Here is a 56,344-nt window from a genome sequence, read left to right as displayed (position 1 = left end):
ATTGCTTGAATTTTACTTAACAGACTGTATGTGGTTTGTCTTGTGTGTCATGTTTTGCATTTTGTCTTTTTGTTTATGTATGTCTGTAAGTTGTTGCTATTGTCGGGACCCTCTTGAAAACGAGATGGTGCATCTCAAGGGGTTTATCCCAATCAATAAACATTTCTATATATATTATATAGAAATTATGGATTTACACTCACTTCACAACCCCTCTCAGCTGTTATGGAAATTAAATCAATGTGTGGATTATTTGATATTATTGTTGCTATCCTGTTAAAGTAATAGTTTGACATTTTGGGAAATACACAGTTAGATAAACCTACTGTGAATATGAATCCACAGCTAGCAGATGTTAGCTTAGCATAATAATGAGAGGATACAGCTCTGGCTCTGAGTGGAAAAAACATTTAAGATTTACTAACATTGTGGTTTTAAAGACTATTATTGTTTTTTGCCTGTAGTGAGATCATAGGCTTTTCCCATAATTGCCAAATTACAAAACGAGTTTTAACTTTTAGGTTCGGTCAAGCCAATCCACCTAATCCGAGATCTTTTACAGCATGTGACCCACGGCTGGTTGGCTTGATTCAAAATCTCTGCAGATTGCTGCTGCTGAGACTTTTCCCCACACAGATAGTAGGTTATTAACTGTGGCCAACCGTATTCCTGGAATTTAACGCACCGCACTGTCCACAGTACAGCTAATCCTCATAAAAGGAAGATAGAGGAGGAAAAGTGCAGGGAGAGAAGGGGACTGGGGAAGGAGAGGAGTGTGCTGCAGAGTTGCAGAGGTAAAGAGGGGGAAGAGAAGCAGAGAAACAAGCACTCATGAAATATTGAAACGCAAGAAAAACGAAGTGAGTGCTGAAGTAAAGGTGGGTTGTGTTGAGTGTATTGGTTTAGATCAAAAGGTAGAATTTCCCAAAGCTTTCAGCCTATTGAGGGACAGAGAACCCAGGTTGGGAACCAGCTTTGCAGATGAATATAGTCTTTGAATTTCAATAAATATTAAACACATCCAAACCCTCCCATCTGTCATTGAAACAGGACAAAAAAGACAAAAGGCTATGACACATTAAACCGATAATCGGACGTCGATCAATGTCACGCCGTCACTGAGCGTCTGTTGTCTATCTTTTGTGGTGTGTCGTCAATGGTGCTCGATTTGGCGCGGAGCCTACCGGCATTTAAAATAGCTCTGATTGGCTAATAAATCAAGCATATCACTGCATGAGAAGATAAACATGTAAGGACAACAAAGTCAAGAGGGTATACACAGTATCCTTTCGTGTTTTTACCTTTTAAGTCATTATCACACCACCACTATCTCACCACTACATGTTTCACCATTTCATGTTGTTTTGAAAATATTAAATGTGTGTACCCTAACAACCGTTGGAAAACAGTACAGTAAGAATGTTCCGATTTGCCTTTTTGAACGATGACGGCAGACTTGTGCCTCCTGTTGTTTGTTTTGGAAAGCTACTTCCTCTGGAGCTAGTCTTCACGCTAACAATCGGCTCTGTTGCCTCAGGTTCTTTAAAGTCAATTTGGTGTTTTTTTTAATAGTTATTTCAAATAACTGCACAGCACACCATGCAAACTAGAGATTTAGAAAGGCAGAGAGAATTAAATTGCGAGTCAGGAGGTCATATGCCTGTTAATAAAGCATGGAGCGTGGATAGTGAGGTGACGGGAGGATACAGCAGGTTATCATCCAAAGGTCTGAGCCCATGGTGTTGTGTAATTAGATTAACAACAGAACCGTGTGGTCGAATGTGACCTCTATCCGTGATGCTGCCTTGCTGTCTTTCTGCCTTGTACACACACAAACACACACACACAAGCACACACAGTAAACACACATACATGACTTTGTAACCTTTGTGGCATAACATACGTTCTCATCTATCTTAATGAAGACTCCAGTTGCTGGTGGCCAGAACATGAGATCCAGATGAGCAGTTTGACGGCACGTCCTCTAAAAGTCTTGACTTGAGGTTCATGACCTCGCTGACCTTTCATTTATGAACAGGAATAAAAAGGTGTTAGATGCTATCATCCCTTTTCAGTCTGAAAAGCAAGTAACTACAGTCAATCAGTCAAACATTTTTTTTTGAATACATTTGTGAATATTATTGACTTTTTGTTTGGGTCCACCAGATTAATTTGGGAACTCAGGCTATTTCATTTCATTTCAAACCTTTAGTTATCCAGGTGTATCCCATTGAGATCATTGATCTCTTTTTCAAGGGAGAGCTGCTCAAGTAGGTTCCACATGAAACATAAAAACATAAACAGAACAACAAAAAGGACATAATACAGCATCATTACAGGGATTACAATTTACATAACTATCCACATGAGCAGGTACCAACAGCTTCCGATTGAGTAGCATCCAACCGAGCTTTAAAAACATTTAGTGGCACCAGATTGCTCAGTTTCCATTTAAATTGCAGACTATTCCAAGACAGTGGAGCTGCGCATCTAAAAGCTATCTTCCCTAAGACAGTCCTAGCAGTTGGCACATTTAATAAAACCACAGCATTCGATCTCAGGCAGTAGCCACTTACAATTCACCGTGAGATCAGGGAGCAGATGTAGGATGGAAGTTTCCCTAACATGGCTTTGTATATAAAAATGAACCAGTGACTGAGCCTCCGTACAGTTAGTGAAGGCAAACCAGCCCTTGCATACAGGGTACAGTGATGGGTTAATGCTTTACAGTTTGTCACAAATATCAGTGCGCTGTGAAACGCAGCATCTAACTTGACCAGGCAATGGGTAGGTGCATTCATATACATCAAATCACCATAATCCAGCACAGGTAAAAAGGTCACAGTGACTAGCCTTTTCCTGGCCTCCAGCGAGAAACAGGACTTGTTCCTGTAGAAGAAACCTAGCCTAACCCTCAGCTTTTTAAGCAGGTTATTGACATGACGTTTAAAAGTGAGACAATCATCAAGCCAGATACCAAGATATTTGTAACAGGTAAACACTTCAAGTTTTATTCCTTGCGTAGTTACAATATCTAAAACAGGCTCTGGTGTCTTTTTAGCTTTTGAAAAGAGCATTACCTTGGTTTTATCAACATTTAAAAGAAGCTTTAGTCCAGAGAGCTGAGTCTGAATAATGTTAAAAACAGCTTGCAATTCAACAACAGCCTCCTTAATGGAGGGACCTGCAAAATACATAACGGTATCGTCCGCATAAAAATGTAAGGTTGCTCCATCGACATTTTCACCTAAACTATTGATGTAGATGGAGAATAAAAGTGGACCTAAAACAGAACCTTGAGGAATACCATTAGTAATGTTTAACCACTCAGAAGAAAGCCCATCAAAATGAACACATTGGGACCTTTCAGAGAGGTAGTTTTCAAACCACCCCACTGCATGGCTGGATATGCCGATACTGACCAGCCTCTGCTTCAAAATGGGATGATCGACGGTATCAAACGCTTTGGACAGGTCAATAAATAGAGCTGCACAACTCTGCTTATTATCTAAAATACTCGCCACATCATTCACCACTTTCATTGTGGCAGTGATGGTGCTATGTTGCTTTCTGAAGCCTGACTGATGTTTAGACAGGATGTCATTTGTACATAAAAACACTCACTAGGCGTTCAAGAACCTTAGCCAGAACTGATCATTTAAACCGGCCGGTTTCTTAGGATCTAACTTGGTTAACGAACAACATCAACAGTAAAAGGAGTAAAACTAAAAGGGTTTTCCAAAACACGTTTTTCAGTCACAGACTGTGGTGTTCACAGAAGTGACAGAATCAAACAGAGAGCCATAGGACACAAAATGCTCATTAAAACAATTTAGCATAGTGGCCCTGTCCGATATAGTGCCAGATGCTGTGGTAAGGCACGGTAGCTCATTACGGATATCACCGGTGGATATCGATTTTATGGCTTTCCAAAATGTTCCAGGATTATTCAGGTTCTTTGTGGTAACTGACAGATAATACTTAGACTAAGCACTTTTGATTTGCGATGTCAAGCTATTTCTTAGCTGCCTAAAGCGTAGCCATTCTACCTCTGAGCCTGATTTCCTAGCCTTTGCCCAGGCCTTGTTTCTCTCATGTAGGAGACTAGATAATTCAGCAGAAAACCAAGGATTGTCTCGTCCCTTCACTCTAAATGTACGCAGGGGTGCATGTCTATCTATAATTTCCATAAAACCAAGATAAAAATAAAACCATGCAGTTTCAATATCAGCACACAGATCGATTTTACCCCAATCAAAATCAAACAGATTATGTACAAAACCCTGCTCCACAAAATGTTTTTTGTCTCTCTTACTGATAATGCAAGGTTTACCCTTTTGGACTTTAGTGTCCCTAATTGTGGCTACAACACAGTGATCACTCAGATCATTTGCAAATACTCCCACAGATGAGTATTTATGGGGACCATTAGTTAAAATTAGATCAATTAAGGAGGATTTATTTGGGGACTTAATGTTAGGGCGAGTAGGACTGTCAACAATCTGAGTAACATTGAGAGAGATACAAAGGTTTTTAAAATCCTCTGACACAGAAGTTAACCAGTCCCAATTAAAATCACCAAGCAGCACTATTTCCTTGTAGTCAAGTTGAGATAAAAGTGTTGCCAATGAAGATAAAGAGTCCTTGACAGCTGAGGGGGTCTGTAGCAGCCCACCACCATGACCTGTTGACCCTTTGCTACTTTGATATTTAAAGCTAAACATTCTAGTTGTAACCATCTTGGTTACACAAAAACCATGCTATGAATCTGAAAAGAGACAGGTTGCTCATTTCCCGACCTCTTGTTTTGATCATCTGGGAACATGACATCCTGGTGTTACATGTCAGCAGTAGATACTATTTAGACAGGAACAGGATACTCTATTTGAATGCCTAATATTATCCATCATGATGCCAGAAATATGGTTCAAACACTAGTCTCGACTGTGACATGTTATGTTAGACCTGGTGTGACAAACATTTTTTCAGTGTTTGAATATATTTATAGTAGTTATTAGCTTGCTTAGAATCAATCCTGTTTTCTTTTTGAGTGAAACAGCTTCAAAACGTGGGCAGATGAAAAACAACATATTTTATTTCACATTTTTATTGTTCATCATAATGAAACAGCATCACTGATATAAAAACATTCCCCTCTGCTCGGGAACAATTACAAACGTGAATGTTAGGCCTGATCCACAGGAAGCAGCTGTGAACAGAAGAAACATGGAGCCAGTGCTTCTCCTTGGCTAGAGATCTATAGAAAAACAAGGCAGTTGGTTCTGTACAACTCCTCTTTAAACACTTGTCTGCTAAAACAGATTCTCAAGACAACTCCTCATCTAGGTCAGCACAAGATACAACAGCATTGTACAGCATGGTTCAATCATGCAAGAGTTGAAGTGATTTGTCCAAAAGTGAGAAGAAAGATCCATACAGACTAGATACCTGAGATACTAAAGGGGGTAGAGGTGTGGTGCTGGAAGCATTCTTTAAAAGAATACTGCAGCCTTTTTAAAATGCGAAATGTACAAAGACTAAAACTCAAGCTAATGAACAGACAAAGCTGTTGACTACAGCTGAGCAAAATAAGCCACTGAAGGTAGGAGGCTAATAAAGTCACAGACAAATATCCGTGAAAAAATGAAGAGCAGGTGAGCCAGATTTTCTAACTGAGAACAATCCATTATTTAACATTCATAGTGAAGTGGCTGCGTGGACCTCACAGTCATATATCCTGCTGTCTCTATCATGCCGAGGAAAGATTCACTTCAAGTAACATCATGGAAATTAAACCTCACTCTGCGTGGTTGAAGTGTTCTGTCAAAAATAACCTACCTATTGCGTGAAAATACTTTGGATTATCGTGTTATACTTTTGTTACAGCCTTATTATTTAATATTCTGTTTGCTTTTTAGAATCAGAATCAAAAACAGGTTTATTACCAGGTAGGTTTACACGTACGAGGAATTTGACCTTTAATCTCACCCCAGGGTTATTCAGCAGGATCCAATAAGCTACAGTTACTTTGCTTTTGCTTCTGAGACTTCTGGAAGAACTTTGTTATGTTTGATTAATTTATCCTGATATGACGAATTAACATTAAAACATGAAAATGGATATATAGAGACCACTTTTTCTACAAATATACAAGCTTCAAATAAAGGAAGAAAAAACTACTGTTTTACAGCAAGAAAAAAAATGTAATACACGGTATATATATTTATATATTTACTAAAACCAACACTGGATTACAGAAGACTTTTAAGGTCCCCCATCAACTCACTCACAGACAATGTGTGTCAGTGTACCATAAAATAAAGATTATTTACAGAGCATATACAATTGTCAAAAAATACCATGTTTGTAACCCAAAAACATGCACAAAACACCATTTCATTTGAAATATAAATTTGCTTCATGTATGTAGATCCACAAAGGATCTATACATGTTTTCCACTTTGGCTGTGTTGGTGACACATAACGGCGTCGAAGAAGAGGCGAACTGAGGTTTCGGTGTTGTCGTCAATTATTTTACCAAAGAAAGGCACCGGTATTAGCAGCCAATTTGAGAACAAGGCCAATACAAAAAAAACAATAATTTAATTGGGCAATGACACATAATAAAACTTAATTCATTAGGCTTTCAGTGAAAGTATGTAAATATGTGTCGATAAATCCACTGACTTTAAAAATGTAGTTCATGACCCCTGTTTATACTTACAAAATAAATATCTGCATTTTCTTGAACATCAAAAATGTTTACTTTAAAGGCAGATTTGTGTGTATTTTAGTGTGTCTAGCAGTGCATTCATGAAAAATGGTATGCTAAAGTTGAAGCTAGCTCCTGTAGAGGGTTAGCTAAGCCTAGCATAAGAACGTAGGTGTGGGAAAACAACTAACCCTGCTCGGTCCAAAGTTAAATCCCACCTCTAAAGCTTAGTAATGCAGACACCATTTGTCATTAGTTAAAGTTATGAAATATAAAAATATCGAGTTGTGTTTCTAAGTGGAGTTAGCTAGCATATTTACTCTCCAAGCTAACCACTGCTGGCTTTAACGTTAGCTTCATAGTGTACCAATCTTCTAATTTAACTGACAGGAAGGAATACAATTCCCAAAATGTCCGAATATTCTTCTAAGATGAGGACCACATAATCATGTTAAGGCCTTTCCTTAGATATCATTTTTGAAGGAGTGACATTTATAGTAGGCCTCTGGCACAAGTTGAATTTACCAATTTTTTGTTGTATTTTATTCACATTTGAATGTGCATTTTTGTAAACTACCTATGGTCTGATATGCACCTAGCCGTCCAAGAAATTATGTAAATTAAACATATTTCCTGTCTCTTTTTAAATGCCGAAAATCACCATTACCTTTGGGGATTGATAATGTAGTATAACATTTAATGTGGGGCGACATTTCTTATTGCAGCAGCTGTGTTTTCTGAAAGATTGGAACATTTTGCCTCTTATGCCTTTTATGAAGCAAAGTAAGATATTTGTTACATCTCCCGCTACCTAAACACATAACTATTTACATTGACACCTTGCATTTTCGGATCCACTAATACGGAAAGCATCTCTTGGCTTCTTTGAAGATCCTTGAGTGTGTGTTAACCCACTTGACCGGTAACTGCAGACTTTGGCGAAGATTCTGGTTGTTAACATTTAGCAGAACAGCAAAACTATCCTTATTTAAAGTTCTACATTATTGAGTTATGTTGTAGAATCACCGTGGTTTTGAGATTAGCCCAAAAATACAGGTGTAGATATGTCTTACTGTGTCTCTACGTGTGTTAAAGGTAATGCTTGAAGTGCTCCTTGTTTTGTGAAGGACGACACACTACCTCCAACTGTCAGCCCTTCAAGTGCACAGAGGACCGAGGGACTTGTATTGTCTTTCCACCCCTGCAAGTTGCAGTCCACAGATCTGTGCCAGGTTTGTTCGGCTCTTCATAGATGGAAGAAATCAGGAAGATCACATGATTTCAGGCTGTCATGGTGGCTCGTTAAAGTCCGTTTTCCTCCTCTCCGGGATTTTAATCTCTCATATTAGTTGTGTCACATCCCTGTTCCCAGATCTTGGACCAGCTGCAGTGGGTGGAAGGGGTTTGCTGCACTACTAAACGTGTATCTAAGTTGGGGTTTAGTGACCCCCGCTGGAGCCTGGGGGGTTGTGGATCCAATCGAGGACGATGAGTGACAAGCTGCTAATCATAAAGACGACTCCCACGATGAGAAAGACTAATGCCTGAAGAGAGACGGAGGAGGGGGTTAATGTGACGGCTCAAACTTCTGATGGTTTCAAATCTATTGAAAAAAAAAATTGTGTGCGAAAGATGTACACTTACCCCGATCTTTTGTGGGGAGCGGAACGGCACTGATTTTACCAGGCGGATGTAAAAGGCAGCAGGGAGGATGAAGATGAGCATAGTGGCTGCAGAGGAACCTGCAATAAAATCCAGGAAGAAGACAGATTCAGCTATTTGTATTTTTCAGACAGATGCTATTTTAAATGGTAGATAAATAGATATAAAGCTTTTAAATGCATACAGGCAAATAATGCATGTATAGCCATGACACCAGCAATTCAAAATAACTGATTATCCACACTGTCTGTAGCATGTGGAAGGAAACACATCGGCATTATCTGAAGTGATGTAAGAGCGATCCAAATCATTATTATTTTTAACTCTTTTGCATTAAACAAACAAAACAATAAACGTCTTTCTTCCAACAGTACCAATGTTCACACATGGCTTTAACCTGGAAGCGATTTCCATTCTGATTATACAAGAGAATAAAGATGTTTATGCAAAAGCACTGCAGCTTAAATTCAGGGAGACATGTCTACATATTTGTGCTTTTCAGTGTGGGCACTGGGAACCTGATCGTTTGTTTCCAGTGGTCACAAACGGCTCACGAGATGGCATAGCTGACTCGACCTGACATTTAAAGCTTATGTAACGTCTTTACTTAATAAAATGACCCTTAAACTTAAGATACTAATCAGGCCTCTAATGCCTGTTTTATTAACTCATATCTGCCCACGTTGAGGGGTTTTGCATGATTACCTGGAACTTCCTCAACAGGTTGTTACTAGTTCTTACTAGCGACTAAGGCCTTTTGGATTCCTAGATCAAGCATTGTTATTTTTTGTTAATTGACAGGTCAGTTATTTAAAAGAGGAAAGAGACTATATTGGATTGGTATTAGATTTGCATCTGTCACATGAAAAAGTGATAAGTAGAAACCCTGTCAACCCTTTTTCCTGTGCATCAAAGTGCTCAGAGGCAGGACTCACCGATGAAGCCGAAGATATCCCTGATGGAGGGGACGAAGATCACCAACATGTTGTTGAAGGCCAGGACGGCAGCAGCAATCAGAATGTGACGCAGCCAGCTAAACTCCCGACCGCTGAAAATTAGTGTATTGATGGAGGAGCGGATCTGGGGAAAAACAAGATTAAGATTTGACAATTAAAGATTAGCTTGATCATAAGGATTCAGACAAGTTCACCTTCAAGTATGAACTGAAATCAGATCATTTTTTAGAACTTTATTAGTGTCTGTATCTGTATGGTTTGTGAGAGTAAAACACATTTCAACCTACTACAGGGGCACCCTCCTGTCTTTGTCTGTCTAAGAAACAAATAAGTAACAACAGTTAGTCTGTTGACCTGTGCCCGAGGCTGATTCCCAAACTTGGCCGCTGACTGAATTATGCCACAAGGCTTCTTTTGAGATTCTTAATTTAATTTAATTTCAAACCTTTATTTATCCAGGTGAATCCCTTGAGATTTTTCAAGGGAGACCTGCAACCTACTCTGTGTGTGGTATGTGCGGGGTAAAGAGAGTGCAGGAGATCCTAGCTAAGACGCCTGGTGCTGCTGAGCCACAGGCAGCCTGTCGAGCCTCCAGTGGGTGAAAGGTTGCGAGTATCAGGTAAAACCTGAGGGCCCATATGCTCACAGGCTAGAGAGAAAGGTTACAGGGGCGGTGTTTACAGGGCCCATTCAAAAAGGCAGAGGATTATCTCCTGCATTGTAATGGAGGTTTAGGATTGCATCAGCCGGTAGTGAGAGGAGGGCGGGACTCCTGCAGGGGGGGTGTGTCTTTACACCAAGCAGTTATTGTCACTGGTAGTTGATTATTTGTTTCTGTCTGTCTTCCTATCTCTCTTACTCACTAGTCCCACATTAAGGCAGACTAGGGCCACCAGTTACCATGACAACCTGTTTAATCACAGCCCGTGGAGACACTTGTATGTAGAGAATAAAACAACTTCTTTATTTAGCATGTGTACTATTCCCACTGCTGGCAGAGCTCCACATGCCCTTCTGTAAATCCTTTCAACTCTGACTGATGAACTGGGTTTATATCCAGTGAGTATGGCGTAGGAAAAAAAAATCACATTAACAGGATTTTCTGCTCTGTCAGATTGAACCAAGTGACCTCCATCGTGACAGTCAGGAGGCACTGGGATGGCGCCTGCACTTTACTGTACACTATCAGAACAGTTTATGCAAGTTAAAGCCAAGACTCATTTATAATAGTCTCCCTCCTGAAACTCTATAATTGTGCCCTACCCCCCCTTCCACCAGCTGTTGCGTTCAGTCACAGTCTGGAAACTAGAGCCTGGATGCGGCATTTCTCTCCAAGGCTCCAAACTACTCAGCACCCGACTGTTACCTGGCGCAAGTGTTTTGGTGTTTGTGTGATATTTACACACTTTTAGCCCCCCACTCTTTACCTCAGATGCCTGCAGTCACATGCACACACACAGAGCATGCGGAGAGACTAGTTTAAGCCAGCTGATTGACCCCAGACACATCTGGATTCAACCAGTAAGCAAAAAAATGCAAGTTAGTTGGGTTTATATTGTTAAAGATACTCAGAGTCTGTAGAAGACTTCACTACATGATGGTTGGATGTGAAGGTGGAGGTGTAATCAGCTCGTGTGCAGGGTCTCCCACAGTTTCAGTCTCAGCTGGAGCCTGAGAACTGGGGCATGTTTGACTCCACGTAAAGCCTTTTCATTATGGGTTGGATCCTGGCAAAGCCCTGTGTGATCTGGCCTCTGTTAGCATCTATCCCCACCTGACTGCACACACACACACACACACACACACACACACACACACACACACACACACACACACACACACACACACACACACACACACACACACACACACACACACACACACACACACACACACACACACACACACACACACACACACACACACACACACACACACACACACACACTTTCATGCCTCAACAAGTCTCTAAACTCCCACACACATATTCCCACTCTATAGAAGTTTCCCGCTGGAGCCAAGGACGGTGGCAGACAAAGCTAATCCGTAGCTGAAGGTCTGCAGCATTTCATTTCCCAACAAGATGAAGGTCAGAGGGATTCAAAGTGAAACCCTCAAATGTCAAACGGATACTTGGCAGAGCTTCAGACCTTACATCCAAGTCTGTTAATCTTTTAAACAATGTTACATTTACTGCAAACATATTTATGGCCAGTTGATTAAACATTCCTAACACAAATGAAGATTTACATTCATGCACAAATCAACTTAAGCATTAGCTAAGGTCAGCCACTCTCTTTGCAACTTAAAAGAAAAACTACCTTATGACACAGGAATCCAGGCAGGTAAACACAAGCCAAAACCAGTTATGTTACTCTTTTGACATTCGGCTTCACAGACGATGTATTGCACATTCTGTGGCTTTCTTAAGGAGCTGTAGTGTGATGTTTCTGACTTTTCTCTGAGCTACAACTGACCACAGCATGCTTTCAGAGGACACACCTAACCCATGCAGATGGTTCTGAACTACACATTGCACCCTTATCGCACAATTATCCATGTGCTTGTAGTTCCTAATAAAACTAGAAGGGATTTAGGTCTATAGCCACCGTCAGACATTATAACATAGTCCCTCACTATCTGACTCTGATTTTAATTCTAACCTTTAGCTGACACATTCGGAGGCTTGCTATGTCTCTTCCCCTCCCTCCAGCCAGATCAAACCACCCCCCACCCTCCCAATGTCAATGGCTCCGCCTCCATTTATTTCCCTGAAGGTAGCAGTCAGGGTGAGGGTTTTTCCACTGTCCAGCATGAGCCTGTAAACTTCCACTGCAGAGAGAGGGGGATCCTCGCTCACATTCCCCCATTGCAGAAAAAAAGGAGCGTCTGATGTGTGTGTACGAGGGTGTGTGTGTGTGTGTCAGTCAGAAGGTGATAACGGGACGAGGGTGAACAAAATCATCAGCTAAATGTAACAGAATGTGTAGAACGTGGTTAGTGGTTATATTGTAGCACAGATATGTGTGGCTGCTGTTTATATTCTGTAACCATGCATAAACGTGTGTCTTTTTGAGCATTTACTGCTGCATCATTCTCTGTCAGCACTTCCCCGTCACCACATAGCCACACCTGTGCTGCCCTCTCCTGGCTGCCTCCTGTAGTTGCAGATACTTCTTTACATGAAACGTGTTTGCATGGAAGCTAAAACAGGACAGGAAACCTCCTCTGGCCATCAGCCCTCCTTCTTCCCGTCATGTCAGGCAAGGGCTAGCTAAAATTAGACCACGGACATACTGTACATGGAGTGTGAAGGAAGGAAGGAGTGTGTGTGAGTGAGGGCCTTACGTTTCTGTAGCTGGAAACCCTTGACCCCAGGTTAGGTGAAAACCAAAAAAAGAGTCCTTACAGCCCCGATCCCAAAGTGTGTATGTTTGTGTTGTAAGCAGAAAGACACAAAGTGGCAGTAATGTTCCACTAAATGTAGCTGGCAAGATAATTCCAATTACAAGGGTGGAGTATGTTTGTGTGCGCTCAGATATGAATCAAATCGTTTTAGTGCTTAAATAAGCTCAATTTAATGAGGCCTCGAGGGGAAAATGACGCTGTACTAAACCAAAGTATAGAAGCTCTAGTAATGAACCAATAACATGTACCCCTTTCCAACCCGTATTAATGTTCTCATACTCTTTGGAAAACACTCAAACATTTTGGGACACGATAAGTGTTTCTGTGGGATGTACTTACTGGGAACAACACGATGGGCACGGTCAGAGTGACAGCAGTCAGAACAGCCACACGCACCATCAGCAACATGGTGTCGAATTTATACACCTTGGTGAAGGTGTGGAGCAACTCTGCCTCCACCCTGTCTGTTGGAGGAGAAACAGGAGGTTAGGGTGACAGAAGCCATGAAAAAGTAAAATGTTGGATTAGAGTTAAAGTGACTAGTAATGTTGAAGTGTTAGATTACTAGTCAATTATACAGGATTGATAGGGTTAGGGTTAGTTGTTATCAATTCACTATCTCTTACTGTAAAAGGTGAGGTATCCAAACAGCGCAGACAGCATGTACATGATGAGCATAGTCAAGATGGACAGGTTGGAGACCATCTGCATCTTCTTCCTGCTGCGACTGTTGAAACAACAAACATTAACTTTAATAGAGGTCACATTTTAAAGGCTCGGGTTAACGCCTTGGACTAAACATCTTGAACTTCAACAAGATGCAACCATCTGCAGGGCTGGATAGTGAAAACAGGTTGATCTAACTGACCCGTAGGTTTGTTTGATGACCCTTTCACACCAACGCGGTTCCCGTTTTAGCTCCGTGCTAGAGCTTTTCTGCTTCGGAACTGGTTTTTCTTTTCAGCCCCCGTTTTGTTCACACCGCCGAGAGCCCGACTGGTGCTGCCGCTGCTGCGTCATGACGTCACCGTTTACGTCGCTGATTTTCTCCCCAACGGCATCGGGTCGATGATCGTGTTGCTTTTAATCATACGAAGCCATATTAAATTAAATAACTACTTCTCAACCCTTGTACTTTTCTCCAGAGTGCCGTGGTTCATTGTTTATTAATGTGTTCAGCGGCATTTACCGGCCGCTGCAGTGCTGCCCGCTGTTTGGCATCACAACGCTGTTATGAACGTTTCTCTGGTATAAAATGGGTGAAGTTAGCATAGCAACCAAAGCTAAACTGACTATCTTGACTACTTGTTGCTATCCTATTGTGGCATAAGCCAGCACATTTTACCGGCGTATTTTCCATTATGATTCTACTTGTGATAGTCGGACATGAGTCATGACAACCGTGCAGCCCATGTATTGATTCCATCCGATAGCTGCTATAATACAAAACAAAACGTCTGCCTGCTCTCCACAATTATCAATGACAGCGAACGGATGGTCAAAGTAAGGCACAAATAAACAGAATCACACTAAGCCTGGTTAGTGTTGCCTGACTTTATAAAGTGTTTTTTTCTTTTTAAATAAGTGTGTGGTTGCGTTCTAGTCACTTTGATCAGCGCAACTGCTTGTAACAACTTTCATTTGCCGTACTCGCCATAAACTGTTATTGCTCAGGCTGATCCTGCCCCTGACCCCGCCTCCGACGTATGCGGTTTTTGCTTCTAGACCGACAATTTTTTTAAGCACCGGGTTTTGGAGCTTAGAGCCGGCTCCGCTGCGGTGTGAACAGGGAAAAAAAAGGTGCTTTTCAGGCTCTAGCTCCGAACCGGCCCTGGAACCGCGTTGGTGTGAAAGCCCCATGAGTGGGTGATCATGGTGCTTCACTGCTTGATTTAAAGTGATCACATGTACTTACTCTTTCAACTCGCTGTAGATGGGCAGGACTTCAGGATGGCAGACAAAGGCGAAGGCCAGGATGGGCACAGTGTATGCAGTCTAGAAATCAAGAAATCAAACACACAAAAATATAGATTAAGTCAGTAGGACAACCATGTGGCTAACAAAAATACACACTTATTCTAAGCTGAAGACGTGCATATTATTTGACTGTTGTAGAGAACTGTTTCTAGAGACTCAGGGAAAAAGGACCAAAGTGTAGAGGAAAATATGTTGGGACATAATGGCCTACAGTTTGTTGTCTTTGGTTGGAGCTGTATTTATTTTCCCTGGCAGTCATTTTTTTTTTTATCCCACAGTACCAGTTTGATGATGCTACAGTTACAGTCCCATGAACAACTTTCGTGAGACGTACATTTTATTATTCCATGTAACAGACCAACTGCATACTGTTCCTTTTCTAGACAATGTGAAAATCACCACGTGAATAAATCAAGTGAACAGAATGCTATGTGTCATATTCTTATCTTGATATATGATCATGTGGACACAGCCTTACACACACCCAACCCCACCTTTGAGAAACATGCCCTGACTGATATGCATTCAGTTTTATTTGTAGGTCTTAAGACAGATTACTGTAAGTAGGTCCAAACGTCAGCATTGTGACTTTATTTCATGTTTCAGAAATGGGAAACTTTGAAGTCATTGATTCAAATGGTATATGACCCATTATGCCTGAGTCAATTACACAACTCCACTAAATCCACAGCGGCTGCATTATGGAAGTCACACCCTTTCAACCAATTTCCAATAAGACGTCAAAGAGCTTCTGTTTATACGAGTTGGAAAATGTTTGGAGTCAGTTAGCAGTCATTTCCATTAGGTTTTATTATATATTTGAGTTTTAGGTTTCATTTTACTTTGGAGTAAGATTGTGAAGAATTCCCAAAATGGATAGTCTTCAATGAACTTGGAGTTTGTTCTGGGGTTACATTTAATTTAATTCAGTTAAATTAGCCAGTTACAGTTTTTTACCATGCAACATTTTTTAAAGTTTAGATATTCATAAAGGATGTAGTTCATTCAGATTCCATTATGATTATTTGCACTGCTTTAATTTTTACTATACTGAAAACCAAATGTACCATCACTACAAGCTAACCCATCGTACCTGTGAGTTGAAGACAAAGTATTTGGGGGTGCACATTTCCTCATCCTCGGCACGAGGCTCAACATGAACGGCGGAGGAGTGATGAGCGTCGTTGTTGCCTTGAACCGCCGAGGAAACGTCTGCTCGGGAAAAATCCATGTGTGCCGAGTGGTTCAGAGGGTACAGCCTGTCTGAGGCATTACTGCTGAGGTTGGAGTAGTGGGAATAGTAGGGAAGAGGACAGGGCACCTGAGTCTTCTTGTAGATCACCTGGAGAAGAACAACATGAGGTCACAACATGTCAAGTTGTACACACAACATTGATGTTTCCTGTTTTATTTTGAAGTTCTCTCTTATCTGTATTGTATCTGTTCTTACTTCCTGTTTGTCTGTCCTGGCACAACTAGTTCTACCTGTTCCTCACTGTAAGTCCTGCTTTTCTGTTACTCTTCGTCAGATCCATTTGTCGTTGTTTGTGGTGAACTGGGAGTTTTGTTCGGTTCTGTTCTTGTTCAGCCGTGAATAAAGGTATTTTCTGTTAATTGCTACTGTGTCCTGCATATAGCTCAACCCAGTTCCACTTACCCGTGACAGTTATTGCAGCTTAAATATATGTTTATGAGCAGATGTTCACAGATGCCTGGTGCATTTAGAGCAGTATCTATAAGCCTGATCCCACATTTTGATGATGGTTTTGCTGAGTTTTGACTTACCACAGCCAGGAAGAAGACCATGCAGCAAAGTGAAAAGCCGCTGGTGTAGCCCAGGTAGCCTAAAAGGAGAAAGTTATTGGTAAAGAAAAATTACAGAAACGGATACTGATGGGATGACACTGTTTGCTTTTCCTCATCTTCACCACATCTTGGTGTCTAAGTCTGTCACACCTCTGGGTTGTGACCTCTATCTTAAAATATCAAAAGTCTGATATGGGAAGCAGTTCATATTTGAGCAGCAGAGTGAATGAAGCTGTCTGGTGTGGTTGGAAACTTAATATCCCTCAATCCAAATCCAAAGCCTGCAAATGCCAGCATCCTAATGTATACATAGACACATTTGGCTTTGATCCTATTTGCATGTGTAACATTTTAATAGCATAATATGTTCTAAAAGCCTTCCTGGAGCTGAACCATCTGAGGCAGATCTGCATAAATTACGTGTGGGGGTGGAGCTGACAGCAGGCCCAAAGCAGTGTTTGGTTACAGTAACTCCTAACTACCACAGCTGACTAAGGGCTCACTAGGGTTACACCACACATGGGTGGTTGCAGACAGCTGCAAGAACATGGGAAATAAAATAGCTTCAGACTGCAGGAAGTGACATATATAGTATAGCAGTGGTTCTCAAATGGTGGTACGCGGACCCCTAGGGGTACGTTGGAGTACTGCAGGGGGTACGTGAGATTTATTTTATGTTAATGAAAAAAGAAACATAATTAATGCATTTAAACAAACTACTAATAGTAGATTAACTACTTAATTCAAAGGTTTACAGTAATTCTGGATAATAAAATGGGAAAAATAAACGGGGTGCTCTCTTTTCCTCTCCCTCTCCTGACAGCCCGTCAGTCTCGTGCAGATCGCTGAACCTGTAATAAGTGACCCGACAGTAAAGAATAAATATACTAGTTGAGCTAGTTCCAGAGTAGATTAACTAGCTAAGTGTGTTAGGTCTAACTCTTAGTGTATTTTGCTCCGCTCAACGGTCCGTCACAGCGGGGGAGCTTTGATCCGGAAGAGCTGCGTGTTCTCCGTCAGCAGCAGCTGATCTGATCTCTGATCTCTCTCTCGCGTCGGGTTATACTTCACTCGCGTTTATGTCCAAATCTATCAGATCTAGCTAGTTCTAGTTGATGATATGACGAAATATGACTGTGGCTTTTATATTAACAGTTACACATATTTCAAAACGCGAAGTGCAATAACTGCAGTTAGCCTCCCTGTCAGAATGACAAAGATCCTCAGTGAAGCACAAGCCCATGTTTCTCACTACATTGTAAGTACAACTTATTAAAAAGATCAGTTCAATGCAACTAATGTCGTCTTAGTGTTATTGCATGATGTTAAAATTGGTTTGCCATGAATTTAGTGATGGATTGTAAACATTTGAAATGTAGCATTTAAGTGTTTCTCAATTACAAGGTTGTTGTTTTAATAAATCAGACACTGATGGTGCAGCGCTGTACTGTACCTCTTTATATAGGCTTTTTGTCCCTAACAAATTGTTTCTGCGCTGATCAGGGGGTACTTGGCTGAATTTTTTTTTCAAAGGGGGTACATTATTGAAAAAAGTTTGAGAACCACCGGTATATAGTATCAGAACAGAGCAGATACTGAAATGAGCAGAGCAGATACTGAAATGTACAAATTGAAGGCTGATGTGATGTGAGGCCTTACCAAGATTTTTCAGAAGAGACAAAGGCAGAATGATTCCGATGGACACGAACACGACCAGGTAGTTCCCGTTCAAATACCATTCACTGCAAACATAGGTTAGAATAAGGTCAATCCCTGCACAGCAAGTATTTATTTCCTGATCCCATCAATTCATTAATTGCTGTGTCTACAAAATGCCAAAGAAAAATGTAAAATATTCATCGAAGTCCAACTTTACGTCTTTAAATGTCTTGATTTAATATACAGTAGATTAAGAATTATTGTGGTGGATTCAACAGTTGACAACTACTCAATTCATTTGCATATGGACATTGATATACTGTTCTTGCACAACATTTATCTTCACACACTCACCCAGTGATTTCCTCCAAACCCAAGAAGGCTCGGATGACTTCAGGCAGCTCGTACTTCACGATGAAGAGGTAGCTGGACATGGCTGCAGGACACGAAAACGCTTAAGATGTGAAACTTTGCTACATCGCATACAAATAGACTTTTTTATCAAATCAAGCTGATATACATACACATAAATTCACCACCTACCTCCAATATTCTGCATAATTATGGATCCAAATGCTGCTATCTTCCCCGGCCAGCCAAATGCTCTCTCTCCAAGCTTCTCATAGATGAGGGATCCTGCCATAGGAACACACACACACATATTAGCCATGGAAACATTCCCAAAAAAACGAGCTTATGGGAGTGACTGTCAGGAAACATCGGGTGTATTATATTGAACAAATATTAAAGTGTATTCCATCCAATGCACATCAATGACCACAAGGAGGGTGTATCGGGACAGAAAGTTAGTTGTGCTAATGTTGTTTAGTGGCAGATTTACATTCCTTTTTGTCTTACGTAGCACTTTGTTCCCTATATGATGTGAGCAGTTCAGTAAAATACATAGTTTGTATTGATTTTGTGGTTATCAATCCCAATGAGAGGATCTGAATCTGAAGTGAATACCAACCTCCTTCTTTTGCTGTCATAAGGAGCAGATGCACAGAATACAAGGAGAGGGTGGCCACGGCGGCGAGGAGGATCCTGCAGAGAGAGGGAGAGCGAAGGTCAGCATTTAGAGGACAGTTTGGGCATGACGACAACTAACCGGTGTATGTAGTGACCTGTGGTATTCTACAACCCGATAATTTGAAGACTTGCTACATTTATTGAAGTTTTCCAATCTAGCCTTGAATGTCTGTTGTCACATTTAGTGATACAATTGGAACAAGATCCTGAATTTGATTAAAATGATTCATCCAAATAAAGGTATCAACTTTATTTAATGAATATCACTCCTCAGTGTGCGCCTCCCAGACAGTATTTTGAGCGTAGGGAAATTAAGTTTTTTAAGACTTCACACCAACAAAAATCCATTCATACTAAATGTTTGGTTACATAAAAGTATGTTGCAGGTGATTACAGACACCTTTTTTCACTAAATGTAGCTGTTAAAAGCTCTGGAGTTATTTGAAATGTTCGTTATTCTGAAACAATCCCGCACAGCTACCAATGGAATCCAATTGTTCTCATATTATTATAACAGTAATAGCAAGATGGAGGCTATTATTATATCAAATATATCTTTGCTCTGTTGAGCTCCAGTTCATAAGGTGGCCATGCAGAAGGGGCATGGCCAGTGGAAAAGGGGTGGGTGCAGGGTGTAGGGTGACAGCGGGGTGTCCGATTTTGGATGGCACCCATGAATGCTGATAATGCACACGCACGGGACAGACAGAGTTGAAGGCAGAGGGGGCGGGAGTTCAGACATTTTTGCTCTATATATACATTGCAGGGGGTAATGTGACGATCATTTATATTTTCCCAAGAGTTCATTCTGTCTCACTGGCAGGTCAAACATTGCCATGTATTCTCATAGCACTGGTGACCTAACAGCAGTAGGGATTAGAGTAAAAGGATTTGATTATTTTACTAATTGTAAACTAGTTCCGGAAGGTAATAAATGATGATATGTGACATCTTAATTCCTTGTTTTACATTGCATTACGATTTCTCAACTTATTCTTGGATTTTAAGGTGTATAGACACTGAATAACACCCCTTTTTTCAGGAAAGTAATTTGCTTTTAGGTGTTTTCAGCACTAATATGTTTTAGTTTTGAAAAATATCGTCCACATGACTTCGGAATATCTAACCCTAACCCCATAAATCCAGAGTTAGCATGGACAGTGATTACTTTTGAAATAGGGTTAAAATGCTAATTTGCACTGATGTGCTTTTCAAATGTATCAGTGTGGATGTAGCCTTAATTAACCACACGGTTATTTTAAAGGCTTTGTTTTTGGATTTTAAAGAGACGGTATTAACAAATTTGTGTTGTAATGAACGACATTGAGTATCACCTGAGATTTTCATGGTTTTTAAATGACAACATATAGAAAATTGAGTCATTCAAAGAAATATCTCTATGGAAAAACTGGTCTCTGTAATGCAAGAATGCTGTTGTTTTCCCCCCCTTACTCACGTAAAGAGAACAATGCCGGTGTTGGCCATGGCGTAGGATAGGCCCAGGATGCCGCTGCCCATGATGGCGTTGCTCAAGTTGAAGACAGACATCCCAAAGGAGGTGTGGCCGGGATGCTGCTCGGAGAAAAAGAAAAAGAAAGTAGCTTTGTAAGAATCACACAATAAGAAGGGGCAGATAACTGATAACACAAGTTGAATCAGTAGTGTAACTGTTGCAAGAAGACGCTAAGCAAGAATGCAACGCCAGCTGTAAATACTTTGGGACCTACAAACAGTTTTTCAACAAAAAACCTGTGCGGTTCAAGCAGTTATTACGTTTTACTGATTGGACGCATTCTCCCTCAACACGTAACTGCCAACATTTCCTACAATGTCCTTTCAGTCCATATAATCCAAATAGTTGCGTTTATACTTGGGACGTTTATGTACAAAAATAAGACTTACATTTGCTACATTGTCATATTTTGTTCCAGCACTGTTATAACTGCCTATAATCTTCATGGCTGCTCTTACAATGACTAAGAAGTGCTACGTATGTGGCTTTCAGTGTATATTTAATATTTTTGGAAGGAAGGCAAGGAAATACTTACATATTCCTCATGGTATTCCTCATATTTCTTCTTCTTCATCAAACCATTTGCCAGGAACTTCTGACTTTCTCCGTCCTCATTGTCATCCATAAACTGACTGCAGGGATACAACAAATAAGTATTAGCACATGCATACACATAAGACAAAACTATTTTTATTGTAGGAGCTAATATAAAGTACATTTGCTTAAATGTGTTAAGAAAATACTAGATTTATATTACATGTTGTGACACAAAATGTAAAAATCAACTATTGTGTGGAGTAGGGCTAGGGTTAGGGTTAAGGTTAGAACATACATAGTGTAAGAAATGTCAATGTCAGTTAACCAGTGTTGGGACTTACTGTAACGCCGTTATTTTTGGCAGTAACTAGTACTCTAACGCATTACTTTTTAAATTCAGTAACTCAGTTACCGTTACTACATGGTGCGTTACTCCGTTAGTTTTTTTATATAGTCAACAGCCAGGCGAACAGAGATGTACTTAAGTACAGTACTTGAGTAAATGTACTTAGATACTTCCTGTGTCACATGCAGAGATGGGCTGTGGGCGTGTTTGTGTTGTTTACTAACAAGGCTATCATGGCGGCGGCGGAGCTCAAGTCTAGTTTCTCCACCTGGAGATATTCTCACTATTTCACTTTTGTCGAGCACAAAGAAAAGAAAGTTTCTGTTAAATGTAAGTTGTGTCTTGGCGGGTCAAAGATCCTATCTACTGCCCAAACCAGTAATTAAAATCTCTTAAAACATCTGCAAAAACAACATGCTGGGACGAAGCTAGTAACTAAGACCGGCACAGACCCAGACTCATCCGACGCCACTCCACCTCCACCTAAGCAACAGCGGCTGGATTTTAACCAAGGGACTGCTAGCCAGGGAAAAGTCGATAAAGCCATTGCACGGTATGTTGTAGAACACATGCAGGCTATTGCTACAGTGGAGTCACCCGCTTTCAGGGAGCTAGTTAGCATGATAGCATGTCCGGGCGGCACACGGCATATGGGACGGAAAACTTTTTCCAACTACCTGGAGAAAGAATATACAAACATGGAAAGCCAGCTAATATCGATGCAATCCAGATTGCATATAATGCATGTCAAGTTGATCAACAGATTGTATTATTCTCCAATGCAATAACAGTACTGAAATGAAGGCTATGGGCATTAATGGGAGCCCTTTTTTTAAGTAACGAAAACGTTACTTTTCACAGTAACGCATTACTTTTTGGTGTAAGTAATCAGTAAAGTAACTGAGTTACTTTTGAAATGAAGTAACTAGTAATGGTAACTAGTTACTGGTTTTCAGTAACTAGCACAATACTGCAGTTAACTAGGGGTGTGTGGATTTAAATCACAAGTTCCTGATGTCTGGGGAATGGGCTAAGGAAGAACCTATTCAATTTTGGATCGGATCCCAATCACAAGGCGGATACACACATTGTTTTTCACTTGAACAACCATGACGGATTACTCTGTTGCTGCCCTGATGTCAAGGGAGCTTCTTCATTTGATAAGCAATCACTAGTTAATCAGGCTTTTAATGCAGGAATCTTGCTGGATTTATTGTGTTTCTCCTAACCCCTTATGCTGTTCACGGAAACAGAGCAGTCACTAACAAAGCTGCAGCGTCAGACTGACTGGTACTGCACCGCTCATGTTGGATAGGAAATAGAAAAGTCTGTATCGTGGTTTCTTACCTGTCAATGGTGGCCTTCTCAGCATCGATGGGCTCTGTGAAGCGGTCGTCCAGGCTGTCGGTGCTGTCGTCATCGGCCTCCGTGGAGACTTTCCTCAGCTCCATACGATCCACAGCTCCCGGCATAGTGGTGCACAGCAGGGCAAAAGGCGGAGAACTTCGGTTTTCAGGATTTCAGGGTTTCCTCAACTTCTGCTAGACGGGGTTAGAATCGACCTACAGAAGACATTAGAAGAAAGAGACTCACGTTAGGAATGCCCTTTATCAGCTGATTACAGGCCTGTATGTATTGTCTGGCCTTATGGGACTCAACAGGGCCCATTTGGCCTTTAATCAGAACACTTTCACACAAAATGGGGCCCTCTACCCTGAAAATCAGTTCATCTCATTTCCTAGAACTGAGGGTCTGTTTGTTATTTTACCTTGAAGAGGCAATCTAGGACATGAAGCCTCATACAAGTCCATCAACAACAGCAGCCCTGTCAGCTTTATTGCTTTTCCATTTTACCCCCGCTTGATTTATGGTATTAACAACTTCATTTGTTTTTAATGATGGTAAACAAAATACAACATACAATAAAAGGCAAATATCTTCTAAATATAGGAAGATGTTACAATGTATGTAAAGTTTGTCACAGTTAAGTCAACAAACGTTGAAACCCGGGTCAAGGGGCTGCATGACTGCCACCATCAACAGGCTGCTTGTGTACGTAGGAGCTGGTTAACCCAGCCTCCCCCACCGCCATTACAGAAACAGCCTTTTCCAAGTAATGTGAGGAGAGCAAAGACAGTGAACAAAGCTTGTATGATTATAAATGCTACTCACAGCCAGATTTACAGCACTGTTTGTCAGTCACACAAAAAGCTCTTTGATTGGGTTCTGCTAACTCAATGACAAACAGCCTGAAGAAAACACAAACCATGGCAACACAACCACAACAATGCGATAAGTGTCAAAAGTCACTCTTTTGTTTACAATAATTTACAGCGCAAACAGTGTCAACCCACTGAAATACCATGCAGTCCACATATTCATGTTTTATAGTAGCTTAATTCTGTGCTGTGTTTACTAGCTAACTGCTAACGTTGTTTTCTGCTTTGTAAGAAAATTACACTTCAACAGCTAGAGTGAACCAAAACAGGCAATCTGATAGCAGAAAACAGAGTTGATACAAGTATTCAAAATGAAACATATATATATATAACTGATCATTGGTTTTTATCTTGAACTGCCAAGAACTTTCCAATTAAAGTTAGAGTAAAAATATTTTCACTCTCTTGGTTTCACTAAATGTCTTGGTTACATTTAGGAACATGATTACATAATTTGTAGACAATCAACAATTGGTCCAAGCAAGCATTTTTTTGTTTATGGGACAATGGGAAACACATTAAAGTCCCCAAAACCGTAGGCGGAGATTGACATTTGCGCTTGGGGGGGCAAACCTTTTTTACTGACGTCAGTACACAGTCCCAACTATTGCGTGGGGTGCTACGGATACAGAAGCAATAAAACCAGCGTTCACCGCACTGAGTATGACTTTTCCACATACGAACACAACTCGTCTCGTCATGCACGCCTCATGCACGCCTTATGCCTGCCGTACACACACACTCTTATGGAAGGGGCGGTCTCTCCCCCCAACAACAGTGCATTACATCTGTAAAACTTATCATAACTGTGCACATCTTATACTTATTTGATAACTACTATATCCCTTGGTTACTTGAACACGCTACAATATTATTAACCAGTGTCCTACTTAGTGCAGAAGTAGACGCCTTACATGTAAACGTTCCAGAAATTGGACGTTTTAAAAATCGCTGCATATCTTATTGTAATACAATAGCTGAATCACTTGTATGTAAAAAAAAAAGCGAGGGAACTTGTGTTCTTAACCTCATACGTCACACACACATCACACACACGTCACAACATGCGACTGCTCAAAAATGAAATTATTTTTTAAAAAACATGATATTATTCAGATTTGTATTGTAACAATCATTATATTACATCTACTAAAATATTGATATACGAAATATTTGTATTGGAACAGTTTTAGAAGTAGTAATGCTGTAACATATTTCAGCAACTAGGGGGGGCAATGCCCCCCCGCAAATTCCGCCTATGCCCAAAACGTTCTCTTTAATCAAATTACTAACATGTGGCTACCCTAACTAATGTAATAATAATTTAATAATAACTAGGGTTATAACTAATAATATTGTTTCACCTCCATCTATTTAAGCATTTCTTAAAGTTTTGAGGTGATTTCCCGTCCCTACAGATCACTGCTTTAAAACTCAGCTGGCAGAAAGTACTAGTAGGTTAACCCCCAGTTTCCACTGGGTCCGTCTGCGCCGCGCCGCGTCACGGCTGCGCCGCGTCACGGCTGCGCCGCGTCACGGCTGCGCCGCGGTTTTGGTCCGACCTCCTCTAGCGCCATAACCCACCGGACGCGTCCCAGAAGCGTTTCAGAATAACAGCGTGACTCAGTCATATTTGACCTAAAAGATTTTAAATCTCAGATCTGCTCAGGCCAAACCTGCTACACAGGTCTCAGCACTCAAGCCTGCATTACAATAGAGGCAGGGCCAGTCTATTGTCGCCCATCAGCTGTAGATAGGTAACTAATTAGAGGGGCGTGGCCCTACAGCTGTGAGAACTCAGCAATCAGGCGTCCATTTTAGGTAGCTCTTTCCTGGAGCGTCAGCTTCAGCGTCAGACAGACAAAGACATTAGAGTCCTACAGGAGTAAGACTGGCAAAGACATTAGAGTCCTACAGGAGTAAGACTGGCAAAGACATTAGAGTCCTGCAGGAGTCACGAGGGAGGCAAAGAGGAGGCAAATCCTACTCTGATTGAGCTAAGTATCGCTGGTGTTTTTTTTTTTACATTTTTTTTTTTTAGCCCCTCATGCTATAATCATGTGTATTTTCTCCATTCCTGTTCATGTGTCTTCTCGCAATTATCACTGGCCCCGTGTATCTCCTAATCGCTTTAACCGGCCTGCTCTCATCTATCCCACATGCTCCACTGAGATCCAACATCTAGTTTTAGGGGGCCTGTGGAACTGCCAGTCAGCTGTTCCTAAGGCTGACTTCATCTCTGGCTACGCCTCCCTGCAGTCTCTGGATTTCCTTGCTCTCACTGAGACCTGGATTACTCCATCCAACACATCCACCCCAGCAGCTCTCTCCACTGCATATTCCTTCTCCCATACACCCAGACCAACTGGCAGAGGAGGTGGCTCTGGTCTCCTGCTCTCTCCCAAATAGAGCTTTTCCCTCTTCAAGCTACCTAACTTCACTCCTTCCACCTTTGAATTCCATGCCGTCACAGTAACCCATCCTATACAGTTAACCATTGTTGTTCTCTACCGTCCACCAGGCGCCTTGGGGGACTTCTTGGAGGAATTAGATAATCTCCTCTCACACATCCCTGAAACTGGCCCTCCCGCTGTACTTCTCGGAGACTTCAACCTCCAGACAGGGAAGATAGACGAACTAACATCTCTGTTAACCGCCTTTGCTTTCTCACTGTCTCCGTCCCCACCGACTCATAAAGCTGGCAATGTCCTTGATCTCATATTCTCAAGGAACTGCGCTACTTCTAACCTCTCTGTAAACCCGCTCCACACATCCGACCACTTCTTCATTTCATTCTCTCTACCCCTTTCCAAACATAACAAACTAATCTAATCTCTTCTCATCCTGCATTTGTCCGCCGTAACCTTCGTTCCCTCTCCCCCTCTACCTTTGCCTCGTCGGTCCTCTCAGCCCTCCCTTCCTCTGACTCGTTCCAACTCCTGCCTCCAAACTCTGCTGCAGAAACTCTCCTCTCTACTCTCTCATCCACTCTGGACTCTCTCTGTCCTCTCACATCTCGGCAGGCTCGTCAGTCCCCTCCTGCTCCCTGGCTAAATGATGCACTGCGTGCTAATAGAACCGTCCTTAGGGCAGCAGAGCTGGAAACGGTGAAAATCCAAACACCGTGATGACCTCCTAACCTATCAGGCTCTCCTCTCCTCTTTCTCTGCTTCGATCTCTCAGGCAAAAAGCACTTTCTTTCAAGATAAGATCCAATCTTCCTATTCCAATCCTAAAAAACTATTTTCCATCTTCTCCACCCTCTTGGACCCTCCAAAAGCCCTTCCCCCCTCCTCACTTCTGTCAAGCGACTTTGTTACCCACTTTGAAAAAAAGGTTGATGATATTCGCTCTTCTTTTTCTGACTCACCTTTACTCACCGCTGGGTCACCAGACCCTCCTTTCACCCACACACTAACCTCCTTTTCCCCTCTCTCTCCAAGTGAGGTTCTTACCCTCATTACCTCTGCCCGCCCTACCACCTGTCCTCTGGACCCTATCCCTTCAAACCTCCTTCAGACTATCGCTCCTGATATTCTACCGTTTCTCTCCCATTTCATCAACACTTCTCTAACTTCTGGTCACTTTCCAAACAGTCTCAAGGAGGCAAGAGTAAACCCTCTCTTAAAGAAACCTACTCTCAACCCGTCTGATGTTATAAACTACAGGCCTGTCTCTCTCCTCCCGTTCCTGTCTAAATCACTTGAACGCGCTGTCTTTAAACAACTCTCCTGTTATCTCAATCAGAACAACCATCTGGATCCGCACCAGTCTGGTTTCAAGGCAGGTCACTCCACAGAAACTGCCCTCCTTGCTGTCACGGAGGAACTGCACACTGCCAAAACTGCATCCCTCTCCTCTGTCATCATCCTGTTGGACCTGTCTGCTGCATTCGACACGGTGAATCATCAGATCCTCCTTCGCACTCTCCAAAAACATGGAGTTTCAGGCTCTGCTCTTTCCCTCCTCACCTCATACCTGAAAGACCGTACCTACAGGGTGACTTGGAGAGGGTCTGAGTCCGACCCTTGTCAATTAACTACAGGGGTCCCTCAGGGCTTTGTTCTTGGTCCCCTCCTCTTCTCCCTGTACACAAACTCGCTCGGATCAGTCATTAGCCCGCATGGTTTTTCATACCACTGCTACGCTGACGACACCCAATTAATTCTGTCCTTCCCCCGCTCAGAGACCCAGGTCGTCGCACGCATCTCTGCTTGTCTAGCTGACATCTCTCAATGGATGTCTGCTCATCCCCTCAAGCTCAACCTTGACAAGACTGAGCTGCTCTTCCTTCCGGGAACAGATTGTCCCACTCTTGACCTAACAATCAACATCGGCACCTCAGTTCATTCCCCGACTCAGACTGCAAGGAATCTGGGTGTGACCCTAGATAACAACCTGTCCTTCACTGCAAACATAGCTGCTACAACCCGCTGCTGCAGATACACGCTTTACAACATCAGGAAGATACGTCCCCAGCTGACTCAGAAAGCGACTCAGGTTCTGGTCCAGGCTCTCGTCATCTCACGCCTAGACTACTGCAACTCCCTCCTGGCTGGTCTACCTGCATGTGCCATCCGACCTCTGCAGCTCATGCAGAATGCAGCGGCTCGTCTGGTTTTCAACCTTCCTAAATTTTCCCACACCACTCCGCTCCTCCGCTCCCTTCACTGGCTTCCGGTAACTGCTAGAATCCACTTCAAGACACTGGTACTTGCTTACCATGCTGCGAATGGATCTGGCCCTTCCTACATCCAGGACGTGGTTAAACCGCACACCCCAGCGCGTGCACTACGCTCTGCATCAGCCAAACGACTCGCTGCGCCCTCGCTGCGAGGGGGACCCAAGTTCCCATCGGCAAAAACACGTGGGTTTGCTATCCTGGCTCCAAGATGGTGGAATGAGCTCCCCATTGACATCAGGACAGCAGATAGCTTGCACATCTTCCGGCGCAGACTGAAAACTCATCTCTTTCGACTCCACTTCGAGCGATAGAACTATTACCAAAGCACTTATATACTAATAAAGGACTGGCTTATCTAAAGCCAGTTGAGTAGCACTTGAAATGTTTGGCTCTATGAAACCTGATGTACTTATATGATTCTGTTTTCTTCAAGGTTGTGTCTTCCTGGTCGAATGTACTTATTGTAAGTCGCTTTGGATAAAAGCGTCAGCTAAATGCAATGTAATGTAATGTCAGAAGCGTAGCGTCGTGCGTGCAGGCTCGCAGTTTTGTTATTGATTCGGGCATCCTGGACATTTGGCTACGTAGTTAAATGTTTTATTTTTGTGTCTGTTTAAATTGTGTTTATTGTTGTTATTAATTTCCTATTTTGTTGTGTTGTAGTCTACAGACACATTTAATAATAATTGTAATAGTTATAAGCATTGGTTACATCATATAAAATAGTGTGTTTTTCCACTTCCATGATGAAAACCTCGTCGTCCATTGTGCGTATCGTAGTGGAGGTGTTGTGATGAAGGAGGGGGGTCTGGCCCGGATGCTCACATTTCCACTTCCTGCGAGGGGGGGGGCTGCCTGCCCCGACCTTACGTTACGGCTGCGCCGCGGCAAAAATAGGATTCATCCTAATTTTAGAGAAGCGCTGCGCAGAGCCGCTTCTGGAACGCGTTTCGCAACAGTTTCTACTGAAGGAAGTGGTTTACCAGCACAGACTTTGCATCACAATGTGTTTACAGTCAACTTTCCACCATGCATTCTCAGACAGTCTTCTATTGTACAACACAGTTATCAGATGCACGTTGATCCACAAGACCACACTTTTTTTCTTTTTTTTTTAATGAAGTCTAGGTCGTTGATAGACTGTTGTTTCCTTTATGATGCTGCTTTTTGGGAAGTAGACTGCTTTAAGCCTTTAATAATATTGTGAGCCAACAGAGATTAAGCGGCTACATTACCATAAAAACCACATCACACAGGCCAGTGCTCCTAATCTCTCACTGTCGCTCTCTGCTGTGTGGCGGAGAACGCTTTTCATTGCCAAGAGGATTAACCTGTCTGACTTGGTTAACTTCGGTTTAAAGCTGGTGTTGTTACAACCATAACAGTACAGCAGCACATATCGAAACTCCCACTGAGCATGTGTGTAAATTCATCTTGAGTTTCCACTTGATGCTAGAACCAGTTTTCCTGCATTCATTTCAATAGATCCTTCCAAACAAAAGACACTCTGCCACACAGCCGTAGAAGAAAACAGCTGAGGCTGTTTGCATACTGCACACAAAATGCTAATGAAACGGCTAGAAACCAACGCAACAATGATACTGCAGGGACTGGTGATATCATGGTAATACTGTATGCAGACTAACTTCTGAAAGCGACCCAAGAGTTCAGATCCTTTGTGTCCTCTGCGTGTCCTGGGATGGCTTCACACTTGTGTTTATTTTAATGCTAAGTGCAGGCTAGCACACATCCTGCAGCCTTTTAATGATTACACAAGTTACAAACGTTCAAGTTTCTGTTGAATGAGTTCAAATATTCTTCGCAAACAGAGAAGCTGAAGACAATCTCAAACTTAAGATCTTCTGCATACTTTAAAAATAATAGAACACTTTGAAGCATGCCGTTAGAAGAAATATTTGATAATTTCTTCCCAAAATGAGTTTGTCTTCCCTGTGAAAACTCTCCTCTCACCTACATCCGCCACCCAAACAAACTCTTGCATCAGCTACCATCTGAGAGCAAAATGCCTTCACTCTTCAGAAACTCTAACTCTTACAGTAACAAATAAACCAATGTGCGGCAACTACTAAAGTGAAACTTTTGCTCTGAAGAAAATAGTTTGGATAAAATTACCTTTCTTTTTAAACAGCTTTTCCTTTAAATCAGCATGTTAAGGCTGGTAGATTAATACATATGCACAGTATGAACCACATTCTTAAAGCAAAGCAGACACACTCACTTGATCCAAAATTCCCTTAAAGAGGATCCTCTGATTGTTGCTTAATTTTCTATTTGAATATTTTTTTCCGAGACAGATGATAGACAAATGTGCGCGCGAGAAGCTGCAGCTCTTTCTATCTCAGGTGAAGGAGAAGGCTTTTAAAATAGAGGAGGGAGGGCCTCGATCAACCAATGAGGACACTCAGTTCCCTCAGGTCCTCCTTCTTTGAGCACCCTCAAAATGTCCCCAATACACACACACACACACACACACACACACACACACACACACACACACACACACACACACACACACACACACACACACACACACACACACACACACACACACACACACACACACACACACACACACACACACCACAGCAGACCTACTTGGCTTAATCGAAAGGGGGGCCAATGGCAGAGATACATGTAGGCACACCCAAAAAAAAAATATATAATTGAGTATTGAGAATATTTTTTATTAATTAAAAAGTTCTATTTAATTAAAACAATTTGCAAACATCACTAGAGAGACGACATTGCCAGAGCGTCAGCTACCATCCGACTGAAGACAGCCGAGTGCACCAATCCTGTTAAATACCCACGCCCGCTTCAAGACGGGATCACATGGCACACCACATGACCTACCTGTTTTATAGTATTGCTAAATCATACAGGCTGACAGGAGGCCTCTGTTGGCTGACACACATACGCACAAACTCTGATTGTTTCGTCACTGAACTGTCTCCTTTGAACCCACACACACCAACACAAATGTTTGCACATGCAGCTGCACACGCACAGATGCCCATGAATGCAGCGGGCACCTGTCCATGGTTTCAGGGGAGGCTGTGCCGCCCGCCGACCAATCAGAGGGCAGCGTTGGGACATGTTGCCTTGCCCAAGGTCATGTTCATGTCAGTTTTTTTTTTAATTCTCTGCCCACTTTGTAATGCTGTCCAAAAAAGGAACACAAACACACACACACCAACATGTGAGGGTCCAACTGCAACACAGCAGCTCAGAAACCGGTTAAATTCCAAGTGTAAATCCTGCGTCTGCCTATGACAGATTTACAGCAATAAAACGAAAAAGAAAGGTGGTAACTTTGATCTTTAGTGTCCTCGCTTTAATTAAGGACTTAATTACATATTTTTGAGGGCACACCCCAACATCAACACACGACCAAACCTGCATTCTGCTATGGATTCAGTTAATTGTAATACAGTAACGTCCAAGGAACAGCAACCAGTGTGCTTTCATGTAAAAAAAGTATGGGCTAATGCCAAATGCTAATATATACTGCAAATACCAAATGTTCTGTTATAATGTTTGTATGTTGACCTTACATTTCTGCCTCATGTGGTTATTGTATTCATGTTTCTGTGGTCTTCATTTTAACTTTTGTTCTTACTTGTGAAGCACTTAATGAAATCTATTTCTGTGAAAGGTGCTATAATACTAAATAAACGTATTATTATAAGTATGGCTGCTACTGTGAAACTCCTGAGTTCATCCAGTAGATATATATTGCTTGTGACTGCAGTTTTTTTTATTTAAAAGAGCTACTTAAGTTGTAGGAAAATAATAATAAAAACAACACAAGGCTGATTTGTTACAGTACATGCAAACACAACAGCTAGTAGAGCATGGTGTATTTCTATTGCTGGTTTTAAACTAACTTAAAACCCATCCCCCGAGAAATAAATCACTCTTTTGTTAGAGCTTAATTATGTGGGTGTAGGTCATTATATCCTTTATTTAACCAGGTAAAAGACTCATTGAGATTAAAATCTCTTTTCCAAGAGTGACCTGTCATTGAGGGGAAAAAGTGAAGCCACTAAATAGCTGTCACATATGTATTAAGTAATCCCCACAGAAAACAACAGTGCCAAGTGAAAGTCAAATTCCCACAACAGTCAGTTTTCCTTAAATGACATGGCAGTCCTAAGTGTGTGTCTGTGAGGCTTCACACACACACACTTAGCCAATCACCTGTGACTACAAAGCTGTCCCTGAGCTGTCCCGCTACATACCAAACAGGGTCAGGGTTAGCATGGGGAGTTGGGGCCCCACAAAGTAACTGTGCTCTCCACACACACATGAAAACAAAACATAGAGACTTTGTTTGTACAAAAACACACTGCATCAACTACACGTGAAGATCAGTTTAATTAAGTATCCATGATTTGGTCACCTAGGGTTGGAACACTTTTAATATAGATTCATCTTCAGATTCTTTCCTAGATTAATTTATCATTAGTTTGTTGTCAGAAAAAGGTGAAAAATGGTAATTTCCAGTTTATCAAGTTCTTTAAATATCTTGTTTGTCAGTTAATAGAAAGAGACTCAATCTTCTAATCCATTAGTCAACATAAGATCATCAATTTTTTGAGTCACGACAACCCCAGTTCAATTTCTTTGAAATTCTTCTGTAGCTATGTCGAAGTCACTTCACCAGGAAGTCCGTGATACTAAGTGGAATATCACTCATGGACATTTATCAAGCAGGGACGAGAGGCCACTGGATCGTCGGTTTGAGAACAAATGCCTTACTAAACTTTGTGTGAATATTTTAGTTTAAGTGTATTCTTCTAGATTTTTACTAGTTCAAGGTCTGGAAAAATAATTCAATATTACATTGAGTTTAGCAAATGTTGTAGGACTGAACCACTGCCGGACGATTTGAAGATTGACAGAAAATATATAATTGTTTTAGTAAAAAAGCTGTTATGGTCACATTTGTACTATTGATGAGAAAAAAAAATTGCTTTTATCTCGTCTCGTGAGGATAAATTGATTATATTGTGGGTTTTTGGGCAGTTGGTCTTGGAGAAATTTGAAGACGTCTGCTTAGGAGATGGGCACTAGGGCTGCAACAAACGACTAATTTGATAATCGATGAATCTAACGATTAATTAATCGATTATTCGGATCGTTAAAGTTTGAACTGTACTACTACTTTTATCGATACTGCTTATCGATCCGGTCCTTTAACGGTACTCTTAACGGTTCTTTTGAAAAAAAACAAGGTAAACTAACTAAATAAATTGTTAACACAATTAACATTGCTTTTTATTTAAATAAAATACATAATATTTCACATCAAAAGAAACAACAATATTTTAACAAATCATATTAAATAATGTGATGACAGAACTGTAAACAGAATAGCTAAGTTAACTCCGTGTGTTGCTGCTAGCATACATAATACCTGACGTGGAAACGTTACTCGTGGATGGGGTTATAGAGCTATAAAGACAGTCGAAAATGGTGCATTCCTCCGTCTGGATGTGGAGCACTTTTGCTAAATGTTTAGACAAAATGCTCGTGTTACCGCCCTGACATGCTAAACTCTTATTGCACTTTTGGCAACGAGCATTGTCCACATCGAGACGGGTAAAGTTTAACCACACCTTGGAGCGCTTCTCTCCGCCATCTCCGTCGTGTGTGTGTTGCAATGCAACACACGTTACATGTTGCAGAGCGTGTGTGTAAACTGCCCCGCCCCCTCGCACACAGACAGGAGAGAAATCTCTCGTCTGGATTGGAAAGATCAAAAATACATCATTTTGTAGTCTTATTGCATATTAGAAATGGAGTTGGCGACACTAAGACTGCGATGTAATGTTTATGTAGCAATAATACATGACATATGTTTTAAATGTCTCCAGTACCGATAAAAAGACCGATAACGTTGGAGCTTAACTGCCTGTGAAAAACACGTGATGACGTCACCAACGAATCGACAACTGAATTAGTTGGCAACTAATTTGGTCATCGATTTTAATCGATTAAGTCGATTAGTTGTTGCACCCCTAGTGGGCACAATAAAAGGAACATTAAAGGGTTATAGACCAAAATGAATATGTATCATAATAATTTGCATTTGAATCACTTTTTTGTTGGATATTTCTATCAATATCTTTAAAAGGTCATGAATGACATTTATATATTTCACATGCATTTATTTCCCATTGTCTAGGTGTGACCTCTTTTCTGTTTCACCCTGTTTGTCACTCTTTTTATTGATGATGCTGCTCTGTGATTTATTTTGTATTTGAACCTTCCCTGGAAAGGTTGGTCAATGCTACCCAAGCCAAAGTATTTTGGTAAAACGCTGTCATCTTTCTCTGAATCTGAAGAACCAGAAATACTTTCGTCATCATGGTGGACATGTGCATTGTGACATCAAAGGAGACTTCCTGATGTGGGAGTGGGGTATCTTTTGTAGGAGGAGAACACAGTGTTGACATCAGCTGGTAAACATAAGGTCGAGCGGGATGTTTCCGCCATGGATCTATGGGTTGTTAACCTCCACTTTGTGACAAAAACATCTCTACCGTGACACCGTGGGCTGTCAAGGTTTTTCCTCTGGTTGTTTGAACCAATAAATCCATTTCGTCACACACACACTTTCATCAATCAACCTGTACCTTTGTAAAGGCAGCCGAACGCCCAACTTCTCTGAGGTTAATGATCTGTCAGGGATTATTATGAGCTGGAATTTGAAAGCATCTAAATTAAGCCTATACCTCGAAACCCCATGTGAGTGGCTGCAAATACCACACAGAGTCTGCTGGTAAATCATTGGCCACATAGTATGTATACGCTAAACTAAAAGACAACTGTTTTTGGACTATCTTAAAAGAGCAAGTCACATTGAAATGCATGTTTGGATTTAAAATAATAAATGAAAAATTATTGGATTGTAAGGCTGACTTTTTTTAAATGTCACGGGTCCAAGACAACAGATATTTCCGTCCCCTGCGTGTGAATATATCAGCAGTATGTACGTGTTGCAAGAATGCGACCGCTATATGGTCTTACAGATGATATAACACAAAGTCATACTATTTGTAGAAATGTGTCCAATATTCGTTGACATTTACATTGAGATCCTTACTTATAAAACAACAGTCATTACATTTAGCTTTTCCCAACTAGCTAGGTCTTAAAGAACAGGAGAGGCAAATTGCAACCACAGTCCTTCCATGGAAACCACAAAGCTAATGTAATGAAGCTGCTTGGAGGAAGGCATGTAGTTGTTAGAAAACAACATCACTAGGAAACTAAACTGAGCTTCAGCGCTTTTCAGGGGGGAAGATGGACCATAGGTCAACAGGATGTTCCTAAAAATCTCAAACTTTCCTATACATTATGTTCAAACATACAGCCAAATCACAGTTTTTTGGGACATTTAATAATACTAAACAACATCTTTGATTATGTAGTTTACATATCCCCCTGGCATTCATCTACACATACAACTGAAACAATTATTAATAGACTATGTGGTAAAGCTGAACTCACATTGAGCATGTATGCATCACTGTTAGCCTGCTACTTAGCCACACTAGTGGCTAAGTCTATAGCCACCTGACTTGTTTACTGTCATCAGTTCTTCTTTAGCTAAATCAAGGCTGGGCTAATTGTGTAGATTAAAGTAGACTACTTTCTTGGACAGAATTTCAGATGACACTCTCAGTATGTGAGGCTGTAGGTCAGGGGTGGGGAACCTTTTTCCTCTCAAGGGCCATTTCAATTACAACATCCACCGCGGGCCGTACAAATGATTGAACTCAACCTCTGCTTACAAAAACAAAAATCACAGCCCATTAATTTTGCCTTTCTTTCATGTTGTGCAAATAAAAAGCAACCTCTTAATCCAGATATCGTACCATGACTCGCGTATGCATGCACGTGCACTGTTAAAATGGACTTTTATTAATCCCTCGTGGGGAAATTGTTTCTCTGCATTTCACCCATCCTGTGTTAGGAGCAGTGTGCTGCCATTTTGAAAGGCGCCCGGGGGAGCAGTGTGGGGAACGGTGCCTTGCTCAGGGACACCTCGGTAGCACTTGGTATTGCTGGGACTTGAACTAGTGACCTTCCAGTTGCCAAGCCAAGTCCCTATCGACTTCGCCACCACCGCCCCGTTGTGGCATGACCACCAAAACAGAACGATATGGACACCAGATGTGTGCAAATGTATTTAGTTTCCTATCCATGTGAACATGATTTCAGTGGGGGGGGGGACCTCACCTCCTCTAGGGGGGGTCCGGGACGCATGCTCACCTGGGAAGATTTTTTTTAAATGCTGAAGTTAAAAGCATCAATCTGGTGCACTTTGAGAGCAACATTAGGAGATCTATGGATACAGATCTCAACACCCATATGAAACAGAACTGTACGCAGATTTTCTTTTTCTTTATGGACATTTTACAAATCACTCCCCTTTTAAACTGTATTCTTGTTTATTAATAACAACTTTTTTTTCCCTTTATTCTCTTATTTCTTTACAACTATAATGATCATATAAAGATGTGCCTTTACCTCACTGGTTGTAGAAGCTTCTTATATTCATTAGCATAGCTAGCTAACCAGAAGCTAATAGCAACAAAGTTATTGACTGTATGATCAGTATGTCAGATGAACAGATCGCCACTGGGCTTACAACTAAAGACACAGCCACGCAAAACTGCGGCATGTGTAAGGCTCCTTATGCGTACTACAATTTTGTAGTGCTGGAGCGGCGTTCCGGTGCTCTCCGTCAGAACTACACCCCTGTCAGACGAGACATATCACGTGATGACACGTTAGGCTCGTGTTGTGTTCAAGGACCCTGACCATGGCCAGGATAAACTCTTAATTATTTTGCGGTCTAGATTGCTTTAATATTTTTGCCTCGAGGGCCGTATCAAATGGTCTCGTGGACCGTATACGGCCCGGAGGCCGGAGATTCCCCACCCTGCTGTAGGTGGTGTCCGTTATGTACAGTAGGACGAAATGACAGCTGCTTTTATGGGAGTAGTAGTGATTTAGCAGGCTACTGTACTTATACTTATAATATGTAGCACTTGAGTCTGTCTTTGGGTGACAAATGGTAGAACTACAAGCACACATCTGTGTTGAGATGCACACACTCCTCGAGATGATCCAGTGCCTCCACTTGGGAGGAATTTAATATTTGTGGCACGTTGAGACAACTCCCCCCTCCCCTCTGTGCGATTGTAACACTTTTTACACATCAGGCCAAGCTTAGTGATCTACTGTTGACATCTGCTTCCATGGAATCCTGAGGTCCTGTTCATTCATATCATTCTTAGGTTTAGGTTGAAACACAAAAATATATCTTGTATATATCCATTTAGAATCATTATATTTTGTTCTGCGCTACATATAACCCTGAAATCCTCACATCCAGGCATTTACAAAAGATATTGCTATAACCTATTGTTAAGAAATGCCAGTGGTCGTAAAGAGCCAAATGCCTCACAACTCTTGTTTAGTTTTGTCATTTATGAAGCTGCATATTTCTGATTCTCCAGCTTAACTCTTGACTCTAAAACCTGCATGTGCACAAGTGTTTTAGTCAGGCTATCATCAATCAACTGACAGGTTCAGTAGGTATGTTTCATTTAGACAACGCCGTAAACACCATCTCATGTGTTTGCTTTAACCGTTTGTTTATTTTCAACTGTAAAAACACTGTTTTGCTCTGCCGCTGTAAGTTTCCTGCCCTTTTTTTCTTTCTAAAGTGAATAACTATGCCACATTTCAATGGAAATTAAACCATTGCTAAGATATTTCAATGTGGACCAAAGTTGCCATCCCTTAAGCCATGCCATGGCTGAAAAAACTCATGTCAGATCATTTATCCAATGCCCCCGACGCTGAGGTGATGCAAAGGGGTTTATTTATGTCAAACATTAAAGGGGCTCCACACTGTAGCACATACCGTTTGGCTAACCTAATGGCGCGTTTCCACTGCAGCGGGTAGCTCGCTTTAAGCGTGCCGAGCCATGCGGGGCCCGTTTTTGGTTGCGTTTCCACTTGGCCTAGTACCGGCTAGCGGGTCCTAATTCACAGTTTTTCTGGCCCCATCAAATTGTGGTTCTAGGGCCAGGAACAACCAGGCTGAGTCGAGCTGAGTATGCTAAACTAGAGAGAGAATCGCTGGCAAGGGGGCTACAACTACAACAAGATGAACATATTTGACCGTGATTTAATTGTAATACACGTTTCAAAATGATGCCGAAGTAACAACATACTGATACCGGTCATCCGGGTCATGAATTAATGCTTTGACAAGTCTGCAGGCGAAAAACCCTTTTAAAATGCGTGTTTTCTAAATGGAGCTTGGCTAAGCTGACGTTATATATGCTCCGACCGTCCACACTCACAACAACGGCCTATACAGACATAAATAAACCAGCGACTGTATTCTCCATCACACAGGCAGTCTGTGGTTTGTACTTGTTTAACTTTTGTCTAGTTTCTGAACAGATATGAAGAGCTGTGAGCTCTGAGTGCTAACAGCTAACTGCTGTGTTGTTTTTCTGGGGCTCTCATTGAAGATGATGTCACGGCTCCGCCTACACTGCGTTACTATAGTAACTACCCCAGTTCCTAAACTGTAATGGAAACGCAGCATTAAAGTGAGCCGGGCCTAATAAGGCCTAACCAAACCGAGCGAGGCCGAGCGAGGCCTGCAGTGGAAACGCGCCATAAGACAGCTACAATTTATGGATGTATGATACATGAGCAGCAGTAATAGCACTGCAGCGCTCACCAGAGACATCACAGAGTTATCGGCTCTCACCATATTTATGTTGTCGGACAGCATCTTCATATAAACACAGTATTTCTATTGTTTTCATTTTGACAGAAGGAATACAAATGACTGTTATACTTGGCATATCCATATCAAAGGGCCATACATCCACAGAGGCAGCAATTCAGGCTGTTTCATTGAAATAACAAAAATAAAACCTAAGACCTAACAGAGCTAATTTTTGTTTCTTAGCACTATCAAGTTCAATGAGAAAACTCCTAGCTTCTTTTTGCTGAAAAGTCTTTGAGTTATTCTCACAAAGCAGGCAGAAAATCACCATCAAAGAACATTAGCTTTGGTCTGAATCAGCATCTCTAATTGATGGAAAACACTGAAACTATAATTCAAAAGGCAAATGAGGAACGATCCATTAAAACAACATCGCACTGCAGTCAGAGCTTAAGACAAAACACGATTTGACAAAAACTTGGATTTCAGTGCACACCATATGGTCTTCTGTAAACAAGCCTGGTGTGCCCTAACCTTGTTTGTGAACCCGCTCATCTTATCAGTATTTATTGATCTGCCTGCTCCTGATGACGGCTGCATCTTGCTTACAAAATCTAATTCCTCTCAAGCTCAAATGTTCAGCTTCAGAAGGAGGAGGAGGTAGATAAAATGACCCTCAGTATATGTGTTATTTAAAAAGCACATATTAAAATGACTTCAGTTTGTGTTTTAATGAACTATAATACGAAGAAAGTTCAGTATGTGCTCTTTTCCTCATGTGTGCAATAGGAAAACATCACTCTCAGTGTAATGTGAGCGTACACAGCCGCTGGCTTTGTCGAAACATCTGAGTCACCTGTACCAAGATGTCATTGGCCATCGAGCATGTGAGACAGATGGCTCATTCAGCAGGCGCCACATTCACAGAATCGTTTCCATGATGGCAAACTCAAACCAGAGCGTGACAAACAATCAGCACAGAACATGGTGATTTACGAGTATAGGGAGGTACAGACGCGGTATTACTTAGAACCAGTGGCAAACCGTGTCTATCACAACTGGACCTTCTGTAGACACACACCCGCCGCCGCCGCTGGCGGCATTATAATGCCCGTCTTTTCACTGAATTGTCGTCTTGAAAAGGGTACTCACAACAATTCCGCAACAACTTCATCTTCAACTGTTGCACTTGTCATTTCAACGTTAAAAACAATAAAACGGCATGAATTGCTTCGTCGCATTCATCTAGATTAGTGCTTCTCAAAGTGTGGTCCGCGAGCGCCCCCTAGTGGTCCGTGAGTATATTGGTAACATTTCACATTTCAAATAAATAAATAAATAAAAGTTTTTCGCACTCTCGCGGGAATATCTCCGCAATGGAACGAGCTTAAGTTTCACTTTCGATTGCATGATATAGCCCAGATAAACACCTTCATCACACAGGTTGCCACTTGTTTGTATCATTTTCAGGCGATTTGTAAAAAACGATGTGTTTTTGGATATTTGTGGAGTTAGGTGGTCCGCGAGTGTTTTTTTATTGGTTAAGTGGTCCTTGGTATGAAAAAGTTTGAGAAACACTGATCTAGATCCTCTGTCCCGAGCAGTTAACTAGTGGGCCTTCTAGAGTACCCTAGAACCGAGGGGAACTCTAAAAGAATACGCCCATTGGCTACAAATCAATATATGATTGGTTGATCAAACTGTCAGTCCAAACGTACGCTCTCATTCAGTGCAACGGCCAGGGCATTCGATCAAGGATGTAGAATACCCAGAGGCCCAGCACAAGATCTGATTGGTTGCTTTCCTTTCTAACACAAAACCACTGAAATGCATAGTGCATGGTCCGAGAAGGACAAACAAATCAATGTAACACTGTACTATTACAGATCAACAACACAGATAAATTCTCATTTATTCATTTTATATACATTTTATTTATATAATTAAATCGATTTTTTGTTTGTTTTATCTGAGTGTTCCAGGGTATTCTCTGAATACCTTGAAGGCCCTGACGGTTCGCCACTGCTTAGAACTAATCTTAATTAAAGATATCAGATGTCTGTTAACATGACCTGCCAACCTGACATTTGTATATCCTGTAAACAAAGCAGAGCAATGTAAAATACTGTTACTGTCATATTGTGGGTCTAAAATGACCCTTTCTACAATCTGTAGCAGAGCAAATGATCTGCAGCACACAAGTAATAGCATCTTTATCGTTATGTAAGTAAAACATATCATTAAGGGTTATTTAATTATGCAAAAGGAGTCACAAGAATGCACTCAGTCTCCTCTGTGTCTAACTAAAAGGCTTTGTGGTACTCTTGAATAAAACTCATGTTGTGTTGCATCACTGACCATGAACCTGGCGTGCTCTGATTATTCAGGGGCCGTGGCACGACTTCAAATTTGACACGCCACCTTGTTGGAGGACTTACAACAGGGGACTGTTGTGAGATCACCTCCCCCTTCCTGTTCTCACTCAAGGACTCCACAGGTTTATCCTTTGCAATTGTACTCAGGATAGCTAATAATTATTCTTGTTAAAAGGCAAAGTATTAACTAATGCAAGTTGAACATAAGCTGTTGTTTAATCTTAAAATGCTCAACATCATAGAAGCAATCGTAAAACCAGTAAGAAGAAAGTGATGTATGGTGAACTAATTGCTCAAGCAGCTGCAACGACAAACATCCCTGCATGTTTATAGCATCTTCAGCAAGACACTGAACCCCCACTGCCGACCTCTGACCTCTGACCACGTGGAGGGGGAAGAAATTAGGGACTTTCCCTGCAAGGACATATCGTGTCACACTGGAAAGAGGCATGGGGTTGCTTTGTAACATTTCATGTGTGCTCAACGAACACTCCATGTCATTGAGTTATGAAATGCTGTAGGTGAAAATAAGCAGCTGCTTACATTTGTAGCGTGTCACCTTCTCAGATTTCAATTGAGTGTTCTGACAGTGTTTTGTAAAACTGCAACATGCTTCTCGCCTTTATGACACTATATTAGGGATCCTCAGCATCTGCTTTGCAGTAGGGATGCCAGAAACTGACCATGATCAAATTCCAAAATCGGACAGCCCTGGCGAATATTAATCGATTATTCGCTGCCCCTCCCACTCTGTGCAACCTGCGCTGCTGGCTTCCTCCAAGTTTACAGTAAAACAAACTGGTGGTGTGACCAATGGCCATTTACAATAATTAATACTATTACTATTAATAGCATTAGTCTATATTTTGGTTGAAATTAAGCCAGGAAAAAAAAGAAAAACATAAATAATAATAAAACAATATATAAATAAAATCGAATTTTAAAAATAATTTTCGATTATGGAGACTGTAACGAATATTCGAAAAATCGAATAATCGCTGGCATCCCTACTTTGCAGCTCATTGGCTCATTCTCGCTCAAAGTTACATCAGACAGAGACTAAATTACTTCACACTTCAGCTCCCAAGCAGACACTGACCTACATGTGTCATTCAGGTCTCCTTACAGCCAATAAGGAGGGAGGATCCACACAAGCTCCACCCTGCTGACAGGGGGTCAATCTGTTCTGACATGTCCCCCCCACATGCAACCTTTAAGGCCGTTACACACCAACCTGAGACCAAAGAACGCGTACCGAAGGCGTCCCGACTTTTACGTCCCGACTTTTACGTCCCGACTTTTACGTCCGCTACGTCGGCTACGCCGCCCGCCTACGATCACACCGCAAAGACTTCAGTCGACGAGTGGCAATAACTGTCCTTACCAGCAGGCAGCGGTAGTGTGTATTCGTCATTCAAAAGAGGCAACAGCCAATCAGAGTGATTTATTTGGCCGACTTTCTTTGGCCTCCCGGGAGGTGTGAGTAAAGCAACGACGGTGCGGGACACACCAACCTGAGTAGGGCGCCGCGAATGCCCGACTGCCTCTGACGGCCTCTGACTCCCAAAATCGGGTAGGTGTGTCAGGGCCTTTAGAGGGGCACTCCACCAATTTTTCATGAAGAGTAATGGACTGTATTTGTTCTATGATCCATACAGCTCCACGCAACAATTCGGCATGATTGACAACCAATGGTAGTTAAACTGTTCAAGCTCCATTCAGAAAAAACAAGTAGGCTACTGAGTTAAAGTAAATTCTTTTTTGGTGAGAAACATAAAGAAACCTGTTAAATCTGATGTTTTCACAGCAATATAAACTATATATTTTAGAGTTGATAGAGAAAAGACAAATAATTTGACACTTTTGGGCCAGAATAATAGTGTGGAGAGAATCTGATATTGTGACATCCCTGTTTAGGATCCATAAGTCAGCTTCAATTTTGACCATAATGTGACTCTTGCATATCCTCCGTCTTTGTGGGAGTGCAACACTCAATGGATGGAGTGACTGTTTATATCAACTAAATTACATTATAATTTGTACTCTCTATGCCTTTTCAAAATGGTAAGTTGCAATCAAGCAATGTGACTATGAAGTGTATTCAATAACTGACATGTGATCCTTGTTTTTTGTTTTTTTCATCCATAGTTAAGCACATTTCTATAAAGAAAACTTTGCGGCATGTTACTAAAGCATCATGAGTGTGTACCAAGCTTTCACATAACCATAATCACCATGAAGGCAGATAGTATTACAAGAATACTTGATACATGGAAAATATTACAAAATTGGTTATGTAAGAAGGTGCATAGAGAACAGAGTGTGTTTGAAAATGACATGCACAGTCACTGTGTGGCAACCGGGTATTTTTAGCAGTCAGAAGGGCCATGATAGAAACTGAACTCACCACTTTAACATGCCTAAACTGAGATATTCTCCTGGCTCAATTCAGTCTTTGTGTTCAGGCATGAGCAGTCGCTCCTCTGTATGGCTGGGTGTTTTTAATGCAGAGAAAGGGAAAATATCTGAGCACATGCAGGGAAAGCCTCCAAACATAAGGACATTTAGTAAAAGACCTAAATGATAGTTATCTGTGTTACTAGTCCATTTCATTCTCAGAGGCATTACTAACAGAGAAATACTAAAAGACACAAGAAAGTAGTGCCAGTAAAACTAGTTTGTCTGGTTTATGTGTGGAAATCTGCCCATGAATCACAACTTTCTGCATGTGAAATCAAGTTGATATAAATTCACAAATGCATTCACTATTTCCAAGCGGAGCTCTGCAGGAGCTTGAGTCATTGAATGCAGTCATAACATTATGTATTAGCACTCAGGATCCCTGCAGAACACACTCAGCATGCTACTGTCTGCTATTACATAAATACATGGCCTATATTAAACGGTAATTGATAGTTTTCCTCTGTTGGTATTTTCCCAATCATTGAATTGCTATGATGTGTGAGCTGCACACACACAATGTGAGCGGACGCAAAGCAGGACCAGTGACGCAAACTGGAAACAACAACAGGCGCCTTTGTGTTTTCTATCAGTAAAGGCGGAAAGCAGCACAGCATGCAAACACATGCAAGTGTAGTTTTCCTTCATTATATCAACTGGTGACTGCAATGCAATCGTGTATTTAGCAGGGAAAGCAGATACTACATGATCGCCGAGCATCAAACTAATTCCCTTGTATAAATAAAGACGCGTGCTTTACGCAGCTTTATTGACTCCAGGCAACACCCTGCAGGAAGCGCTCCACACGCTGCTGCTTTTCACCCAAACAACTGCTACTTTGTGAACGTATCTGTTTACATGTTTAACAAAAGAAGAACAACAAGGAGGTTTCGCAAAAACATTCAACTCGCGCAAAACGAGCCCTTTATTTTTGATTGAATTGTCTAATCAGGCTGTAAAATCCTCTCAAAACCAATGAAATAAATCACCCAAATCAAACATGGTGGTCAAAACTAAGCAGCAAATCACATGCGGGGTAGTTGAAAAAATAAAAGTAAGGAATTGATATGTAAATGTTGGGGGCTTACCTCCTGTTTCAGCGTGGCAGACAGCTGGAGCAGGCGGAGGAGGAGGCGGACTACTGAGACAAGAGTTGGAGACCCTTCCCATTTAACAAGCAAGAAACTGAGTGGAAATTTCCATCTGCCATGTGATGATGGCAACTCCTGAAGCGTCGAGTTACACCACCGAGCACTGCTGGGGGCTCCTTTCCTCCATGTGGCCCCCCCTCCAGGTGCTCTTTCAGCAGGACACTTCCGTCCCAGGAGCTGGATTACATTTTATTGACGATTTGATTGGTTTCAGAATGGTTAATTATTAATTAAATGTAATAATGATAATAAAATAAATCAAATGTTCTTAAGAAATAATAATAAAAATAAAAATACTAATACTAATAATATTCAGTATCTATGGGGGGTTTCAGATCAAAATGTGTATTTAATGATTGTGTATGTTTAGTGAGCAGACCCACTGTTAACATTATTCTAGCAAACTGCATGTGTTATTATCAAATAGTGTATTTAAGTAAATTGTGAAAAGCTTGTTCAGTGCATCATTGATGTTTAAAACAATCTTTCAACTAAACAAAGTATGTGTTGCATGGGTGGAGGTTCTCTGTTACATCCTCCTCCTTCTGTATTTACCCGGTAAAAGAGGAAGTTTATTGACTACCTCCGGCCACATTCTTCACCTTTCTCAATGCCAACAGGCCTGCTACATACATCACTTCCTGTAGCTAGATTATTGACAGCTCTCTCTCCTGTTCACAGGGTTTCCACTCCTTCAAACTCAAGAACTTTCTTCATGCCGTATTCCCTCAAATTCCATGACCCAACACGGCATAATATAGGACACACGTTATATCTCGATGAGCCAAACCATAAGTGCTACGTTATTGGCTTCAAATAAACCAAACCTTTCCAAGTGCTATGTACAGAGCAGAAAACCCCTATTTTATTGGCCAATGTTCAGTGGAAACTGGTGGGTTTTCAGTTTGCGACAAAAGATGTGTAGACTTTCAGTATTCTTGATATCTATAGGGAGCTTGTTCCACCATATTGGAGCTAGGATATCAAACAGGCATGCTTTTGTAGAGAGGTACCTGGGTACCACTTGCACTGAGAGAGAAGCGAGCCAATTGGCCAATGCAGAGCGAAGTGTATGGATGTATTGGACTTATGACACGGTGGGCCATACTAGTTGAAATCAGCAATTTTGTTGATTTCCGTACAATGTCATGTTTGAGTGAGCTGGCTTGAATATTGTAGTACTTTTTCCTGTTTAGCGCATTAATATACTGTTGTCACACAATCAGAAACCTTTACCAGGTGGGTCTTGTAGCAGCAGCTGGTGACTGCTGAGCCAAAAAATAATATCATATCAGAAAACAAGAAGACTGTCAGTGTAAGTGGTCTCTGCTCACACATCAGAGTGAGACAGCTGTGTACGGCCCACACTTTCATGCTGTGGCACCAATAAGCTCTCATTTTACTCACAGCTGGTTGTGTTAGACCACCAAAGAGACACAAGAGAGGACACTCAGTGTTAGTCAAAGCTGAGTGGCTGCGAGAGAACTTATGATAAAGTGTGTGGCCAGATACATTTTTGGACTGAAGGAGTTACTGAACAGGAAGAAAATAATGCACTAGGGATGTTCATTCAGTCATGTGTTTCCAAAACAGAAACTCAATGCCCAGCCCCCTATCCTAATCTTAACTAGTCAAGGTAAAGCGTCTCTATTGTCACTACCATAAAGTTGTGTTGAAAAAGGCAAATGAATTTGCCAAAAACTTGGCAGTGCCCTATTGTGAAATGTGATGAGTTGTCTCATGCTCAGAATCCCATCACAGAAACTAAATCATCTCACATGAGAGGCCTCCTTCAGCAGATAAGGATTAAACACTGCAAAACTTTGAGAGACAATCAGGTTGAGATTGAAGCAAGAAGAACTAAAGAGCATTTAATTTCACCCTGAAGCCCGGTGAAGTTAGCTGAAGATGGTGAAAGGCTTAAAGGTCCCATGTCATGCTTTTCAGGTTATTACCTGTCCCCTTGTGTGTTATGTACAGGGCTGCACATAACTGGTGTGCAGGTGCGCATGCGCACCTCCGCCAAAAAAAGAGCACCGGGTCATTTGAAACAAAGCGCATTTGCGTACCAACATTGAGAGAGGGAGATAGAGAAGGGAGAAGAGAAAAGAGAGATGAGAGAGAGAGAGAGAGAGAGAGAGAGAGAGAGAGAGAGAGGAGAGAGAGAGAGAGAGAGAGAGGAGAGGATAGAGATGAGATAGAGTGAGACAGAGAGACGAGAGAGAAGAGAGCAGATAGAGTATAGCTAGAGCAAAGAGAGATCGAGAGAGACGATAGACGGGCTCCTATGGCTAGAAGTCGAGATCGAGTCCGAATAGCGAGCTGCTATTTGTAGAGCGATCGCCGATTGAGAAATGCTAACCTCTGTTCTGCGTACCTGACTTCACGTGCCCTGGCTAGATGTTCGCCTGGGCGCCATTCTGGAGAGGTGCTGCGCTGGCAGTTCTGGAGGAGAAAAAACATTTTGACCGTTGGGGCTCATCCTAATTTTCGCCCTGATGTAACAACATTCATAATTAAGTAAATGTAACACCCTTTTCACCCCGGTTACACGTTTCATTTGCCCTCTACGATGGGCGCTGTAAGTGATGAAAATGGGGGATGTTGTGCTTATCTGGCGCCCCGCAGCTCACATGCCAAAATGCGAGTGCAGCGGAGGGAGAGATGAGGGTGCACCGGTAAGCCTACCAGCGCCTGTTGTTATTAGCAATCTGGTGCCGTGGCTAGCTGCTCTAACGGAGAAGAAGATGTTTCTACAATAATGTGGAGGGAGAGTCCTCTCCAGTCAGACTGAGAGGCTGATAAGTTAACTACAGCTCAGTGAGGTAAAAGACTCTCAAGTTCAAACGGTTTGGTCACAATTTATGTAAACACATATTTCCAAGGCACTCCTTTATAATTATTGGGATAAACAGGTTTTAAATCATTCCAATGTATACTATAGGACAGTAACCAAAAATATCCTTTAAAACTGGAGGGTAGTGATGACAGCGTGTAGGATTACTGGTCGTGCTAATGTTGTCTTGTGTTCACCTCTGCATGTGTGTTCTGTGTTCACCTCTGCATGTGTGTTTAGTGCCGTGTGTCTGGCAAATAAAGTCAAGACCCCCTCAAAAGTTACGGTTTATTTTATTTTAAGGATGAGCACCAAGCAACATCTCCAGGTGCTCCTTTGAGAACCAGGGCAAAAAAGTTATGTGCACCCCTGGTTATGTAGCAGAGTCACAAACCCTCAAAGTACACCCTGTAGCGAGTAAAACTCTAACGGCCCGTCCACACAGCAGCTTTAGACGATTCTTCCACCGCTTCCAACGCTTCTCTGCCCATTGACTTTGAATGGGGATGACGTCACTTTTCCTCGCTTGTCGCCGAACTGCATTGTGGGGGAGCGAAGCGAAGATTTCCAGGATGTTCAGGATTCAAAAGTTGAGCAATGTTCAACTTTTGAAGCTGAGCTGGAAGCGTCAGCCAATCAAACCCGTTTATGCAAATCTGACAGTAGAAGTGGGGAGTTTATATATATATATATATTGCTCGCATATAATCCCCGGTTTTTTTTGCTTTGTATGTCGGGGGATTCATGTGATTGGTTGTTGGTCGTGTTGCTCGCAAAAAATCCCCAAGCTGTCAGACACGCCCAGCTCCAAGATTTTCTAGATTTGTTCAAAGCTGCTGTGTGGACGGGCCGTAACACAGAAAATACCTGTCTGTGCTGCCCCAGAATGCCTCGTTGGAGATTTCTATTTTTCAATTTGTTTCTTCCTGAGTATAGTGACGTAACGATACCCAGGTCCAAATGGACCAATCAGTGGAGCTCCTCACACATACACACACTCACTCAGCCTTATTTTTTCTCAGCTGCGGCTGCGTGGATCTCCACTCACAGTTTGCCACCCACTCACGTGTGTGTGCTCAGGCTGAGTTCCGCGGTGTCTCGCTGTCTCGCAGACCCCACGCAGCAACCAGGAAACGACACCAGTAATACAGCTCACACTGTCCGCTCCTCGAGCCTCAAATGGCGGAGCAGCGAGCCCCGCAACGTCCCACTAACACTACACCCAGACCCCACGCAGCATTCTCATCTGTTTGTCATTGCTGGTGTCATTTTCTGGTTAACGCCATTGTAACACATAATCACTGATGTTCCGCTGTAACGGTGGTGGACACATCAGAACAGAGTGGGCGAGCTGACCAATCAGAGGACAGTGGGCTCATAGGGGGGGGGGGGGGGGGGGCAGGAGCTCCAACAAGGCGTGTAGGATAGAGAGTGAATACACATACTATACAGAGATGCTGTATGAGAAACCAATGTGATTTTGGAACATTGAACAATGTAAATCTATTCTAGTAGACCTCAACAATGGAATCATGGTCAGTAGAAATGGCCATGACATGGGACCTTTAAAGCTTGTGAGTATGTTAGTAAAACAATATTTTCTAGCTATCGTTAGCTGGCTAGCATTTAACAATAACAATCAAATCCATGCCATTGAACCTGCCTGTAAAGGCACACAGTACCTGAAACTGGCCTGACGGGTTTAACACTGCCATGCATACATGTTAACACTTGTTTTAAGATAGTAACCTGAGAAGTCACGCATGAATTTGAGCATCCAGAGTCAGACACTTCACTTTAGCCCTTTAACTTCAATAAAGATAATGAAATCAGTAAAATACCATTCGACCCACATGTTGAAGGAAGTAACCGAGGTGCTTTCGGTCATGTAATGTGAACTACAAGGCTCCTTTTCCTTTTTTACATTTGGTTGGCTTTATGTTAACTCCACCCAGAAGCTGCTGGTGTGTCCCCAGAACATTCTGAATTATTTGGTGGACAAATGCAACGTAACCCACGGCAGCCGTCCTGTCTACTCTGTTGAAACGCTGTGGGACTTGATGGCTTGGAATTGAGCATAACAACGACAAATAAAGCTTACACAGACATTCAAAGTGGAACATACCTAGAAACCTCCCATTGAGCAAACAAGTCAAACAAAAGCTCTCGTTATGTAACTGGCTCAGAAATGACAGAGTACATTTCTGCTCTTGTTTGATTGATGGTCGAGAGGACTTACATTTACATAGAGAATTGAACCTCTCAGCCATGCTCATGGTCAGAGAGATATGCATAGTGCGACCACCCGCTGATTCCTGCATTGTAACCACATCTGTGTTTTGCTGTGGTTGAAAGTCTACTGGACAAACAGCAACAGGAGGGTGAATGCTCAGTGTGTGTTTTCGTTAAATTCAACATCTGTCTGCAGAATACAAAGTAACTTTCAACTGTTGGCGGGAGAGAGAACAGACCCTGACAAAGAGCCTTCACCTTTCACAAGTGGATGTTTATCCAGATGGGTTATTTTGACCATGAGGGCAAAGACAGTCTAAGAATAGCTGAATAAACACTGAAAACGGAACCACAAAGGTTGAAACTTTCTTTAAGAACAACAAAAAAAGTGAGTTTAAGAGTGGACAGAGTCAGAGGCCTACATGAAAGAATGTCTGAACAAATGTGAATGGACAAAACACATCTTAAATTCAATATTTATATTTTCAATACAAACATCGACAGCTGTAAACTGTGGATAGCCGCAACATTGCATTTGTTTAGTGTGATTGGGAAGCTCATTTTTATTTTTTTAACATTCATATTTTATTAGACATTTTCAAAGGCAAAAACACAAGGACATGGCTCACACACATCACAAACAGGAAAATAACATGCATGGGGGGGGGGGCATTACAGTGTCAATTACATTTTATGTATGCACATGGCGTTGTATTTATACATGATTTGCTTCATAATATAGATATACTTAATTATTTCCTCATTATTATTATTATAAAACAAAAAATGTATAATAGATAAATAAATAAATAATATAATTTATGCACATACTGTATATATACACACGCACACATATTCTTCCTTTTCTGATTAATTCTATTCATCCATTTCCCATTTAATTTAACTTCTTTCATTATTATTACCATTATAAACTCATTTCAATGTTGAATGTCCGACAAAAATAAATAAAAATTAACTGTTGTTGAATCGTAGCAACAACACATCTAAACATTTGGAGACGGGAGTGATAAAAAGCTCATGTTTCTCACAAAAATGGGTATGCCCTGTCCTGAGTGTTGGATTCTAAACATTTGAGTAAATCTGTCATTTTACCTCTGCATATAGGCTTTTTTCCCTCCCACCTAAGTTGTTTTAAAACTGTGACAGTTAAGAATGTCTGTTTTACATTGTCAGGTTTTGAAGCTTTCCCTATGAGACTGGTGAGCAGTTAGCGCCGCTCTTGTTCCAGAATCCTCTGAAGCCCCTCCCCAGCCTCCTGTTTGCCCCTCTTGCCCGGGCGACAACACAATAGTTCAAGGCCTCGACATAATTTCCCGATTCTTCCGCTTCTCTGCTTCTGCTATTAATTTCGGGGGCGTGTTACCTAAGGTCTTATGCAATGTGTTTTTCCGACATCTATTTTTCTGTCCCCTGCTTGCTAATGGGTCTGGGGGCAGGTTTTTGGTGGCTGAGGCTGCTGTTGACGTGCACATTCATGAAAGGAGCCCCCTCCGTTCTTCCCTGCTGGCAGTGTCCAGCCGCAACAAACCCAAACAGGCCAACGGTCAGTGGGTTGGAGGGACCACCGCCTCGACACACACGTGTCCCTTAAATCTTTGGAGAAAACAGGGCACACGTGCAGTTTGTCCATTATTGCACAGCTGGGGTGCTCCTGATCGTTGAGAGAATCTGTTTTGTTATAATTCAAGTTATTTTTTGTTTTGAAACACAGCAGAGAAAAGAAAGATTTGCAGGCCATCTGGTGTGACGTGTTTCTATTATAGTTTCACAATGTCTGATACAACCTGAGCTATCTGTGGATTAAGATACAACTAAACAAAAAACCTCTACATGGAGCCACAGTAATCCAAAAGGATATAAAGAAGGCAGATGCTATTTGCACCCGGGTGTCAATAGTGAACGATGCTTTTTAAACCCGGGTGTCAATAGTGAACAATGCTTTTTGCACCCTGGTGTCTAGTGAACAATGCTTTTTGCACCCTGGTGTCTATAGTGAACAGAACAATGCTATTTGCACCCGGGTGTCTATAGTGAACAATGCTTTTTGCACCCTGGTGTCTAGTGAACAATGCTTTTTGCACCCTGGTGTCTATAGTGAACAGAACAATGCTATTTGCACCCGGGTGTCTATAGTGAACAATGCTATTTGCACCCTGGTGTCAATAGTGAACAATGCTTTTTGCACCCGGGTGTCAATAGTGAACAATGCTTTTCGAACCTGGGTAACTATAGTGAAAAATAACCCAATACCTGTGGTGTTGCTATATTCACCCAGTTGTGCATAAACACTCCTTATACAAATAAAATCCTTTAATGCATCGTAATTCATTAGTTTTGACATATATAAAGAGTTTCAGTTGCCACCACTGATTTATTCTGAGAAAACAATATGTCTGATTGAAACAGAAATAAGATGTGACAGTCATTTTCAAACTTGCAAGATGATTTTTTTGACTCTATGGTCTCCTGATCCTAAAATAGGTGTACATGTTTTGTGTAATTCATGTTTATTTTGTTCTTTAGAGGTCAATGCAGCTGGTGGAGAGAGTCAGTATCATCTAGCTGTGTTCCCAACCTTTTTTCCCAAGAGCCCCCCCAAATGACTCCTGTTGGAAGCCCCCCCACTGTGTGGGCGCAACAGCGGTAATTAAAGTTTAAAAGTCTGAATGTGAAGTATTTTGTTAAAGGAGGATGAAAGCGTAATTAAGGAGCACTATTGGAGTGACTTTGATGGTTATTGGACTCAGGATTAATTCATTTGGATTCCCGCTGTATTAAAGGACGGCACAAGTGGAAACAATTCACAAAGGGATTAAACTGTTTAAAACACATGCTCAAAGTAAACCGGATTTTGCCGATGTGTTTATGTGGATTCAAAAGTCGTAAATAATCTACAAAATGGAGGAGACCGATCTGATCGGAGCAACTGTGTCAAATAATCCAACTGAAACCGGCATGGACAATGACTAGTTTTAAAAATGCACTTATCCAGACAAGCCCGGTTTGGACACTTTACGGGCAGAAGAAACATTTCTATTAAAGAAAAAGATTATACATTTCTGTCTTTTTATGCCTTTAAAGGTGGGGTAGGTGAAACCGGCTCGAGATACACTTTTTGTTATATTCCATGGAATGCTCCTAACCGATAGCAATGAATATATTAAGTGCTTTGACAAAAAATCCATACAAAAATGTCATCTGTGGAAGCCGTAGTTGCCTACTGTAAAAAGCAGTACTACATAAAATCATTTTAGCCGGCCCGGCCGCGTCTATCGTTTTTCCAACCCAGTTTAGATCCCACTTCCGCATTACGCAAGCATCGACGCGGCGTTACGTCACAGCATCAACCTGGCGTTACATCCCTATGGTTACATCACTGCCTCACGCGGCACACCCGCGAAATCTGAATCTGACAAGCAAAATACCGTCCTTTTAAACGCCGCATAATATACAATATAATAGTGCTTCTTTGTCAATATGACTGACGACCACACTTATGCAGTGCTGAGGTAATGTTAATTCATCATTTAATATTAATTCCTGATGGATATAAGAGGGATACAATAGCAAACATCTGTATATATAGCCTATATAATGTTTCGTTTTTTTGTTTGTCATGTAACATATTAACGTTTTGACCTTCTGTTTAGGATGTAAAGGTATCTATTTAATATTTTATTTAAAGATAGACATTTATAATATGTTATAAATGTCTATTTTGTTATATAATAGAACATATAACATTTGACATTAATAACATATTAACGTTTTGCCATGTAAAAATGAAATGTTGGGACATTTATAAAAATATATTCCTTTACATAAAAGTGCTTTCCAGAGGTGTAAGAAGTGATAATATATTGTACTTGAGTAAAGGTACAAGTACCAGAGTGTAGAAATACTCAAGTATAAGTACTAAAGTATTAGCATCAGAATAGTACCTGAATAACTATAGGCTCTTTTTTTTGCTTTCATTTCAGACCTCGTGTTTTAGTGTGCTCTGGAGGCACAGAGAACAATATGGAGTACCCGCAGTTGAAGGTATCTGATAAGACCTATCTCTCAATACTATGATGAACATCAAATTACATTGGATGTGTTTGCTCATATCAATGCCTCACCTACACATAGATAGAGGGTGTCGTTTTTTGTCATACTGATATTCTGAACAATCTGTGCTGTTGTATTTGCTGTAAAGTGTCTCTACTGTAGGCTATTTTTATTATATGTACAGCACTTTGGCTCGACCAAAGATCGTTTATAAATGTGCTATATAAATAAAACTTGATTTGATTTGATTACACATCATCATCATCATCATCATCATCATCATCTAAACTATACCACTTAATAACAGACTTATTGTCCAGATAAAAGACAAGGCATTACAAAGAATAACATGCAAGCACATGAAGTAGCTACATTTAAAGAGAATATAAACATTTTAGCATAACTATACCAATGTTTTAGGATTTTGAGGGTTGGATTTTTATTTTTCAGACTTTTTAAGCCTGCCAGTATAATGTGTATTCTACTCTAGTTCTAAGTAAAGTCAGTACATTTTAAACCTCATGGTCCTCTTTAGTTCTTCAGATCATGGCACAACTCGTATACTGGTATTCTGAGCTGACACAGTATTATGTGTGTGGATTTTAATTAATAGTTGTCTGTTTCCTTATAGGGTTGGCTACCAGGTGAGTTCAGATACCACGTGTGCCAGTATGAAGAGGTGGTTTCACTGGGGGACCACACTGGTTTGGAGGCCACTTTGAGGCTGGATGTCCACACTGTGGAACAGGTCAAGGAGTGGGTACAAAAGCTGAAGGGGTCATCAGGGGTGACATGGAGGGTGGATGTTACCCGACCCAGGTTGGGGAAGCGGGTGCTTTTCAAAGTAAGTGTTGTCTTGTTGATATTTCTTGAAGTTACCTTTTAATGATCCTTTTTACTTTGACCTGTACTATAATAAATCTGCTTTATTTTGTTCAGGCAAGTTATAAGTGTCAGCAGGGTGAACCCGAGAGCAGCCAAAAGCAGCAAGAACACCTGCTGTGAAGCAAAAATGCACACAACACTCAAGAGTACTCGTGGGGAAATGAAGTGAGTTTACTGATCCACATACTTATTATTTCACGTTTAGCTTTTTTTACATAATATTGATATATTGATTTATGTTATAAGACCGAAGACCCACACATGCCTGACCTACCATTTAAAGAGCCTGTGACAGCATCCCAACAACTGTTGTGCAATGAAATATTGGGCTACTAGTAATCTCGGACCGTCAGTTTAAAAAAGAAAAAGCGATACCGTTCCGTTAAATATCAATAATTTCGAACATCGCGGGGAAATTCCTTCGACTCATTTTGAAGTTTTGGGGGAAGCCGGAAGTGACGTCAATGCGGGAACGCTTCACTGTGCGGCGAGAGAGCCAAACACGGACAAAGTGTGTTGTCATGCGTAGAAATTGTGAATTACTGAGTTTAGGCACGTTAATAACGTTTTAATGAAGTTGACTGCAGTATATTCATATTTGTCAGTGCTTTCATGTCAATTCGGCGAACATAAACATAAATGATCGTGGTGAAGATGATGATTACATTAGGATTAAAAATCGGTAGTGAGAGCTACTGAATTTCCTCCCGTAGGATGTGATATAAAAACAAATCGATTATTTTTGTAGTTGTAAACTCAAGTGGATGAAACTACATTTATTAGTGCTTTCATGTAAATTCGGCGAACATATGATACATTAAATGATCGTGAGAATGATGATTAAAAATCGTTTGTTTCTGCATTTCCTGATGAGAAAACAAACCGATGCTTTTTGTAGTTGTAGTACACCAACATGGATTAAACGTGTGGTTTTTTCACCACAATGTTGGGGAAATTAATGGATAAAATGCACGGATTATTATTATTATTATTCCCACTCCGATCGGGACACTAGGTCCACCGTTTCCCCGCAG

General features: G+C 41.3%; 1 protein-coding gene across 2 annotated transcripts; it reads right to left on the bottom strand.

Annotated features, from left to right (window-relative positions):
- Positions 1-5,077: 5,077 nt before the first annotated feature.
- Positions 5,078-45,354, bottom strand: slc38a4 (solute carrier family 38 member 4). Of its 2 annotated transcripts, none has more exons than XM_034226025.1 (16): positions 45,224-45,354; positions 22,953-23,167; positions 21,258-21,354; positions 20,666-20,781; positions 19,151-19,224; positions 18,724-18,816; positions 18,535-18,616; positions 18,181-18,263; positions 16,501-16,559; positions 15,809-16,057; positions 14,654-14,733; positions 13,365-13,465; positions 13,078-13,202; positions 9,310-9,454; positions 8,357-8,454; positions 5,078-8,256 (listed from the first exon to the last, which is right to left on the bottom strand). In XM_034226025.1, exons 2-16 carry the CDS (start codon positions 23,075-23,077, stop codon positions 8,152-8,154), a joined length of 1,632 nt encoding a protein of 543 aa, XP_034081916.1. In that variant the 5' UTR covers positions 23,078-23,167; positions 45,224-45,354; the 3' UTR covers positions 5,078-8,151. The 2 variants fall into 2 exon arrangements, with proteins under 2 accessions (XP_034081916.1, XP_034081915.1); XM_034226024.1 differs by lacking the exon at positions 45,224-45,354 and adding an exon at positions 30,748-30,901.
- Positions 45,355-56,344: the final 10,990 nt, after the last annotated feature.

This window comes from Gymnodraco acuticeps, unplaced genomic scaffold, assembly GCF_902827175.1.
Source record: "Gymnodraco acuticeps unplaced genomic scaffold, fGymAcu1.1, whole genome shotgun sequence".
Taxonomy (NCBI): Eukaryota; Metazoa; Chordata; class Actinopteri; order Perciformes; family Bathydraconidae; genus Gymnodraco; species Gymnodraco acuticeps.
This window is presented reverse-complemented; position numbering and strand designations above follow the sequence as displayed.

Coding starts and splice junctions, on each gene's coding strand:
- slc38a4 (XM_034226025.1), bottom strand. CDS start 23,077: ATGCCGGGAGCTGTGGATCGTATGGAGCTGAGGAAAGTCTCCACGGAG. Junction 21,355..22,952: donor GAGAAGGCCACCATTGACAG/GTAAGAAACCAC, acceptor GTATCCCTGCAG/TCAGTTTATGGATGACAATG. Junction 18,264..18,534: donor GGTTTGGAGGAAATCACTGG/GTGAGTGTGTGA, acceptor CTATGTTTGCAG/TGAATGGTATTTGAACGGGA.